At 43.1% G+C, this 72,089-nt stretch overlaps 1 pseudogene; it reads left to right on the top strand.

The window, feature by feature from the left end:
• The first annotated feature begins 31,473 nt into the window (after positions 1-31,473).
• On the top strand, positions 31,474-46,078 carry LOC118842777 (annotated as a pseudogene).
• Positions 46,079-72,089: the final 26,011 nt, after the last annotated feature.

Genomic DNA, 72,089 nt, shown 5'->3' with positions numbered 1-72,089 from the left:
AGCTAATTTACCCCATTCTATCTCTCCCTATCTCCTCCTCCCAATATATTCTACATACCCTGTAATTTTATTTTTTAGATATTATACCTTCATATTCAACTCACTCTGTGTCACCTATCTATCTGATCTCTGTCTGTCTGTCTAATCTATCAATCTATCCATCTATCTACCTAGCTATTTCCTCCAACTACCCTAATACTCAGAAAAGTCTCATGAGTTACAAATATCCTCTTCCTATATAGGAGTATAAATAGTTGAACTTTAATAAGTCCCTTATGATTTCTCTTTCCTGTTTACCTTTTTCATGCTTCTCTTGAGTCTTGTATTTGAGAGTCAAATCTTCTGTTCAGCTGTGGTCTTTTCATCAAGAATGCTTGAAAGTTATCATTTCATTGAATGTCTATTTTTCTGCTTAAGTATTATACTCAGTTTTGTGGGATTTTTTGTTCTTGTTTTTGGTTTAAAAGGAGCCAGTCTCCATAATGAGAGCTCCTGGCCTTTTTTTTTTTTTTTTACTTTTTAAAAAAAATTTAATTTTAGCTTACGACAATTTCTCTGCCTATGGTTTTTAAGGATGAGACATTTAAACAGGGACACTATCAATATAGATTAGTCCTAGATTATCTTCTAGCAGAAGAAGAAGGAAATTGAGAGATATAATGGAGAAATTTATTTCCATAAATTCAGTCACAATCAGCAGAATGGGAGAAATAAAGAAGGAATTATGTCTCACAGAGAAGATAACTGGCAATGCAGGATCCAACTGGTTTTTATTTTGTGTTGAAGTTAGAAGTCAGCTAAGTAGAGTAAAAGTTAAGTCTTGCTTGGAATCCTACTCTGGGAAAACTGAAGGTTCATTTTAATTGTCATACAATGCAGGTAGTGGGAGGGGGGACATATCAAGGGGAACTGTGTAATAGGAATATCATGAAGTTGTAGACCTTCTATTACCCAGCCAGCGGGGAGAGGGGAGAGTGACCTTGTGTTCAGGCATTGTGAAGCCAATCAGTAAGTGAAAAGATCTTTCCTTCCCATTGAATAGGCTTCAGGTGGGTCCAACAAAGGGATGTATGATTAGAGAGAGGCCCACACCCTTTTACTAATTAGATGTGAGGACCCAGGCTGGTTAGCAAACTAGTCAGCTAGTTCAAGAGAGACAGGAAGCCCTCAGGGCCCTAAGGGGAGTTGCTAAGAACAGAGCCAATGGTATGTGCCTGAGTTCCAGTCAATCAGATCATGTCCAAGGACTGTATAAAAAGAGAGAACAGAGCTTGGAAATGGCAGAAGCTGGAGAAACTGAGGAATGGAGGATTAGAAGCAAGAAGATGAAGAAACAGAGAAATGGAAAGCAGCAGGATTCAGGAGCCCAGGGCCAGCTTCCAGAGCATGCAGAGCAGAGAGTGCTGAATACAGGAGGGAGTTTCAGAAGCTGAAGTCAGTGGAGCTGCAGGAGAGAGAGTGCTGAGGAGGGACTTAGGATTTGTGAGTGATCTTCTTATAGGAGGACCCTAGCATTGAGGGGAAGAACAAGTATGGTCTGGCATGCCGCTATAATATTTTGTTGCAATCTCCTTGTTACTATAGTGAGGTGAGCTCATTGGTTTTGGAATGTTGTTGCCATGATATCAAATTGGGGGCATTGGTCCTTGGGTTTGATCCTTTGGAGTCTAAATAAATGTTATACTTCCTCTGCCTTCTACCTAGAGAATTCATTATATTCTGCTATTCCAAACCACTCAGGCATGCTCATGGTCCTCCACAAGGTCATGCATTTTGACTTAATGATATAGGCATAAGGGTTTTTTTTTTTACCAATAGTGTGTTTATTGGCATCTCTGGAGGCCTTGTAGGAGATAGCTGAGACAGGCCTTCAGGAATGGGGGCATTTCATTGTGACAGATAGCTGGTAAGGGCCTTCAGGAATGCAGGATCCTTCTGGTGACAGATAGCTAATGGGGGCCTTTAGGAATGTGGTTTCTTCCATGTGACATATAGCTGATCAAGGCATTTGGGAATGAGTTCTCTTCCATGTAACAGGTAGCTGATCAAGGTGTTCAGGATGGGGGTTCTTGCATTTTGCAGATAGCTGATTAAGGCTTTCAGGGAAGGGGCTCTTCCACTTGACCAATGGCTGGGTGAGGCCTTCAGAGATGGGGGCCCACTTCTCCAGGGGTACATAGTTGAGAAGCTTCTCTATCAGGTCCATGTGGGCCAGCAGCATCCAACAACAGCAGTAGTGCTTCAAGCCCAGCATGTCCAAGGCAGCTCCTTCAGTGTACTCTGCCTGCAGCAGCCCCAGGTAGGCCTCCTACTTGTTGCCCATGACCTTACCACAGTTGAAGGACCACAGCTAGACTACTTTCCCTTGCTTTTCCTTTCATTAATTCCCTTGAGGTTCTAGACCTTTTGTTCTTCCAGATGAATTTTGTCATTGTTTTTTCCACCTCTACAAAATAATTTTTTGGTAGTTTGATTGGTATGGCACTGAATAAGCAATTTAATTTAGGTAGAATTATCCTTTTACTAAATTAGCTAGACTATCCATGAGCAACTAATGTTTTTCCAATTATTTGGATCTGACTTTATTTGTGTGAAAAGTGTTTTGTAATTGTGTTCATATAGTTCCTGGGTTTGTTTTTGGCAGGTAGATTCCCAATTATTTAATAATGTCTACAATAACTTTATATGAAATTTCTCTATCTCTTGCTATTAGACTTTATTAGTTATATCTAGAAATGCTGATGATTTATGTGGGTTTATTTTATATCCTGCAACTTTGCTAAAACTGTTTATTATTTAAAGTAATTTTTACTTGATTATCTGGGATTATCTAAGTATACCATCGTATCATCCGCAAAGAGGGATAACTTTGTTTCTTTGTCTATTCTAATTCCTCCAATTACTTTTTCTTCTCTCATTCCTAGAGGTAACATTTCTAGTACAATATTGAATAACAGTGGTGATAATGGACACCCTTGTTTCTGCCAGATCTTATTGGAAATGCTTCTAGCTTATCCCCATTACATATAATGCTTCCTGCTAGTTTTAGATAGATGATACCTATCATTTTTTTATCTTCATCTGTATTTAATATTTTAGTTTTCAGCATTAATTTTCACAAAAGTTTGAATTACAAATTTACTCCCCATTTCTACCCTCCCTGCACTCCAAGATGGCATATATTCTGATTGCTCCATTCCCCAGTCAGCCCTTCCTTCTGTCACCTCACTCCCCCCATCCACTTTTCCAATACTTCCTTGTAGGGCAAGATAGACGTTTATGCCCCATTGCCTGTATATCTTATTTCCTAGTGGCATGCAAAAGCTTTTTTTTGAACATCTGCTTTTAAAACTTTGAGTTCCAAATTCTCTCCCCTTTTCCCTCCCAACCCACGCTCCCTAAGAAGGCAAGCAATTCAACATAGGCCACATATGTATCATTATGCAAAACCCTTCCACAATAATCATGTTGTGAAAGACTAACTGTATTTTGCTCCTTCCTATCCTCCTTTATCCAATTTTCTCCCTTGATGCTGTCCCTTTTCAAAAGTGTTGGCTTTTCATTATCTCCTCACCCTATCTGCCCTCCCTTCTATCGTCCCCCACTTTTAATCTCCTTCTTCCTGCTTTCCTGTGCGGTAAGATACCCAGTTGAGTGTGTATGGCATTCCCTCCTCCTCAGGTCAAATCTGATGAGAGCAAGATTCACTCATTCCCCCTCACCTGCCCCTCTTCCCTCCCAACAGAACTGCTATTTCTTTCCACTTTTACATGAGACAATTTACCTCATTCCATATCTCCCTTTCTCCCTCTCTCAATATATTCCTCTCTCATCCCTTAATTTGATTTTATTTTTTTAGATATCATCCCTTCATATTCAACTCACCCTGTGCCCTCTGTCTATATATATGTATGTATGTATCTATCTATCTATCTACCCTTCAGCTACCCTAATACTGAGGTCTCATGAATTATACACATCATCTTTCCACGTAGGAATGTAAACAAAACAGTTCAACTTTAGTAAGTCCCTTGTGATTTCTCTTTCTTTTTTACCTGTTCATGCTTCTCTTGATTCTTGTGTTTGAAAGTCAAATTTTCTATTCAGCTCTGGTCTTTTCACTGAGAAACTTTGAAAGTCCTCTATTATATTGAACATCCATATTTTGCCTTGGAGCATTATACTCAGTTTTGCTGGTTAGGTGATTCTTGGTTTTAATCCTAGCTCCATTGACCTCTGGAATATCGCATTCCAAGCCCATCGATCACTTAATGTAGAAGCTGTTAGATCTTCTCTTATTCTGATTGTGCTTCCACAATACTCAAATTGTTTCTTTCTGGCTGCTTGCAATATTTTCTCCTTGATCTGGGAGCTCGGGAATTTGGTAACAATATTCCTAGGAGTTTTCTTTTTGGGATCTTTTTGAGGAGGCAATCTGTAGATTCTTTCAATTTGTATTTTACCCTCTGGCTCTAGAATATCAGGGCAGTTCTCCTTGATAATTTCTTGAAAGATGATATCTAGGCTCTTTTTTTTATCATGGCTTTCAGGTAGTCCAATAATTTTTAAATTATCTCTCCTGGATCTATTTTCCAGGCCAGTGGTTTTTCCAGTGAGATATTTCACATTGTCTTCCACTTTTTCATTCCTTTGGTTCTGTTTTATAATATCTTGATTTCTCATCAAGTCACTAGCTTCCACTTGCTCCAATCTAATTTTTAAGGTAGTATTTTCTTCAGTAGTCTTTTGGACCTCCTTTTCCATTTGGCTAATTCTGCCTTTCAAGACATTCTTCTCCTCATTGGCTTTCTGGAGCTCTTTTGCCATTTTTGGGTTAGTCTATTCTTTAAGGTGTTATTTTCTTCGGTATTTTTTGGTTCTCCAACCTGGACTGGTATTTCATGGTTTTCTTGCATCACTCTCATTTCTCTTCCCAATTTTTCCTCTACTTCTCTTACTTGCTTTTCCAAATCCTTTTTGAGCTCTTCCATGGCCTGAGACCAGTTCATATTTTTCTTGAAGGCTTTTGATGTAGGCTCTTGGACTTTGTTGACTTCTTCTTGCTGTATGTTTTGGTCTTCTTTGCCACCAAAGAAAGATTCCAAAGTCTGAGTCTTAATCTGTGTCCATTTTCGCTGCCTGGCCATATTCCCAGCCAACTACTTGACCCTTGAGTTTTTTGTCAGTGTATGACTGCTTGTAGAGTAGAGGGTACTTTGTTTCAAGCTTGAGGGGAAGGGCTATTGTTTTCAGAGCTATTTCTCACGGCAAGCTCTGCCACACCAGAGCTCCTCCTCCCCCAAGAACCACCAACCCAGACCTGACTCTGATCTTAAGCAGGCTCTGCACTCCTGCTCTAATCTGCCACTTAATTTCTCCCAGCAGGTGGGCCTGGGGCCAGAAGCAACTGCAGCTGTAGTTCTGTAGCTGCACCACGCCTGCTGCCTCCGGGGTAGTGGCCGAACTGTGAACTCCTTCCACTTTGTCCCCTGCAGCTTTTCCCACTAACTTTCTCTGTTGTCTTTGGTGTTTGTGGGTTGAGAAGTCTGGTAAGTAACACAGCTCACTGATTCAGGGCACTACGGCATGTTCTGCCGGGGTCCCGGTCTGGTTGGTCCAGGCGCAGCCCCACGCTGGGCTCTGCTCCCCTCTGCTGCCAGATCCATGAACGATAGACCTTACCCAGCAACCATCCAGGCTGTCCTGGGCTGGAGCCCTGCTTCCTTCTGCTCTTTCATGGGTTCTGCAGTTCTAGAATTTGTTCAGAGCCATTTTTTCTTGGTGTTTGGAGGGTCCTGGGGGAGAGCCCTAGGCAAGTCCCTGCTTTCCAGCCACCATCTTGGCTCTGCCCCCCCAATACCTATCATTTTAAGGAAGACTCCATTTACTCCTATGCTCTCTAGTGTTTTTCATAGGAATTGGTATTGTGTTTTGTCAAATGCTTTCTCTATTGAGATAATGATATGATTTCTGTTAGTTTTATTGTAGATATGGTCAGTTACAAGGTTTATCTCCAATGTATATTCTCTGATATACATTAAGAATGGATCTGAGTCTGAAACTGTTTCTACATTGATAACACTTATGAGTTTCTTTCCAGCATAGATTATCTCCTGTTCAGGAAGACTCGCCCTCTTCCTGAAAGCCTTTCCACACTGATTCCATTCCTAAGATTTCCCTTCAGTGTGGACTCCTTGATGTAGTAAGATTGCACCTCTGTGTAAAAGTCATTTACATTGATTATATTCCCAAGGTTTCTCTCCAGTGAGGATTCTTTTAGGTAAAGCAAGATTCACCCTCTTCAGGAAAGACTTTCCACACTGACTACATTCATAAGAAGTTTCTCTGGTGTGGATCCTCCAATGTTTAGCAAGACTGGAGTTCCTTGGAAAGCCTTTCTACACTCATTCCATTCCTCAAGTTTTGCTTTCATATGGGTTTTCTGGTCATTAGCAAAATCGGAGCTGCCTCTGAAAACTTTCCAGGCCAATTACCTCCATAAGATATTTTTCCATTGTGGATTCTCTGATTTTTAGCAAGGGTAGAACTGCCTCTGAAAGCCTTTCCATACGAATTACATTCATAAGATTTCTCTCCAGTGTGGGTTCTCTGATGTACGTTAAGAATTGACCTGAGTCTGAAAGTGTTTCCACAGTGATTACAATCATAAGGTTTCTCCCCAGTGTGGATTCTCTGATGTAGGATAAGAATGTCCCTCCATATAAAAGCTTTTCCTTATGATTACATTCATAATGTTTCTCTCCAATGTGCATTCCCAGATGTTCATCAAGACTGGAGCCACTTCTGATGTCTTTTCCACACTGATTACATCCATGAGGTTTCTTTCCAGCATAGACAACTTGATGAAGAGCACAGATTTCTCTCCAAGTGAAGTCATTGGAAACATCATCCATGAATCTTTGCCCATGAGGTTGTTCCACAGAAAGGATTAGGTCTCCAAGCATCTTCTTCACTTCAAGTCTGATCTCTCCTTCTGAAAGGAACAAGCAATAAAATATAGACACAGACACATATATAATTACATCCCTTTCCCTTCATTGGCAGAACATAAACTCCTTTGCATTCTGTTTCCCCAGGCAAACAGATAAGGCTTCAACCTTCAAAAGTCTCTAAATGGGCAGAAAAAAATTATTTCAAAATACCATTAGTTCAGCTGGATGATTTAATCTACAAAGAGCTTCATAAACAATTACGTTGGATCCTCACAACAAACCTGTGTTGGAGGCAGGGCATTCTTGGCACATCCATAACTCAGGCCATGAGTTCAGAATCCCTGAGTGACTTGATGCAAATCCCAGTGGCTGATGCAAGAACTCAATCCTGTGACTGAGCATGCTCTGTCCACAACACTAGACACATTTGTTTCCACTTTCACTCTTTCCTTTTCACTTTCACTTTCATTGTCTACACTTTCAATCATTTCTTCATAGATATTATGCAATTTGGTGCTGATACACTTAATATTCTAATTATTTCATGAACTCCCATATCTGTAAGTATAATATAAGTTCCCTAGTTATAGGTTACAATTTTATTTTTTTTCTGTTGCATTGTTTGAGGTCACGTGAAGCAGACCACTACTGGTTTTTTCTGTATTTAACAAAGCCATAAAAGATTTTCTTTGGCCTATTAATTAAAAAAAAAATTATTTGTGAGGCAATCAGGGTCAAATTACTTGTCCAGGTTCACACAGCTAGAAAATGTCAAGTTTTAGAGACCAAATTTGAACTTACATCCTCCTGATTCCGGGGCTGGTGCTCTACCAACTGCACCAAATAGCTGCCATTGGCCTATTAATTTAATGGGATAGCAGTTACTTGTTTATTTTAAAAAAAATTCTCTAAATGCTCTCACTGGCTATCCATCACTGCACCAGAGTAGTCCTTTTATTCTTGGGTTACTTTGGAATCACATCTCATCAAAGCTGTAATTGCCAGATCAAGATGTTACTGGCGTTGGCATTCTTGCAGCAGAGATAACAAGCTCTTTAAACCCATGGTTGCTATTCCTGACTGACCCCAAGGATGACAGCAAGCCACAGAGTCTACCTCAATGCCTGCATTCCAATCTCTGTCCTAGTTGTCAAATGCATGTTCTGGCTTCAGTCATGGTTCTGTCTCTTTCTTGCATCCAATCACCTCTAAGTAATCACTTTTGTCAGGTTCTATCCCTGATGCAACCTGACCACACCCAATATTGAGGATCACAGAGGCTTCTTTGTAGGCCCTTGAAGGGTCTCATACCAGGAGCCACCTTCAAGTCTCTACCTCCCTAAAAGGAAGTGGTCATTACTTACATGAACCTGGTCAATAATTCTCTGAGAATGGGCAGAGATTGAGCCATAGGGATTGGGAAAGGGACTTGGGCTGATGATTTATGCAAAGCTTAGCCTTGGATTACTTCCAGGTAAGGCAGCAGCCTTCCCTCCTACTCATGGTACTGGAGAAGAGTGAGAAAATCCTGAAACCAGGCTGCCTGGGTCCACTACAGATGTAGGCTGCACAATCTCAGCTGGACCCTAATTGTGGCAAGGCAATCATTTGACATCTCCCTAACTAACTCCCCATGCCACACACCACAGCAACTTTTCCAAATCTTTTCATTCCTCCCTAGGCCTCCCTTATGGCTTGTTCTCTGCCCCCTGCCTCAAACCTCCCCACCACTCATCCACAGTTCCTTACTTAAGAACTTAGCCTCTTGTTTCAATGAAAAGAACTGGATATTTATCAAGGCCTATCTCAAGGTCATCCTTTTGCTTGCTAAAGCAAATCTCTGTATGTGTACAAAAAATTCTATTCCAACCCTCATCTACCTTGGGATATTCTTCCTCTAGTATCTCCACTTTTTTCACTAATTTTCACTTTCTCCCACACTAAGGACTCTTTTTCTGCAGTCATAAAGAAAATGATTTCTCTCCAAACACCCTCAATGATCTATGCAGCCCCATGAAATATTGTCCAATATCTTTCCTCCATTTCAAGGACAGATAGATAGAGATAGCCATTTACAACTGGTGTCTCCAATTCCTTTTCTTTCTTTCGTTGAAGCTTTCTGCAGTCTGGCTCCCCACTTTATTGTTCAACAGAAACTTCTTTCTTCAAAATAGCAATAATTCTGAAATTGCTAAATCTTATGGCCATTTCTAGACCCTCATTCTTCTTGACTTTTCTGCAGGCTTTGGCACTGTCAGTCACCCATTTTTCCTGATACTCTCCTCTCAAAGCTTTAGTGACACTACTCTATCCTGGTCCTCCTTTTACCTTATGCAAAATGAAACCCATTCTCTTTCCCCCAACCCTCCCCTCTGCTTACATTCTTAATGTTATCTGAGGCATCCTCAATAGCTTATGTTCAGAGATGAAGTGTCATGCTCTCCTCTAGACTCTCACACATTCACCTTCCTGACCACCATGGATACCACCTATGTGACATCTCTCCCGTACACTTCCTTTTGTTCTTACACTTTCATCTTTTTAGTTCAGGTCCCCATCATCTCTCGTCATATTTCAGTGATGGTTGGTCTGGCTGCCTCATCTCCCCCCAGTCCAGTCAGTCCTCCACCCCATGATCAAGTTCATCTTCCTAAAGCACTCACCTGACAATGTCACCACCCCGTCAACAATCTACAATGGTTTTCTAACAAAAGGATCAAATATGAAATCCTCCCTAGGGCTGCTAAAGTATTTTCTCTCCTATTCTTCAGTCTTTTTTCACCCTATTTCCTCCCATCTATGCTATAATCCAGTGGTATGGGCCTCATTTCTGTTTTGTGAATAGGGCACTCTACCTCCTGACTTGCAGGGTTTTTCCCCAGTAGCCCTTTTGCCTAGAATGCTCATCCTGGCTTCCCTGAAGTCCCAGCTAGCGTGCACCTTCCACAATAAGCTTTTCACAGTCCTCCTTCACTTTAAGGCCTTCCCTCTCTTGCCCAGCTCCCATTTATCCTCTCCATATGGGATTTCTAGTTTGTTGTTGGAATGTTGTCTGCTCCACCAGCCTGTGAAATCCAGGAGAACTGGGGGCGTCCCTCATATCTTTTTATGACTCCAGTGCTTAGCAAAGGGCCTGGCATGCAGCAGACAATAAATGTGTACTGACTTGAAGGTCTATATTGGAAGGTCCATATTGGAAAGCTTAGCCCCTTTTGCACTTTCAGGAGATTCCATGCCCCCAAATTCCAAACAATGAATTCTTATAAGATGGTAGATTTATGCCTAGAAGGAAGCTGAAAAACCATGGAATCCAAACACCTCATTTTACAGAGGGGGAAACTGAGGCTCCATGGTTCAGGGACTGGCCCAGGAAGCAACTGCCAATAAAAAAAATCTAAAAAAGAGTTCCAAGGCAGGCCTTTCTGCCCCAAATCTAGTGCTCGCTTCACCACAACACACAGGAGCCTCTCATAATCACAACTCTCATATACTTGCTTTCACCTCACTCACCTGGACAGAGGGTCCTCAGACCTTCTTGCTCCAACATCCATGGTGCTTCCCTTTGCTCAAAATAAGAGATCACATGTTCTCTGGGAACTGGAAGCCCTGGGCATGGGGATCAGTTAGGGATGAGGGTGGAGAGAGGCTTGTAATTTAGTTCTCTTTAGGGAAAACAGTGTGGATACAGAGCTGCTCCATTTTGAGGATCACTCTAGGTAGGGGGTCACAGGTAGAAGTCTGTACTGATCCGTTAGTGCTTTTGATGGAAATAACTGAAAATAGGATGTGTTGTACAACATGTTCTAATAAATAGCCAACCCCCCTACCCCCCATACTACTATGTTCCATCTTGGCAGAAACTCCTAACCTCAAACCTGGGTAAAAGGGTAACTGTCCCAGACCAGCCTCAAGCTGAAGTAACAGGGACCTTGACATATCAGTTTTTGTAGTGAACTTGAATTAGCATAATGACCAACCAAGATTCCTGAGGGCTAAGGATGGTCAAACATGCTGACTACCAGCCTGAGGTGAAGGACTCAGGGAGAGAATGAGAAATATTTTTTAGGAAACAGCACTCTGGATTTTTTTTCAGATTGGCTATACATTGTGTGTAATGGGTTTTGTTTTTCTTCTGTTCTCAATGTGGGGGAGGGAGTAGGGGGGAAAATGAGAAGGTGGATCATGGCTGATAAAACTGGGAGTATTCGTGTGTGTGTGTGTGTGTGTGTGTGTGTTATACACACATTGGAACTCTGATCAATACAATGATCCATCAGTTCCTTAGGACTCACAATGATGTTGTTGCTCACCCCTTGACAGAGAGGTGCTACTCAGAGGTGTACTCAGAGTACAATTTTCTTTAGCTATAACCCCTGAGAAATTTTGTTTAAGTTGACTATAATACATTCTCATAATGGGGCTAGTTTTTCTTGCTTTCTCAATGGGGAGGAGCCTAGCAGAAAGGGAAGGGAGAGAAGGCTAATTTCTGATGTAAAAAACTTTACCTTTAAAAAAATTACGTAAAAAAATATTTCCCCCAAAATATTCCTGACCGCATAAGTAAAAATGAAACAGGGATAACAATGCCTACCTTTCCAGGATGGTTGCGAGGGTCAAGTGAGACATTTTTAACATGCTTAACTCAGTGCCTGCCAGTTAGTAGGTGGTTGGTAATAAATGTTGGTGTTCTTCTTTCAGCCAGTCTTGAAATCAGACTGACAACTCACCTGATGCTGTCAAATGTAGCAATCTCCTCATTTGTTAAAGGGTCACTACCTCCTGGAGTTCTGTCCTTCCTCTGTCACATGGTTAGGCCAGTTTTGTTTGTTTGTTTGTTTTCCCCAAAAAGGTGACAAAGCTGTCCAAAGGACCTGACTTACATGGCAAAGACTTTATGTGCCTCCCTTCAAGAAGCATTCTAAGGGTCACCGGAGGAATTAGCGTGGCTGGCTGGCAACCTAAAGACATAAAACTCTTCCTGTAAAATCAGGGTCCTTTAGCTATGACACGTTTCCCCTAATGGCACACCGGCACACCTTGCCCTGCTGAACCAGATGGGATCCCACATGAGGTGAGGGCAGCCTTTTCTACTCAAGCTAAAGTACTCTAACATCCTTATTGAATGTCCTTTTTATGCTATAGTTAAATGAAACTCCTTTTGCTTGTTGAATGACCTAGGAATGTCTGATTTTTGCTTAACATTTAAACTGAGTATTGGCTTCAGTCAGTTCCATCCATTATTCCCTTCCTAGGTCACTCTAGGGCCTGCTCCAGCCTATGGGAAAATCAGATTTTCCAAGAAGCTGTCTGAGGTACCTTGACACACTAACCTGATTATGGCAACCCTTCCTTTGCTCCTAATTGCTCTCATAGTCCCTGCCAGTGCATGGAACGCTGCACAGGGAGACCAAATTGTCTCACCAGGAAGCCAATCTGTACAGTAATATGGTATAGGTTGAAGCTAGTCCTGGTGCACAGGAACAACAGAGGCAAGGATGAGAATCCCAGGAGCCTCTTTTAAACAGTAAAGAAGCCGTCCATCATTCAATCACTGCCAGGATATGTCTCAGAAACACAGGAGCAGCAGGATGGCCCCAGAGCAATCTGTAAAAGAAATCTTGGGCTTGTATATCTAGGGCTTTTCTAAATGCTCATTGACTTGGCCTGAGAACTGGTAAAGGGGAGGACTTCAGAGGGACCTGGGAAGGCCTTGTGAGCTGAGGCAGGACATGAGCAGCACCAGGAGCACAACTTCTGCTCTGATGACTGCACAGCAAAGGACAAGAGCTTGGGACCCTTCCAGGCTCTGCTCCAGGTCTGCCCAGGCAAGACTCAGGGTGAAGGGATTTCCTGGGCCTTCAGTCACTACAAGGGAGAGCTTGGCCACCAGAAAGAGAGAGGAGTGGGAGGAATTGTGTGTAGGGGGAGGGAGTGCTGGCAGTAATTAAGAGAGCAAAGACATGACACCTGGGTAATGGAGACTAAGGAAAGAAGGGGTCACCCTTGTCAGTTAGCTGTAATGAAGGAGATGTTAAAACCAAAATGGGGCTGGTAGGTGAAGCAGTGGATAAAGAACAGGCTATGGAGTCAACAGGACCTGAGTTCAAATTCAGCCTCAGGCATTTGAGACTGACTAGCTGTGCGACCCTGGACAACTCACTTAACCTTGGTTATCTCCTGAGAAAAAGAACCTAGGAACGCAGATTGCCAGGGAGGTGAGTGGGGGCAGGGCAGGGAAGGCAGTGCTCAAGACAAAAGGTGCCAAAAAATCAGCTTAAAATGAAGAAGATGGGAGCAGGGCAGTGCTGTTACTACCGGAATCATTTTCATGCCTAATTTTGTAATGAAATGATCCATAAGGTAAGTATCACCAGCTTCATAGACCATCATTCTATGTTCATGGAAATGGGTGGATTGCTGATGTTGGTCAAAATTGTGGATGGACTGCATGCACCTAGGCTGGGTCTTTTCTGCTTCCAGGGGCCATTCCCTCTGAACCCAGGCTTCCTGTGTAGGGAGCAAAGGAAGCAAAGTGAATTCATTTTATAAAGTCTCTCCATCTTATCCCTGAACATTGTCTACTGCAGGGACCTGCTCCCCCACTCTTGATGGCCCCAGAAATGGAGCAACAGCCAAAGCTCTTCCTCACAGATGTCCCAACTAAGCATGGAGTGTCCTCATTCTAAGCCTTTCTGATAACCAGGAGAAAGCCTGGAGCCACCAGGAAAGTCCTTCCTTTCTTTACCTCTGCACAGAAAAGCCCATCTGCCCCACCTGTAACCTTAATCCCAGGCTGACTGCTTTGGTGCTCATATTCTTGGTGATTGCTATTTTTTGTACCTTATAATAAAACTTCTAATTTCTCTGCACCTTTGGTGTCTGGATTTGACCCAATACCTGTTTAGGCCAGGCCTTGGTCCTCTGCAGAGTGAGCTGGGGAGGGAGAAGGATAGCAGACAAGGAGAGGTCTTTCCCCTCTCATCCTAGGCAGGAGGCTGCCCCATGGGATTTACAGAGGGTGAGGCATCACAGGAGTTAGAAAATCCAGACTCTTCACTCAGGAGAAAGACTCCAATCTATAAAGGGACAGAGGCAGCAGAGAGGGTCAGGCTTGGAAATGAGGAGAGTTTGAATGGGAAGACTACTTCTGTCCCTGTTTTTTGCTCCTCTTCTGTCCCCCTCCCCTGTCTTTCCTCCTACAGAGCCCCAGGAGGTGGAGGGACTTTTGGATACCAGATAGAATGAGACTAGTCAGAGCCTTAATGACCCCTAAGATGGAGTTCTCCTTCCAACTGGTCCTCTACGCTCCCTGCATCCCCTCTCCCCAGCGAACACACACATTATCTAAACAATAGACTGACTGCCAGATCTAGGAGGAAGGAAAGCTAGGGATGGTTGAAGATGGGGAAGGATCTGGAATGGGGCCACCAGGGAATGACCAGGGAAGCCTGAGACTGGGAGACAAAACCCAGTCTGGGATTCAGCCCCCTGGGAGGGGACCTGAGAGCTCTGAAAGAAATGGGGGCAGGGAATCAGGAGGTCTGGAGAAGGGGAGGAGAGGTAAGATCTGTCCTGAGGTATAACTAGTGTCTGGGGAGGATGTGTGGGACCCTCTGGTACAACTTAGGCTTCTGAGGAAGTTGATTCACTGAGGATCCCTACTCCATTGCTATCAGTATCAATCAATCTGAGCTGATTCTATAGAGGGAGTGATGAGAAGTTCTCACTATTTGGCCCCAGGGCTGTGAGCTGCACATTGTAATTTCCCTTGCTTAATCATAGGCAGTTAACTAAAGACCCTCCACCCTTATTTTTCCTTGTCATGGTGACTAAGCCCAGTGGGGTGGAGGTGACTCAACTACATGGAAAATCCCCCAAATTATTTTTGTGCCTCTGGGCCATTGTCTCTTGTCCAACAGGGGCAGGTGACCATTTTCTGACCATTGTGCAGTGGAGATGTCCCATTCTTTACCCAACTTGTGACCCCCCCCCCACCTCCTGCTAATATGTCATTTTTGGCTTTCAAGTGTGATACCTGAGTAGCCAGCTATTGCTAGAAAAACCCTGCCCCCAGCCACTAACTGCAAACCCCAGTCCTGCCATTTTGGCGAGTGTCTTGGGCCCCTAAGACATTTCCAAGGAATGTAAGCTAATTACCAGGAAAGCCTAACGATCTTCCTTTAACTAACTGAGTGGGCTGAGAGACAACTCTATCTCTCGTCTCAACAAAGCCAGCTGGAGCATCCCTCAGTCTGCCTATGGCCTTGAAGGATGAAAGCCTCAGCCCCAGATATTCTTTTGAATTATGTGACTGTTCCTAGCTCTTATCTCATGAGTCATGTTGTGGGATGTATGGCAAACTGGACAGAGATCCTGGGTTGTAATTTCAATTGACACTTTGTCAACTAGCTGATATGTTGTATTTACAATCTATTCAGGAGGTTCCTCTAACGTATCATGGTCATAAAAAGTGAAATAACACAGGCTTGCTGAGTCTGCAAAGTAACATATGTAAACTTTAAGAGATAATTAAGCACTGAACCCTGAATTGTCTATATAAACTACCCTCTCGGTTTAAACGTGGTCATTTGCTTTGGGAATTTTCCCCGAATGACCGCCGGCTAATAAACTTCTCCATTCAAAACTTATACTCTGTGGCATGTCTCACTCGCTTCTGGTATAACACAAGAGCTAGGTCTGTTAACCAATGAGATTTTTCAGTGGAAAAATTCTTCCCCTGCTAACCCTGGAGAAGGTTAGGATCTGTAAAATTTGGCTCTCACTTTTGAAAATTGTAAGATTGTTAACTGAGATATTTGGGTTATTTTTAATGCTAAAACCTAAAACTGGTAATTGATTATTATGTATGTATGTGTGAAAAGGAGGGGGATGAAGCTTTATGTGGATTGGTTCTGCCCATTCAGAGTATCCCTCAGGGCTAGTCAAAAGGTACAGCCCACATCAATTCTACAGGTAGATGGAGTAGAGAAGAAATCCTTCTCAGGGTTTCTTGTCAATTTCCCTGATTATGTAAACTGTGGAAAGAGCTTGTTTGGGTTATGAAGGTCCAATGAACCTGGTCTGCTGAGAATTTGCATGTAGATAGAAATCATATCTTCACCAGGACAAATTTTAAATTTGAGATGTAAGTCCTGGTAAATTTTCCCCTAAGCTGTGATTAGTGAAATTTGCTGTTTGATGTAAAAGCTCATAGAACCATAACTGATTTTGAGTTGTCTAATGGATCATAGCAATCCATCAATAAATCAACATTCAATAATCCACCATCTGAGAGCAATGTCAGAAGCTCCTTGGACAGAATGTGACACAGGTGGAGGGATGCATCTGGAAAAGCTGAGAGGCCAGTTTTAGCCTCATTCTAAGACAGGATCCTCCTGGATCAGTTTCTCAATTGTGTTCTTTGGAAAAGGAATTTTACTTACCTGGCTATGAAGTGTAATTGATGCTGCATGGTTGGAAAACTGGGAAATGATCTGAATTCAAACAGAGTGAAGGATGTTTTATAATGTACTTGATACAATCATATCTTTGCTTTATCCTTTTCTACCAAATTTCTATAATCCGAACAAATGGTCAAAGATGGGAGCATAATGCAAGCACGTGTGCTTGTCTTGGTCTGGGAATGTACTTCACTCTGTCATTTTGTGACTTATGCTGTTTGAGAATTGGTTTAGAGTCATTTTTACAGGTATTTCAAGGAGTTTGAGGGGAGATAACTCAATAAATTCCCTGCTTCTACTCCACCATCTTGGCTCCACCCCTCTGACTCCCCTCCCCACCCCCACCATTCTGACATCACTTTTAATTCTCCTTGTATTTGGACCCAGGACATTGGACCTGCTTGTCAGATTTGTGTCTTCCAGTCCTTTGCTCTGGCTGGGTCAGCATGTAGACAACCATCCAATTGTTGTCTCACCCCACCAACTGCTTCTGCCAAGTTTGTATGCAGGCCATTCACATCATCCACTCAGTTCAGGGGGAAAAGCCAGAACCCTGAACTTCAGAGCAAATACAAATTACAAACAGAGACAATATAAAGAGACCAAATCACAATTCATAGTTACCAGAGAAGAACCAGTGGGTCTGGGTTAGCAAAGCCAGGGGTCAGTTACAACTGCTTGCCCAGAGTCTCAACACTCTTTCCATGAGTGATCCCCAAACAAAATGCTAACCTCTGAGTTTATATACCCTTTTTAGGGCCCAAAAGGTTCACAGCTATTCAGCAAAAGGGTGTGAGCCTGGGGCTTTACACCTCAATAGTACAAGGGTGTGGGCCTGGGGCTTTGCACCTAGTAAGGCTTAATCAAAGGCACATGATTACTTAAGCATTCTAAAATTGAAAACATTAAAAAATAAAAGTCTCACCTTAATTACCAATACAATCACCCAGGAATCTTTGCTCCTGAGTTTCTTCCACAGAAAGGCTTAGGACTGCAGGAGTCTTCTTCACTTCAAGTCTGATCTCTCCTTCTGAAAGAAACAAGCAAGAAAACATGAATACACTGACATATGTGTGTGTGTGTGTGTATATCTATCTATCTATCTATCTATCTATCTATCTATATATATATATGTGTGTGTGTGTGTGTTTGTGTGTGTGTGTGTGTATGTATATGTAATTATGTCCCTTTCATTGGCAGAACATAAACTTCTTTATATTCTCTTTCCCCCAGCAAAGAGAAAAGGTCTCCAAACTTCAAAAGTCTTCAAATAGGCAGAACCAATTATTTCAAAATGCCGTTAGCTCACATCCCAAGGTTGATTTAGTTTACAAAGAGCCTCACTCATGGTTACACAGGATCCTCACAACAGACCTGTAACAGAGGGTGAGAGTACTTATCACTGGCACAATGAACATCATGGACCCTCCCACAACCTTCCTTCAAAAACCAAGTCCATGAACTCAGAATCCCAGATGTGAGACATGAACTATAACCTCTGACTTAACATGCTCTGTCCATGGTACTAGAAAGGTTCCTTCTACTCAATCTTTCCTTTTCACTTTCATTGTTTGCACTTTCAATCCTTTCTTCACAGATATTATGCCATTTGCTATACATATACTAAACATTCAAATTATTTGGTAATCTCTCATATTTGTTAATATGATATAATGTCCCTAGTAACAACTTTCAATCTTTTTTTTCTGTTGCAGTATCTGAGATCACATGAGGAATACCAGTACTCTTTTTTTGTATTTATCTAAAACAAAAGATTTTGTTCTGGCCTATTTTAATATTTTCAGGGATTTTCTGGAAAAGCAACCACGGTCAAGGGACTTGTCCAGGGTCTCACAGCAAGTAAGTTTCAAGTGTTTCTGGCTCGATTTGAACTCAGATCTTCCTGATTCCAAAGCTGGTACTCCAGCAACTGCACCACCTGGCTGCCCTTTGCCCTATTAATTTATTTTGATTGTGATTACTTATTTTCTTTTAAAAAATCATCTCTAAAAGCCTCTGTTTACTACAATAAAATTAAAATCCTTGTAATAAATATTGCACATGAATAAGCCATGTAAGATTGCTTACCATCTTATGGAAGGGAGAGGCGAAGAATTGAAAGAATTTGGAATTTTAAATTGAATCAAATGTTTAAAAGTTGTTTTAGTATCTAACAGAGGAAAATACAGTATCATATTAAAAAATAAAAACTATTTATACTTTAAAAATCTGCATAATAAATACACCATTAAAAATGCATGGCATTTCCCATGTCAGAAAATATGTCTCATAAATGAATTCGGTTCTATCATGCTTTTGTAAGGCAGTGGACAGCATGCTTCAGGATAAGTCCTCTTGAAGCCCTTTCCCACTTAGTGGTTCACAAATTCCTTGGAGGTTCTAGACAGAGTCCAAAGGATATGAACTCAAAATTTGTCAATAGCACCTTAAGCAGTAAATAATCACCCAATTTTGTGGCTAAGATATTTATCCTCTGGGACAACAAGCACGTGCACACTTCAACCATAATAAAATTCTTTCTTCAGGGATTCCAAATCATGATGGTCAGGCATATAATTCTTTTGAGGTTTATTCAATGAGAACATCACACTCTGACTGCTTCTGACTATGTGCCACATATCCTTTCCATTTCTCAACTCGACATAAAATTATTTCCAAACTTGCAGGAAGGCTGGACATTCACATGCAAATTATGACAGGCATGCATGGACCCTCACTGGCTGCCTGTCACTGTACCAAAATAGTCTTCTCATTCCTGTATTACCTTGTAATCACATCTCATCAAAGCTATAATTACGAGATCAAGATCTTACTGGGTTTGCATTCTTGCAGCAGAGATCACAGGCTCTTTGGACCCATGATTGCCATGCATGCACGGTAGAGGCTTCAATGAAACCATCCTGTACCCCCCATGATCTTTCTACCAAAAACAACCTTAAAGTGCTTCTCATTACAATGCTAAGGTTGTTTTCTGATTTGAACCTTTATTATTCACCTCCCTGTTAGCTTCTCAAAGGAACTGTTTGGCAACACAGATTAGTCATTCAGTAGAGTTTCAATGAAAGTGTGCTAGGTTTTCCATTGATAGAAAAAAGAAAGTTATGCATGAGGAAATCCTATCCTTACAAAGGAGGTTTTAAATATAAACATCGTTTTTTTTTTTAATCTGTACAATTGACCGTTAAGCACATTTATCATTTGTACATTACTTGTCACGAGCAATTACAAAAATATATCTTTAAGAGTAACCATCAATTCATTTTATGGACTGGTTAGGTAACTAAAAGAAATGAATTTCCATCGTTTGGAATTGTCTTGGATCATTGCACTGCTGAGAAAAGTTAAGTCATTCCTAGTTCTTCATTGAACAGTATATCTGTCGCGATGTACAATGTTCTTCTGGTTCTCTTTACTTCACCATGCATCAGTTCAGGTACATTTTTCAAGGTTTTTTAGATATCATCCTGTTTTGTCATTTCTATAGTACAATAATATTCCATTATAGTCATATACCACAGCTTGTTTAGCCATCCTCCAATTGATGAACATGCCTTCAATTTCTAATTCTTTTCTCCAGAAAAAGAGGTGCTATACACATTTTTGTGCAAATAGGTCCTTGTGCCTTTTTTGGATGTCTTTGGTATTATAGACCTGGCAGTGGTGTAGCTGAATCAAGGAGCATGAAGAGTATTATAGCCCTTTGAGCAAAGTTCCAAATTGCTTGCCAAAATGGTGGGATAAATTCACAACATCACCAACAGTGCATTGGTGTCCAGTTTCCCACATGCCCTCCATTATCCAACATTTTCCTTTTTGTGTGATATTAGTCACTCTGATAAGTGTGAAATAGTACTTCAGAATTGTTTTCATTTGCATTTTTCTGATCAATGGAGATTTAGAATATTATTTCATATGACCTTAGATGCTAGATATTATTTTTATCACTATGATTCTGATTTAGACTATTTCCCCCCAATTCTGTTTTCCTTCTCAGACTGTTATTATCCTCACTCCCTGTATTCTCTCATTTCTCTGTTGAACTAAATGTATTTCCATTTCAAAACAGTCTCATTTCAAGAAGATCAACTAAGAGTGAGGTTCATTTTCTGTTGCTTCTTCTCCAACTATCTCCATGTTTTCATATTATACTGAGAGCACCCTGACAGCAGAGACTTTCTTTTGCCTTTCTTTGTACCCTCAGAGATGAGCACAGTGCCTAAAACACTAAGTGCTCAATCAGTCTTTACTGATTATCTGACTGGGCCCAGGGCTGACAGCAGGACCCAGCCTCTTGCTCAGTCACTGCTTTCTGGTCTCTCTCCTAGATGTGAAATCCATGTTCTGATTTCTGTCATGGTTCTCTTTCTTTCTTGCACCCCCTCACCTCTAAGAAGTCACCTTTGTTAGGTTCTAACCCTGATGAAAACTGACCAGACCCAATACTGAAGATCACAGAGGCTTTGTTGCAAACTCCTGAAGGGTCTCATACCTGGGGACACCTTCAAGTCTCTACCTCCCAGCTCTGTAAACTGACATTGTCATCACCTCCATGAACCTGGTCAATGATTCTCCAAGAATGGGACAGAGATTGAGCCACAGAGATCAGAAAAGAGACTTGAGCTGATGATTTATGCAAAGCTTAGCCTTGCATTCCTTCCAAGTAAGGCAGCAGCCTTCACTCCTACTCTACTGCTGGATGAGAGTGAGAAAATCATGAAACCAGGCTTCCCAGGTCCACTACAAAATTGGCTGCACAATCACTGCTGGCTCCTCATTGTTACATTGACATCTCTATAACTAACTACCCATGTTGCTCACCACAGCAGTTTTTCCCAACCCTCCCTTATGGGTGGTTCTCTTTTCCCCCCACCCCACCCATACGCACCTTCTTGCTTAAGAACTTGACCTCCTATTTCATAGAAAACCTCAACACTTATCAAGAGCTATCTTATTCTCTTTATCACACATTACTCAGATGCCTGCTTTTCCTTTTTGGCCTCAATATCAAATAAAAAGGATAGCCTTTTGCTTGCTAAAGCAAGTCACTTTATGTGTGTAAATAATGCCATTCCATCCCTCATCTACCTTGGTAGATTCTTCCCTTAGAATCTACATTTTTTCACTAATTTTCACTCTGTCCCATACTAAGGATTCCTTTCTTGTTTTCACAAATAAAACTATTTCACTGAAAACAATTTCAAAGAACCATGCAGACCTATAAGATATTATCCAATATCTTTCTTCCATTTCATGGCCAAAGAGCTAGAGAAGGCCATTTACAACTGGTGTCTCCAATTCCTTTCTTTTTCTTTCTTTGAAATTCTCTGCAGTCTGGTTCCAAACTTTATTGTGCTCCTGAAACTTGTTCCTTTAAAATTAGCAAAAATCGGGGGGAGAGGGGATGGAGCCAAGATGGCAGCTGGAAAGCAGGGACTAGCATGAGCTCCCCACCAAGTCCCTCCAAAAACCTATAAAAATGGCTCTGAACCAATTCTAGAACAGCAGAACCCACAAATGAGCAGAAAGAAGCAGGGCTCCAGCCCAGGACAGCCTGGATGGTTGCTGCGTGAGGTCTTTCGTGCACAGAGCTGGGAGCAGAGCAGAGCCCAGCGTCAGCCGTGCCGACCAACCAGACCAGGAGCCGGGCGGAGCGTTCCCTAGTGCCCTGAATCAGTGAGTCGCAGCAGTTACCAGACTTCTCAACCCACAAACACCAAAGACAACAGAGAAGGTTAGTGGGAAAAGCTTCTGGGGACAGGGGAATAGAGTTCACGGTTCAGCCGCCTCCCCAGGGGCAGCAAAGGTGGGGCAGCTACAGAACTGCAGCTGCAGTTGCTTCAGGCCCCAGGCCCACCTACTGGGAGGAATTAAGTGGAGGATCAGAACAGAGCCTGCTAAAGATCTCAGTCCAGTCCGGGTTGGGGGTTCTTGGAGAAGGAGGAGCACTAGTGTGGCAGAGCTGGCTGTAATAGCTCTGAAATCAACAGCACATCCCCCCAACCTTGGAACATAGAACTTTTTACAAGCAGTCATACCATGCTGAAAAACTCAAGGGTGACGTAAGTTGGCTGGGAACCTAGCCAGGCAGTGAAAATGCACCCAGATTCAGTCTCAGACTTTGGAATCCTTCTTTGGTGACAAAGGAGACCAAAACATACAGCCACAAGAAGTCAACAAAGTGAAAGAGCCTACAACAAAAGCCTCCAAGGAAACTATGTACTAGTCTCAGGCCATGGAAGAGCTCAAAAAGGATTTGGAAAAGCAAGTTAGAGAAGTAGAGGAAAAATTGGGAAGAGAAATGAGAAGGATGTGAGAAAACCATGAAAAACAAGTCAATGACTTGCTAAAGGAGACCCAAAAAATACTGAAAAAATATTGAAGAAAACACCTTAAAAAATAGACTAAATCAAACGGCAAAAGAGCTCCAAAAAGCCAATGAGGAGAAGAATGCCTTGAAAGCCAGAATTAGCCAAATGGAAAAGGAGGTCCAAAAGACCACTGAAGAAAATACTACCTTAAAAATTAGATTGCAGCAAGTGGAAGCTAGTGACTTGATGAGAAATCAAGATATTATAAAACAGAACCAAAGGAATGAAAAAGTGGAAGACAATGTGAAATATCTCATTGGAAAAACCACTGGCCTGGAAAATAGATCCAGGAGAGATAATTTAAAAATTATTGGACTACCTGCAAGCCATGATCGAAAAAAGAGCCTAGATATCATCTTTCAAGAAATTATCAAGGAGAACTGCCCTGATATTCTAGAGCCAGAGGGCAAAATAGAAATTGAAAGAATCCACAGATCACCTCCTAAAATAGATCCCCAAAAGAAATCTCCTAGGAATATTGTCACCAAATTCCAGAGCTCCCAGATCAAGGAGAAAATACTGCAAACAGCCAGAAAGAAACAATTTGAGGATTGTGGAAACACAATGAGAATAATGCAAGATCTAGCATCTTCTACATTAAGAGATCGAAGGGCTTGGAATACGATATTCCAGAGTTCAATGGAGCTAGGATTAAAACCAAGAATCACCTACCCATCAAAACTGAATATCATGCTCCAAGGCAAAATATGGATTTTCAATAAAATAGAGGACTTTCAAGCTTTCTCAGTCAAAAGACCAGAGCTGAATAGAAAATTTGACTTTAAAACACAAGAATCAAGAGAAGCATGAAAAGGTAATCAAGAAAAAGAACAAGAAAAAGAAATCGCAAGGGACTTACTAAAGTCGAACTGTTTTGTTTACATTCCTACATGGAAGGATTATGTGTATGATTCATTAGACCTCAGTATTAGGGTAGCTGAAGGGAATATGCGTATATATACATATATATGTGTGTGTGTGTGTGTACATGTGTGTCTATGTATGTATACATGTATGTGCATATATATACATATATATATATATATATATATATATATATAGAGAGAGAGAGAGAGAGAGAGAGAGAGAGAAAGGGCACGTGGTGAGTTGAAGATGAAGGGATGATATCTAAAAGAAATAAAATCAAATTAAGGGATGAGAGAGGAACATATTGAGGGAGGGAGAAAAGGAGAGATAGAATGGGTTAAATTATCTCGCATAAAAGTGGCAAGAAAAGGCAGTTCTGTAGGAAGAGAAGAGAAGGCAAGTGAGGGGGAATGAGTGAATTTTGCTCTCATCAGATTTGACCTGAGGAGGAGGGAATGCCATACACACTCAATTGGGTATATTATCCCACAGGAAAGAAGGAGGACAAAGATAAAAAGGGAGGATTATAGAAGGGAGGGCAGTTGAAAAGGGACAGGGTCAAGAAAGAAAATTCAATAAAGGGGGATAGGTTAGGAAGGAGCAAAATATAGTTAGTCTTTCACAACATGAGTATTGTGGAAGGGTTATACATAATGATACAAATGTGGCCTATGTTGAATTGCTTGACTTCTTAGGGAGAGTGGGTGGGAAGGGAAGAGTAGAGAGAATTTGGAACTCAAAGTTTTAAAAACAGATGTTCAAAAAAAAAGTTTTTGCATGCAACTAGAAAATAATTCCAACTCTTTTGAAAATCAATGCTGAAAACTAAATATACTAAATAAATTAAATTTTTCTAAAAATTAGTAATAATCTGGAAATTGCTAAATTTGATGGCTATTTCTTGATGCTTGTTCTTCTTGACTTTTCTGCAAGCTTTGACACTGTCAGCCACCCTTTTTTATTGATACTCTCCTCTCCAAACCTTAGTGACACTGCTCCCAACTGGTCATCCTTTTATCATATGCAAAATAAAACCCATTCTCTTTCCCCCAACACTTCCATCTACCTACATGTTATCCAAGGCATCCTCAATAGTCCAGACTCAGAGATGAAGTGTCATGCAGTCCTCGTTGACTCTCACACATTCACTCTCTTGATCCCATATTCACTCTGGAGCAAAGTCCTGGGATTCCACTTGGGTGACATCTCTCCCACACACCCCCTTCTTTCCCGGCACTGTCACTGTCTTGGTACAGGAGCCAATTGCCTCACACCTGAGGTATTTGAAAACCTTCTGGGTGGTCTGGCTGCCTCATATCCCCCCAGTTCAGTGAATCCTCAACCCAGCTGTCAAGTTCCTCTTCCTAAAACTCTCATCTGACCGTGTCACCACCCACTCAACAACCTGCTCTGACTCCTCAGCAAAAGGATCCAATGCAAAATCCTCCCTTGGGCTGTTAAACCCTCTATCACCTCTGCCTCTCCTACTCTTCCAATCTTTTTCACCCTGTTTCCCCCCATCCCATATATGCTGTCATCCAGTGGTATGGGTCTCCTTTCTGTTCTGTGAATAGGACACTCCACTTCCTGAATCCTTAGGTTTTTCTCCCTACGCCTTTTTTCTAGAATGCTCATCCTAGCTTCCCTGAAGCCCCAGCTAAAGCCCACCTTCCACAATAAGCTTTTCCAAGTTTTCCTCACTTCAGGGCATTCTCTCTTTTGCCGAGCTCCAATTTTACATGTCCATATTGACTTTCTACACAGTTGTTGGACTGTTCACCAGACCCTGCTTTGAGATGACCTGGGACAGATCCCTAGCTGTAGGGGAAATGTGCTCATCTCTTCCAGTTGTTTAAGAGACATCCTAGGGGCAAATCTCGGGGGATGGAAGGATATTGGCCCATACTTATTGCCTGTAAGACTAAAAAATAAAAAATAAAGGGGTACCAGAGCACCTGTAGCAACCTCAACTGACTAGCATCCTAGACAGCAAGCGAAAACCTCAAGTGTCCCCCAAAATGAGGCGCCCCTCACCAAAAGAGGGGGAGTATGCTGAGACGTATCTGAGGTCAAACTACCAAAATGTCCCTCAAGCCTTTGCCTAGGATGCTTGAGAGGAGAAAAACAGTCTACAGGGTGAGGGAAGGGGAGGCTTACCTTGACCTTGACTCAGAGAAAACTCGGGTCCTCAGGCCATTCCTACCATGTTGGGCGCCAAAATGTAGAGGGAAAAACAAATGTAGAGGAGTATCTACTGTGCCAGTGTATTACCCAGAGTTCTCTAGGAGATGAGAACTGGATATGCTTTGGAATTGGGGTTCAGGCACAGGAACCGGGAGAGAGGATGTTAGAATTTAGGGTCCGGGGGTGGAGCCAAGATGACGGCTGGTAAGCAGGAACTAGTGTGAGCTCCCTACCGAGTCCCTCCAAAAACCTATAAAAAATGGCTCTGAACCAATTCTAGAACGGCAGAACCCACAAAACAGCAGAGGGAAGCAGGGCTCCAGCCCAGAACAGCCTGGATGGTCTCTGGGTGAGGTCTATCGCACACGGACCTGGGAGCTGGGAGCTGGGAGCTGGGAACGGAGTGGAGCAGAGCCCAGCCTGAACGGCGTGGACCATCCAGACCAGAAGCTGGGCGGAGGGGGCCCTAGCACCCTGAATCAGTGAGCTGTGGCAGTTACCAGACTCCTTAACCCACAAACACCAAAGACTGTGGAGAAGGTTAGTGGGAAAAGCTGCGGGAGTAGAAGGAGTTCGTGGTTTGGCTTCCAGCCCCGGGGGGAGCGGAGGTGGGGCAGCTACAGCTGTTGTTACTTCCGGCTCCAGGCCCACCTGGTGGGAGGAATTAAGTGGAAGATCAGAGCAGGAGTGCAGAGCCTGCTGAAGATCTGAGTCAGGTCCAGGTTGGTGGTTGGGGAAGGAGCAGTGCTGGTGTGGCAGAGCTGGCACCTCCCCCCGAAACGTGGAACATAGAATTCGTTAGTCTACAGGCAGTCATACCCCACTGAAAAACTCAAAGGTCAAGTTAGTTGGCTGGGAATATGGCCAGGCAGCGAAAACGCACTGACATTCAGTCTCAGACTTTGCATTCTTTCTTTGGTGACAAAGAAGACCAAAAAATACAGCCTAAAGAAGTCAATAAAGTGCAAGAGCCTACACCAACAGCCTCCAAGAAAAACATGAACTGGTACCAGGCCATGGAAGAGCTCAAAAAGGAATTGGAAAAGCAAGTTAGAGAAGTAGAGGAAAAATTGGGAAGAGAAATGAGAAGGATGCAAGAAAACCATGAAAAACAAGTCAATGACTTGCTAAAGGAGACCCAAACAAATACTGAAAAATACACTGAAGAAAACAACACCTTAAAAAATAGACTAACTCAAATGGCAAAAGAGCTCCAAAAAGCCAATGAGGAGAAGAATGCCTTGAAAGGTAGAATTAGCCAAATGGAAAAGGAGGTCCAAAAGACCACTGAAGAAAATACTACTTTAAAAATTAGATTGGAGCAAGTGGAAGCTAGTGACTTTATGAGAAATCAGGATATTATAAAACAGAACCAAAGGAATGAAAAAATGGAAGATAATGTGAAATATCTCATTGGAAAAACCACTGGCCTGGAAAATAGATCCAGGAGAGATCATTTAAAAATTATTGGACTACCTGAAAGCCATGATCAAAAAAAGAGCCTAGATATCATCTTTCAAGAAATTATCAAGGAGAACTGCCCTGATATTCTAGAGCCACAGGGCAAAATAGAAATTTAAAGAATCCATCGATTGCCTCCTCAAATAGATCCCCAAAAGAAATCTCCCAGGAATATTGTCGCCAAATTCCAGAGCTCCCAGATCAAGGAGAAAATACTGCAAGCAGCCAGAAAGAAACAATTTGAGGATTGTGGATACCCAATCAGAATAATCCAAGATCTGGCAGCCTCTACATTAAGAGATCGAAGGGCTTGGAATACGATATTCCGGAGGTCAATGGAGCTAGGATTAAAACCTAGAATCACCTACCCAGCAAAACTGAGTATCATGCTCCAAGGCAAAATATGGATGTTCAATAAAATAGAGGACTTTCAAGCTTTCTCAGTGAAAAGACCAGAACTGAATAGAAAATTTGACTTTCAAACACAAGAATCAAGAGAAGCATGAAAAGGTAATCAAGAAAAAGAACAAGAAAAAGAAATTGCAAAGGACTTACTAAAGGTGAACTGTTTTGTTGACATTCCTACATGGAAAGATGATGTGTATGATTCATGAGACCTCAGTATTAGGGTAGCTGAAGGGAATATGCATACATATATGTTTATGTATATATATGGGTGAATGTGTATGTATGTATATATCTATGTGTGTATGTCTATATATATATATATATATATATATATATAGAGAGAGAGAGAGAGAGAGAGAGAGAGAGAGAGAGAGAGAGAGGAAGAGAGGGAGAGAGCGGACACAGGGTGAGTTGAAGATGAAGGGAAGATATCCAAAAGAAATGAAATCAAATTAAGGGATGAGAGAGGAACATACTGAGAGAGGGAGATAAGGAGAGATAGAATGGGGTGGATTATCTCCCATAAAGGTGGCAAGAGGAAGCAGTTCTGTGGGAGAAGGGGAGAGGGCGGATGAGGGTGGAATGAGTGAACATTGCTCTCATCAGATTTGGCCTAAGGAGGGAATACCACACATACCCAATTGGGAATCTTACCCCACAGGAAAGAGGAAGGAAGAAGATTAAAAAAATGGGGAGTTGATGGAGGGGAGGGCAGATGGGGGGCAGGTAGTCAAAAACAAACACTTTCGAAAGGGGACAGGGTCAAGGGAGAAAATTCAATAAAGGGGGATGGGTTGGGAAGGAGCAAAATAATGTTAGTCTTTCACAACATGAGTATTGTGGAAGGGTTATACATAATGATACGCATGTGGCCTATGTTGAATTGCTTGACTTCTTACGGAGGGTGGGTGGGAAGGGAAGAGGGGAGAGAATTTGGAACTCAAAGTTTTAAAAACAGATGTTCAAAAACAAACAAAAATGTTTTTGCATGCAACAAGAAAATAAGATACACAGGCAATGGGGCGTAAAAATTTATCTTGCCCTACAAGAAAAGAAGGGAAAAGGGGATGGGAGGGGAGAGGGGTGACAGAGGGGAGCACTGACTGGGGAACAGGGCAACCAGAATATACGCCATCTTGGAGTGGGGGGGGAGGGTAGAAATGGGGAGAAAATTTGTAATCCAAACTCTTGTGAAAATCAGTGCTGAAAACTAAATATGTTAAATAAATTAAGAAAAAAAAAGAATTTAGGGTCCAAGAACAAACACATCATCAGGGGGAGGGGAGAGATGGAGAGAAAATTTGCAACTCAAAATCTTGTTGAAATGAATGTTGAAAACTAAAAATAAATCAATCAATTAATCAATAAAGAAAAGACCAGAGCTCAATAAAATATTTGATCTTCAAATACAAGACTCAAGAGAAGTATAAAAAGGTAAAAAGGAAAAAAGAAAGAAAAAAAATGTCATTCAACAAGGGCAAACTATTTACACCCAGACATGGGAAAATGATACTTTTAAATCTTGAGAAATGAATCTTTATTATGATGTTTAAAAGGGATATACCTAGACAGAGGGTATGCATATAAATTAACTGATGTGATGATAAAAAACCCAATTAAGGTCTGAAAAGGGATTGCAATTGGAGAAGAGGAAAGAGGGGATATATATAGACAGAGGGTGTGAGTACAAATTAACTGATGTGATGATGAAAAAACCCCATTAAGAGGTGAAAAGGGATTGTAATGTGAGAACAGGAAAGGAGAAGGCAGAAAGGATAAATTACATCATATGAAGAGGGAGAAAAATGTATTATAGTAGAGTAAAAGAAGGGAGGGAGATGAGCTTTGTTTGAACTTTACTCTCATTGGATTTGGTTCAAGGGGGGAATAAGATACTCTGTTAAGTAGAGAAATCTGAGTTGCCTTAAAGGCAGTAGGAGAGGAAAGGGGAAAGAAAGGGGTGTGGGTGCTTAGAAGGGAAGGAAGAAGTAGTAAGGGAAAAGGGAAAGAAAAGGAGGGAGGCTGACAGAAGTGAGGGAAGGTTGAGGGGGGCAGTGGAGATTTTGGGGGAAGTTTTATATCTCTGAATACTTACATATGTTTCTTCTTTCACAACTGTGCCCTTCTAGTGATAAAATTCTTACCAGTTACAAATATCATCTTACCATATAGGAAAACACACAGTTTAATCTTATTAAATCTCTTAACTTTTCTCTTTCTTACTTTTTATGATTTTTCTTGAGTCTTGAATTTGAAGATCAATTTTTTAAATTTAGCTTTGATGAAGAATACTTGAAAGTCCTCTGCTTCATTAAATACTCAATTCCCCCTGAAGAGTTATACTTAGTTTTGTTGGGTAGGTGAGTCTTGGTTATAATCCTAGTTCCTTTGCCTTCTGGACAATCATATTCCAAGTCCTCCTGTTCTTTCATGGAGGAGCTGCTAAATCCCATGTAAACCTCACTGCAGCCTACAATATTTGAATTATTTCTTTCTGACTGTTTGCAGTATTTTCTCCTTAGCCTGGGAGTTCTGCAATTTGGCTGTGATGTTCCTGGGAGTTTTCATTTCGGGGTCCCTTTTAGGTGGTGATTGGTGGACTTTCCATTTCTATTTGGCCCTCTGATTCTACCTATCAAGGCAGTTTTCCTTGATAATTTCTTGAAAGATCATATCCAGGCTCTTTTTGGATCCTGGTATGGTGTTAATATGATTAAAGATCTTCCCTGCCCATTTCATAGCTTCAGGTGGAGCTAGTTAAGGAAAGCTTGATTGGGGAGGCTTGTTTGTAGGCAAACCCACACCCTTTTGCTAACTAGGTGTTAATCCATAGGCTCACACCCTTTTTCTAACTAGGTGTTAAGGCCTAGGCCCACACCCTTTTGCCAACTAGGTGTTAAGCCCAAGGTCCACACCTTTTTGTTGACTAGGTGTGAAACCCTCAGGCCCTAAGAAGGGTATATATACCCTGAGGGTAGCCATTGAGCTCACAGAAAACTGGAAGGGCAGAGAGAGGACTTCAGAGACACAGAGGAAGAGAACTGGAAGAGCCAGAGAGACAGAACTAGAAGGACTAAGAGAGAGAAGTACAGAGAGACTCAGAGAAGGAGAGACAGACAACTGCAAGGACTTTCAAAACTGCAGGCTCTCAGAACTGCGTAAGGACAAGGCACAGGTAAGCAGACAGTTAGGATTTGTGAGTTAGTGTGATAACGTGATTTGGGAATTGGAATTGGGGTCCAGGCACAGGCACCCAAGCACCCCTTAATCCCCCACTTAAACAGATGGGACACAAAACCATTTGGGATAAGAGATGAAGGCCTGGGCTTCCGAAACTGCTTCATGCTGAGAGAGGACTTCAAACTGTCCCTGCCTCACAGGGTTCCCCCATCCATTAGGTTGAGTCTGTAACCAGTGTCCAGAGCTTGATCAATGCCAGGTGAGGGAGTAAGGTGTCATGGTCTCAGACAGAGGTTGGTACCCAGCGTGAGCAGTCATCTGTTATTGGAGGGCACTGAGCCTAGAAGAGACAAATCTGGCAAGGAGATTATGCAGACAAGAGCACTCCATGATTAGCTGAGACACCTGTGAGGAAGAGCTTTGGCTGTTGCTTCATCTTTGGGACCATAAAGGGTGGGGGTAGCAGGTCCCTGAGGTAGATGAGGTCCAGGGATAAGATGGAGAAACTTTATAAAATGGATTCACTTTGATTCCTTTGCTGCCTACACAGGGATCCTGGATTCAGAGGGAATGGCCCCCGGAAGCAGCCGAGCCCCAGACCAGGTGAGTTCAGTCCATCCACACATTTGAACAACATCAGCAATGCAGGTTATTTCTAGAGACAGAGGATGGTCTTTGAAGCTGGTGATACCTGCCTAATGGAACCTTTCTGTACAAAAATAGGCATGGAAATGATTTCAGTAGAAACAACACTGCCCTGCACCCAACTAATCTGTTTTAAGCTGATTCCTTAGCACCTTGGTGCCTTGAGCACTGCCTCTCCACACCCACCCCTACTCCCACCCCCCACCCCATGCTGCCTTCCCAGGTTCTTTTTGTGAGGCAATCAGCTATAAGAGAGTCAAATGTATTTCTATACAGAACTCTGTGCTCTGGGTGTTCTTCCTTTGACTGGAGGACTCAGCTTCAGGCATCAGATAATCCCACCCACTCCCACCTCCTTGTTTGTATAGATGTCTACTTATGCCCCATCATGATGTGAGACACTATTTCCTAACCTTCCTTTCTATTCTGCCACTTTAGTGCATTCCTCTTCCTCTCTTTCCACCATTTCCTCAATATCAGGACATATCCGAACCCCTCTTAGGTTTGCTCTAATTTGATTCCCTCTATGAGCCCTGAGAGAGGTCAGAGAGGAAACATATCACCTCCCCATATTTGAATAAAAATACTTTATCTTTTTTTTTTATTCCCCTGAGCTGGTTAATCCTTCTTTACATTCCTATGTTTCTCTTCATTTGTGTTTGATCTTCAAAAGCTCTTTGCAGTTATGATCTTTTCATTAAGAATGCTTGGAAATCCTTTGCATAAGAGTCATTTCCCCCCATATCATTATATTCAATTTTGTTGGGTAAGTTACTCTTGGTTATAAGACCATGTCCTTTACCTTCTAACATATCATATCCCAAGTTCTCTGCTCTTTATATTATGGTTATTGCCAAATTGTGCGTGATCCTGTGGCTCCTTAGTACTTGAATTGTTTGAGAGTTTTTAATTAGTTTGTCCTTTTGACTGGTTGCTGTATTTTTCCATTCATTACACGAAACATATAGTCAATCTGAAAAAAATAAATCCACAGTGCTTATGCCCTAAAAATATCTCTCAATCTCTCTCTGAGTAATTCCCTTCTAGGTGGTAGGTAGAATGTTTCTTCATCACTGGCCCTCTGGAGTCTTGGTTGTTATTATGACCTGTTAGCTCAGTGTTTTTGGCAAAATTATAAAATTTACATAATATTAGTAATATATTAAATAATCAAGCATTTTATTATTTATTCAATTAATAGTTACATAATTAAAATTAAACACTTGAATAATTAAATAATAATATTAAATTATATATATGTATATATACGTTCCTAGGAGTTTTCATTCAGAAATTTCTATGAGGAAGTAATCTGTGGTTTATTTTCACTTGCTGCTCTGGTTGTAAGACATCTCGGCAGTTTTAAGATTTCTTGAAATCTCCTATTGAGGCTCCTTTTTAAATGGCATTCAGAAAGACCAATGTCATTTAAATTTTCCCTGTTTTCTTTTCTAAGTGAGTTGTTTTTTACTGTGAGATAACTGATACTTTCTTCTGTTTTTCGCAACTTTTTGAATTTGTTTTAATATCTGTTATTGCCTTGTGGCTTCTATTTGTTGTATTCAGAGTCTTAGAGTTTGCTGCTTGGCCACGTTTTAGTACCCCTTGTAACAATCTGTTACCTCCTTGATTCATTCTTCCACACCACTCATTTCTTTTCCCTCAAGCACTCTCAATCCACTTATAAACATGTTGAACTCTTGCTTCAATGCTTCCAGAAATTCTGGTTGAATTTATGCCCAAGCTGTGTTTTCTGGAGGCAGTGCTTGCAGATAGGAGTCACCCCTCTGTATTTGTGTCTCCACTTCCTCTGGTGCCATAACCATTCATTATGGTGAGGTTCTTCTTTTGTTGCCTCATTCTTTCAGCCTGCTTCCTCTGCAGCACCTTGAAAGGAATGTCTGGGCTATTCTTGTTGCTATTTCCTTGGAGTTCTGAGTGTTGTCTTTTCCTAGGATCTCAGGGGCAGGTTAGAGGCCTATGAGCTCTCAATGTTCCCAAAGTGGTCTGATCCAGAGCAAAATCAGATTATTGCCCTCCTGTTCTCAGCTCTCTAAGTTTCTGTAAGAGTGGACTGCTTTCCATCTCTGTTCCTAATGGCAAACTAATAAGCTCTGCTGGCTGGCTCAGAAGGGGTAAATTTTTCTTTCTTTTGGGATTCCTGCCCTGGTTATTCCACTGCAGGCTAGGCTGGACATTAGAAGTCAGACCCTGCTTGGCATCCCAGGTCTGAACCACATCCCTCTTTCTGCAGGCTTCCCAGACCTGAGCCACACCCCTGCTTCTGCAGGCTTCTGCACTTCTTTGTTTCATTTCCTAGGATCTCCCTACCCAGGAATGCCAGTGCTTGGCAGAGATTCTGTTGACCCTGGTTATGTGAGCTGGGCCTGAGTCAAGGGTGAGAGAGCTGCCAGTGGCAACCATTCTGTTGCAGTTCCCTGACTTGGGTCTGAAACTCCTTGCTCCATTACTCAGTATTTCATTGCAGGAATGCTCCTTGTGCAGTGTCTTCCTCACTAGACTATTTTCTAGGGTCCATGGACCTCCCCTTTTCCCACCTGTGCCAACCGGGACCCAGGACTCACAGGTTTTTCTGATTTTAACAATCAGGATTTGGTCTGGTATATTTATCCAGATTTCTTAACTGTTTGTGGATAGGACTTCAGTGCGTTGCTTCCTTACTCTGCCATCTTGACTCTGCCATGTCCAGAGACATTATCCTCAGTTTATCTAACTTGAGAAAACTGACCTAGATGTTAAGGGATTTGCCCAGCATCACATAGCTATGAGTGTGTGAGGCTTCATGTGAGCCTAAGTCTTCCCCAAGGTCAGTCTTCCAGACTCCTTGACCAGTGCCCTTGGCAAAGGTGGAAGATGAAAAGCTCCTGGAAGAAATCTGGCACTAAAATAATTGATCAACAAACATTCATTAAGTGCTTGGGACACATGAAGAAGCAAGAGACCATACAGTTACTGAAGGATCTCACAACCTATTGGGAAACTGTGCAGAATAGGAACTAATTAAAAGAGAGAAAGCTGTAGAATTAAGAGAGGAATGGCTTCCATAGATGAGACAGAAGTTGGGACATAAGACAGGCAGTGCAGACACTAGCACAGCTAGGTGGTACAGTGGGTAGACTGGCAGTCCTGGAGTCAGGAAACCTGAGTTCAAACCCAGCCTCAGACTCTTACAAGCTGTGTGACCCTGGGCAAGTCACTTGACCCTGTTTGCTTCAGTTTCCTCCTCTGTAAAAGGAGCTGGAGAAGGCAATGGCCAACCACTCTAGTATGTTTGCCAAGGAAACCCCCAAATCATGAAGAGGTGGCCATGACTGAACAACAAAAACAACATTAGAGAAGGCAGGAGGCAGAGATGAGGAGGAAGAGTGTGACAGTGGGGCTGTCCAATGAATTATGGCTGGCCACTGAAAATGTGTGGAGCTGAGAGATAGATGGTGTTGTTTAGGGAACAGCCAGGAGGCCAGGGTCACTGGATAGAAGAGTACATACAGGTAGGGACTAAGTCATAGAGAACTTTGCATGGCGTTTGTATTTGTGTTTTCTACTGGTGTTTATTGAGTGCAGGGGCAGGATGGTGACATGGTCAGAGCCTCCCTTTAGGAAAAATCACTTTAGTGGCTGAATACAAGACAGATAAGAGTGGGGAGAAGCTTGAGGCAGATATATCCATCAGCAGGCTGTAGCAATGGCCTAGGTGTGAAGTGAAAAGGCCTTGGACCTGTGTGGGGGCAGTATGAGGTGGGGGAGAAGTGACCATTTATGAGAGAGATTGCAAAGGTGGAGTTTGTAGATCTCCACAACAGATGGGATGTGTGGGAGAGAGAGTGTGAGGAGCAGAGGGTGGAACCTAGGTTATGCACCCAAGTGACCTGTACCAGGTGGCAGCTGACATCTTAGTGGCCTACTACCCAGTCCTGGATTGCAAAGGTGAGGCCCTGGGCCTCAAGGCAGTTTTGGGGGTCAGGAGAATTTGGAGGTTCCAGGTGGAATACATAGGGAGAAGTAGCTTAGAATCCATTGCCGGTGTGGCTCAGATCCCAGGATGGGAGCAGAAGTTCAGTCCCAGCTCCTAGTCCAGCCTGAAGCATGCACAAGAATCACCAGGGCAGGAATCACAGTCTAACATGGGACCTGCAGAGCTTGCCAGCTGGTGGAAAATGCCCAAGTGCAGTAGATTTACTGTTGCCAAGAAGGCTGAATACCACATCAGGAGCCTGAAGAACTGGCATCTCATTGTAGGCAAAGAAAGCCTCCAGCAACTTTGCCACAGATGAGACCACTTGAGGAACACTGAAAGTTTGCAGGTCCCCAGCCTAAGCTGTCCTTGAGATCCTGGAGTGAGGCAGCATTCAATGTGGCCAAGGGAGCACAGGAGGACTCAGAAGAACACAGGCTCAGCTGGCAACTGTCTCATATCACTCAGGGCAGACCAGATTCTGATGACTATCTTTCTAGCTTCCTCTTCAGGTTTTTGTGTAGATAAGACTTTATTTCTGCTATTCAGGAAGCAGACTTGATCTTTTCTTTGTCTTTATTCTCTTTTCAGTGATTGCATTAAATGTTTCTCTTTTTTCCCCCAGAATGAAGTATACCTGCCAGCTTCTCATAGACTTTTCTTTATACTCTATCACAACAGTTCTGATATGGAAGAAATTTCACATCACCCTGTTTCTTTCTCCTCAGTTCATGAACTTACCTCATAGATAGAACTCCCACTTTCTCCCTGATTCACCAATGAGACACATTCCATAATAAGACATTTTCAACTTTACTATAATTTATACTTTCTCAAATCTGAATATGAATTTTTCAAAATTCCTTTGGATTCTTACTGACTGTGGTTTCCAGGATTAACTATTAAATTTCCTCCTAGGAATTGATGAGAATTGGAATATTTAAGTCTGAAGTCCTATGATTTTTTAACTCTATGTCCTATGATTTTTGATGATTTAGCAGACAGTGACGTTTAAGGATGTGGCTGTGGACTTCACTCAGGAGGAGTGGGGACTCTTGGACCATCCTCAGAAGGAGTTGTACAAGGAGGTCATGCTGGAGAATGCCCAGAACCTGCTCTCCCTTGGTAAGGACACTTCCCATGCTCACTCTGAGTCTGCAATCAAAGGGAATGTCTTCATTGCCTAGTATGCAGACTTTGGAGCATCTATCAATTATTAGAGAATAGTGTATGTCTCCTGTGACTAAAGAGACAGACTCCTCATGCTACCTGATTTTCCTATAGAAAGTCTTTGCACTGTGTGATAGGAAGCTGAGGGTTTCCTTTCTTGCTCCTGATGCATTCTCTTACCAGTTCTAGGTAGTTTCAGGTCAAAGCTCCAATCAGTGTGGAAGAATCTCAGACATGGAACCAATCCCAGGGGTTATTTGGTCTAACCTCTACCTGGACATGAATTTTGCTGCCAAACTTCTGAAAACTGCCCAGGCAGCTTTTCCTTGCAGTCCCTTCCTCTTTGGAATGAGCCTAATATTTGGAATATTCTTCTGTTTAACAAGAATATTCTTCTATTTACATTGGTAGTTTATAGCTCTCACTTGTGGCTGGTGTAGCAGATTTGTCCTTAATTTTCCTTCATGTAACCCTAAACCTCCAGCACAGATGGTGGGAAAGGAAGGGAAGGGAATAACTATTTACATTCACCTGCTATTTGGCATGGGCTGGGCCAAGGGCTTTCTTTACAATATCATGTCACTTCATCCTGATGATAACCTTCCAGGTTAGGTGATATTATTATGCCCATTTGATACTTGGGAAACTGAGGCAAATATATGTTAAGTGACTTGTCCAGGGCCACATGGCTACTAAGTGTCAAAGGCTGCATTTAAAGCCAGACATTGCTGACTCCAGGCCCAAGGTTCTCTCCACTGCACTACCAGCTGCCTCTGATTCCTAGGCAATGGAAACCATGCAATGAGTCCATCCTTTCATGAAGAAGGTGCACAAGATCAAATTCTCTGACTCCAGAGGGGTTGTGTGATTTTCTCCCCCACCTCTTCCCAGAACCCCCCAAAATTAATGTTATGGAAACTATCCACAGGATTCCTGGGAACCACCCTGGGGTCCTTGCTTGAATGCCCACATGATTGCCAGAAATAAATGAGACTGTGTGAGAAATAAAATTTGGAGTAACTAGGTTGAGTTTGCCAGCAGGACACTCTCACCCAAGGGGGCAAACACCCCTGAACGAATAGCATATAAGGTTTATATAGCTTTCAGGGTGTAAAGAGCCAGGTGGGGGGACTGGGCAAAGGACGTCGCATCCATGTCCCTGTTGTTTGGACTTGAGGCTGATCTGACACAATTACCCTTTTACCCAGTTTTGGTCTAGCAGTTTCTGCCAGAATGGAGCATAACAGGATGGGGGCAGAGGGTTTGCCTGTTTCTCAGAACAGAACACATACAACACATCCTACTTTGAGTTACTTGCATCACAAGCACTAATGGGTCAGTATGGACTCCTATGTATGACCAGAATGGAGTGATCCTCAAAATGGAGCAGCTCTGTGTCCACACCCCTTTCCCTAAAGAGAACTAAATTCAAAGTTTCTCTCCATTCTCATCTCTGATTCCCCATGCCCAGGGCTTCCAGCTCCAAGAGAAGATATGATCTCCTATTTTGAGAAAAGGGAAGCACCATGGATGCTGGAGCAAGAAGGCCTGAGGAGTCTCTGTCCAGGTGAGTGAGGTGAAAGCAGGTATATGAGAGCTGTGATTATGAGAGGCTGCTATGTGTTGTGATGAAAGAAGTACTAGATTTGAGGGCAGGAAGGCCTGCCTTGGAATTCTTTTTCAGATTTTTTATTAGCGGTACCTTCCTGGGCCAATCAGTGAACCATGGACCCTCAGTTTCCCCAGGGGATTAGATTCCATTGCCTTTCAGCTCCCTTCCAGGGATAAATTTATCATCTTATAAGATGTTGGTATTTGGACTTAGGGGAATGAAATCTACTAACAGTGCCAAAAGGGGTTAGGTGCTCCAAGATGAGCTCTTTCTTAGACATTCTTCAAACCCACCAACATTTATTAAGATCTTGCTGCGTGCCAGGCCCTTTGCTACATACTAGGGTCATAAAAAGATGCAAGGGATGTCCTAAGCACTTCTGGATTTCAGTCTGGTGAACAGACCAACAACTGTGTAGAAAGCCAGTGTGGACAGGTTTAATTGGAGCTGAGCAAGAGAGGGAAGGCCCTAAAGTGGGAAGACTGGGAAAGGCTTATTGTGGAAGGTGGGCTCTAGCTGGGTCCTCAAGGAAACCAGGATGAGCATCCTAGACAAAAGGATAGGGAGAAAATCCAGGAGTCAGAAGGTAGAGTATCCTGTTCATGGAAGAGAGAGGAGACCCATACCACTGGATTATAGCATATGCGGGGGTGGGAGGGGCAATGTGTTGGTAAGCAAAATGGGCTCCTTTAATGCCCTTGAAGAGTTTGGCTTTTGTTTGCTTTGAATTAATTCAGTGTATTTCATTAGCCTTAATAGGTGCTAAGCCCCAGGCCCAAACCCCTTTTAGGTGTGGAACCTATGTAGGTGTGGATTGGTGATTGGGGTGGGGCCCAAGATGGGGATAGCTAAGGGAAGGTGCTAACTCCAGAGCCACGACCTATTGGGTGTTAACCTATGTGGATGTGAACCTCCCAGGGTCCTAAGTGGAGGGGCCAACTGAAGAACCAATCACCAGAGTCTAAGCTCTGGTCATTCAGATGGCGTTTGATGACGTCTGAAGCCCTATAAGAAGGGAGGACAGAACCATTTGTGCGGGGCTCTTGAGGTGGTGTTGATGAGGAGATTTCGGGCAGCTGTAGCTAAGGAGCCCTCCAGCTTGTAAACCCCCATGCTGAGACTTTGTTGAACTCTGGTAACTAGGTATTGGGATTTGAATCATACAAGGTCTGTCTGTTGGTGTTTTTATTTTGTTTGTATTTTGTTTGGGGTGCTGGCTTTTCCCCCTGGACTAAGTGAATATTTGTGTGCTGAATTAAAAGTAAGCTTGTCAACCCCATCACCTTGCTTTCCTTAGTTAAGCAGATCAAAAGAACCTGTGCTGTTGGCAGCTTTCTGGGTGCTGGCTGTGGGTGGATCTTACACCCTCACAGAAGCTGCTAGCCAGATTGTTGAAACAGGGTGAAAAAAGACTGGAAGAGTAGGAGATGGGGAGGTGATAAAGTGTTTCACAGCCCAGTGGACCATTTTACATTGGACCATTTTACTGGGGAGTCAGAGGAGGTTGTTGAGTAGGTGGTGACATGCTTGGATGAGAGCTTTAGGGAGATGACTTGAATACTGGATTAAGGATTGACTGGACTGTGGGAAGATGATGCAGCCAGAACAACCTGCAGACTCTGAAATATCTCAGGGGTGAGGCAATTGTGGCCTGACCCCAGACAGTGACGGTGTTGAGAGAAAAGGGGGTGTGTGGAAGAGATGTCACACAAGTGGAGTCCCAGGACTTTGCTCCAGAGGGGTATGGGATAAGGAGTGTGAATGTGTGAGAGTCAATGAGGACTGCATGACACTTCATTTCTGAGCCTGGACTACTGAGGATGCCTTGGATAACATGTAGGTAGATGGGAGCATTGGGGGAAAGAAAATGGGTTTCATTTTGCCTATCCTAAAATGGGGGCCAGAAGAGAGCAGTGAAGACACCAGTTGTAAATGGATTTCTCTAGCTATTTGGCCATGAAATGGAGGAAGATATTGGACAATATCCCATGGGGCTACATGTTTCATTGAAGGTGTTTTGAGGCAAATAGTTTTATTTGTGACAACAGGAAAGTCCTTAGTGTGAGAAAAAGTGAAAATAGTGAAAAAATGCAGATTCAATGGGAAGAATGTACAAAGGTAGATGAGGGATGGAATGGGATTATTTACACACACAAAGTGAATGGCTTTAGGAAGCAAAAGGATGTCCTTTTTAATCTGATCCTGAGGCCGAAAGGCCATCTGAATAATGTAGGATAAGGAGAGTAAGATAGCTTTTGGTAAATGTCCAGTTTTTTCAATGAAATGAGAGGCCAAGCTCTTAAGCAAGAAGGTGCAGATGGGTCGTGTAGGGAGAAGAGAACAAGTCATGATGGAGGGTTGGGAATGAAGGCAAAGATTTGGAAAAGCTGCTGTGGTGAGTGGCATAGGGAGTTAGTTAGGGAGATGTCAGTGTGACAATGAGGGTCCAGCTGAGATTGTGCAGCCTATTCTGTAGTGGATATAGGAGGCCTGGTTTCATGATTTTCTCACTCTCATCCAGTAACATATGAATAGGAGTGAAGGCTGCTGCCTTGCTTGGAAGTAAGCCATGGCTAAGCTTTGCATAAATCATTAGCCCAAGTCCCTCCCCCGACCTCTGTGGCTCAGTCTCTCTCCTATTCTTGGAGAATCATTGACCAGGTTCATGTAGGTGATGATAATCTCAGTTTACTGACCTGCGAGGTAGAGACTTGAAGGTGTTCTCTGGTGCGAGACCCTTCAGGAGCTTACAAAGAAACCTCTGTGGTCTTCAGTGTTGGGTCTGGTCAGGTTCCATCAGGGTTAGAACCTAACAAAGGTGACTCCTTAGAGGTGAATGGGTGCAAGAAAGAGAGAGAACCATGACGGAAGTGAGAACATGGATTTCACATCTAGGAGAGAGACCAGAAAGCAGTGACTGAGTGAGAGGCTGGGACTGCTGTCAGCCTGGGCCCAGTCAGACAATCAGTAAAGACTGATCAAACACTTAGTGTTTTAGGCACTGTGCTCAGCTCTCAGGGTACAAAGAAAGGCAAAAGAAAGTCTGTGCTACCAGGGAGCTCCCAGTATTGTATGTAAACATGGAGAGAGTTGGAGAAGAAGGAACAGAACATGAACCTCACTCTTAGTTGATCTATTGAAATGAGACTGTTTTGGAATGGAAATACATTTAGTTCACAGGGAAATGGGAGAATATAAAGAGTGAGGATAATCACAGTCTGAGCAGGAGAACAGAATTGGGGGAAATAATCTAAATCAAAACCATAGTGATAAAAATAATATCTAGCAAGTATAGTCATATGAAATAATACTCTAAATCTGTATTGATCAGAGAAATGCAAATGAAAACCACACTGAAGTACTATTTCACACTCATCAGAGTGACTAATACCACAAAAAAGGAAAATGTTGGATATTGGAGGGGATGTGGGAAAACTGGGGCAACAATGTATTGTTGGTAGAGTTGTGAACTGATCCCACCATTCTGGAGAGCAATTTGGAACTTTGCCCAAAGGGCTATAACACTTTGCACACTCCTTGATTCAGCTATGCTACTGCTAGGTCTATATGCCAAAAACATCCAAAAAAATGCACAAGTACCTATTTGCACAAAAATACATATAACACCTCTTTTTATGGAGAAAAGATTAGAAATTGAGTACATGTTCATCATTTGGAGGATGGCTAAACAAGCTGTGGCATATGACTGTAATGGAATATTATTGTGCTACAGAAATGACAAACAGAATGATATCTAAAAAACCTGGAAAAACGTACGTGAACTGATGCATAGTGAAGTAAACAGAACCAGAAGAACATTGTACATAGCAACAGCAGTGTTGCTTAATGAAGAGCTATGAATGACTTAACTTTTCTCAGTAATGCAGTGATCCAAGACAATCCTAAATGATGGAAATTCATTTTTTAGTTCCCTAATTAGTCAATAAGATAAATTGACGGTTAGTCTTTTAAAGATTTATTTTTCTAATTGCTCATGACAAGTATGTATTAAATGATAAATGTGCTTGAAGGATAATTGCACAGACTTTTTTAAAAAATGATGCCATGCATTTTCAAATGTGTGTTTATTGTGCAGATTTTTTAAGTACAAACAGTTTTTATTTTTTAATATGATACTTTATTTTCCTCCATTAGATATTAAAATTTTTTAAACATTTGATTAAATTTAAAATTCTAAATTCTTTCAATCCTTCCACTCTCCCTTCCTTGAGATGGTAAGCAATCTCACTTGGGTTATTTATGTACAATCTTTATTACAAGGATTTTATTTTTATTGTAGTGAGCAGAGGCATTTAGAGACATTTTTAAAAGGAAATAAGTTATCACGATCAAAATAAATTAATAGGCCAAGTGGTAGCTAGGTGGTGCAGTTGATAAAATACCAGCCCTGGAATCAGGAGGATCTGAGTACAAATCTAGCCAGAGACAATTGACATTTACTAGCTGTGAGACCCTGGACACCCTTGACCCTGATTGCCTTGGCAAAAAAATTGAACAAAGTTAAAGAGGGCAGAACAAAATCTTTTCTGTTTTAGGTAAACATAAAAAAAAATTAGTGGTATTCTTCATGTTACCTCAAATACTGCAACAGAAAAAAATATTGAAAGTTGTTACTAGGGACTTTATATCATATTTACAAATATGAGAGATCATGAAATAATTTGAATATTTAGTATGTGTATACCTAATGGCGTAATATCTGTGATGAAAAGATTGAAAGTGCAAATGATGAATGTGAAAAGGAAAGATTGAATAGAAGGAACCTTTCTAGTTCTGTGGACAGAGCATTCTGTCACAGGTTTTAGTTCATGTCTCAGATTTGGGATTTTGAGTCAAGTCACTGAACCATTTTGAGATCATGGCCATGTAGGAAGCTTGTGGGGAGTCCATGACGGTTTCATTGTGGCAGTGTCGAATGTGTTAGGAACACTCTGCCTCTGTCAAAGATTTGTGGTGAGGAACCAGCATAACCATGTGTGAAGCTCTTTGTAAACTAAATCATCCTTGGGATGTGAGCTAATGGCATTTTGAAATAATTGGTTCTGCCCATTTGAAAACTTTTCATGTTTGATGGCCTTTTCTCTTTACAGGGGGTGAGAAGATTTAAAGTAGTTTATGTTCTGACAAGGAAGGGAAGGGGATATAATTATATATGTGTCTGTGTATACATGTTTTCTTGCTTGTTTCTTTCAGAAGGAGAGCTCAGACTTGAAGTGAAGAAGACTCCTGCAGTCCTAAGCCTTTCTGTGGAAGAAAGTCAGGAGCAAAGATTCATGGGTGATGGTCCCTGTGACTTCACTTGGAGAGAAATCTGTGCTCTTCATCTGGGAATCAATGCTGGGGAGAAAGCTTATGAGTGTAATCAGTGTGGAAAGGCTTTCACAGAGAATGCCACACTTGCTAGATATCAGAGAATCGACACTGGACAGAAGCCTTATGAATATAATCAGTGTGGAAAGACTTTCAGAGGTAGCTCCAATCTTGTTAATCATGAGAGAATCCACACTGAAGAGAAACCTTATGAATGTAATCAGTGTGGAAAGGCTTTTAGACAGAGGGCCTCTCTTACCAAACATCAGAGAATCCACACTGGAGAGAAACCTTATGAATGTAATCAGTGTGGAAAGAGTTTTAGACAGAGGGTCTCTCTTACCAAACATCAGAGAATCCACACTGGAGAGAAACCTTATGAATGTAATCAGTGTGGAAAGGCTTTTAGAAACAACTCCAGTCTAGCTGTACATCAGAGAATCCACACTGGAGAGAAACCTTATGAATGTAATCAGTGTGGAAAGGCTTTTAGAAACAGTTCCACTCTTGCTGAACATCAGAGAATCCACACTGGAGAGAAACCTTATGAATGTGATCAATGTGGAAAGGCCTTTACACTGAGGCTCAGTCTTACCAAACATCAGAGAATTCACACTGGAGAGAAACCTTATGAATGCAATCATTGTGGAAAGGTTTTTAGAGTCAACTTCAGTCTAGCTGTACATCAGAGAATCCACACTGGAGAGAAACCTTATGAATGTAATAAGTGTGGAAAGGGTTTTAGACAGAGGGCCTCTCTTACCAAACATCAGAGAATCCACACTGGAGAGAAACCTTATGAATGTAATCAGTGTGGAAAGAGTTTTAGACAGAGGGTCTCTCTTACCAAACATCAGAGAATCCACACTGGAGAGAAACCTTATGAATGTAATCAGTGTGGAAAGGCTTTTAGAAACAACTCCAGTCTAGCTGTACATCAGAGAATCCACACTGGAGAGAAACCTTATGAATGTAATCAGTGTGGAAAGGCTTTTAGAAACAGTTCCACTCTTGCTGAACATCAGAGAATCCACACTGGAGAGAAACCTTATGAATGTGATCAATGTGGAAAGGCCTTTACACTGAGGCTCAGTCTTACCAAACATCAGAGAATTCACACTGGAGAGAAACCTTATGAATGCAATCATTGTGGAAAGGTTTTTAGAGTCAACTTCAGTCTAGCTGTACATCAGAGAATCCACACTGGAGAGAAACCTTATGAATGTAATAAGTGTGGAAAGGGTTTTAGACAGAGGGCCTCTCTTACCAAACATCAGAGAATCCACACTGGAGAGAAACCTTATGAATGTAATCAGTGTGGAAAGGGTTTTAACCAGAGGGCCTCTCTTACCATACATCAGAGAATTCACAATGGAGAGAAACCTTATGAATGTAATCAGTGTGGAAAGGGTTTTAGAGAGAGAGCCTCTCTTACCAAACATCAGAAAATCCACACTGGAGAGAAACCTTATGAATGTAATCAGTGTGGAAAGGGTTTTAGCCAGAGGGCCTCTCTTACCAAACATCAGAGAATTCACGGTGGAGAGAAACCTTATGCATGTAATCAGTGTGGAAAGGGTTTTAGCCAGAGGGCCTCTCTTACCATACATCAGAGAATTCACAATGGAGAGAAACCTTATGAATGTAATCAGTGTGGAAAGGGTTTTAGAGAGAGAGCCTCTCTTACCAAACATCAGAGAATCCACACTGGAGAGAAACCTTATGCATGTAATCAGTGTGGAAAAGCTTTTACACGGAGGGCCTATCTTACTGTACATCAGAGAGTTCACACTGCGGAGAAACCTTCTGTATTGTTAATGGTACAGGAAGATCTTTCCCATCCATGACTAGGCCTATGTGACCTGCTTTGAGTCTCAGTCACATGAGCCTGTGGTGGTAGGAGCTTGCCAAACAAGTGGAGCAGGAACAGTGGGTGGGGTATAGCTGGGAGAGAGAACAGGCAGAGACACAGAGCCGTTGGGGGAGTAAGAGAGAAGGGAATTTTGCCTAGGGAGCTTGTTTGTGGGGGGGCCTGACGGAGGGAAGGCTTGGGAATGGCAATGCTTCCTGCATCGGTGATGTGTACCAACTTCTTTGTTACTATAGTGGATTTGGCTTTCTGCTATCTGAATAAATATCTTGCTTTCCTCTTTGAGGAAGACCGTCTGTTTTTTCCATTCAAACCGGGAAATACGCCTCCATATTCATAGCAGATATTATTGGTATCATGTTGGCAATTCTCCTTTTGATTGTAATCAGTGTGGAGAAACTTTCAGAGTGAGCTCCAGGCTTACTGAGCATCAAGAATCCACACTGGGGAGAAACCTTTTGAATGTAATCACTGTGGTAAAGCTTTTACAAAGCAGGCCAACCTTACAGTATTTCAGAGAAGTCACAATGAAGAAAAACCTAATGAACGTAATCAAAGTGGAAAGGCTTAAACATCAGAGAATCCACACTGGAGAAAATACAATCCATGTGGTAAAGCCTTCAGGCAAAAGTCAGCCCTCTTTTCACATGAGAGAATTCATGTAAGATATAAATCTCATCACTGACATGATTGAGGAGAGGCATGTAAATGGAGTATGGAGCTTTGTAGACAGAAAATTCTGCATACAAGCCATTCGTAGATTCAGTGTAGAGAAGGCCTTCAGCCAGAAATCATCTCTTATTCTCCCTTCAGAGGATTCTATTAACAAGATTTTTACTGAGCCAATCTCTAACCTGAGAATGCTTGGAGCCACACAATGCAGGCCTAGAGACAGGAGTGCCAGTTATCAAGTAGTTTAATTAATCAGCGTCAGAGTGAGGAATGTTCCCTTAGCTGAAGTAAAAGCATAGGTTTGATACTTAAGTCACAACTAGAGAAGGAGAGGCCAAGGTGGATGACAAACAATCTTTTAGTAGTTTCCTAGGAGAAAGCCGCAAATCATTTTGTTTTTGAGAACTGGCTAGGTCCTCAAGAAGCAGTTTCAGAATTTCGTGTCCTTTGTTATTCAACTCTTTTTTTCGGCCTATTAGCCAGAGAGGAATGTCTGAGAGGTCTATTCTTAAGAATGTGTGATTCTTCATTCCAAGCCTGAAAGTCTAAAGATCTTGCAGGAGCTGGGGGATGGGGGGAAGGAAGAAAAGCTGGGCTTACACTATAATATGGAAGATCTTCTATAATGATTTATCATTCATTCGACCCTAAGATCTGTCTGACATATTTAAGTGTAGGCTGTGAAAACTTTAGGGATCATTTTGGTATACATTTGTAACATGTAACAATTACATAGACACAAAATTACAGGTACTACAACGAAGACTTAAATGTGAGGCCTCTAGTAATTTGCCCGCAACTATATGAGTTGGTATTCGATTTTCATTGAGCACGCTTTGATTATTTCTCAGTAGTTGCTTAAAGCTCTAAAGAGGAAATAGGTAGAAGGTAAAGACAAAGGTTAGGGTACCCGAGAAAGAGTTACGTAGAGTTAAAGATTTAGAGACAATACAGACACACCGAACATAGAAGGTCTCACAGATTGGAGGAATGGTTTAGCAGACAGGGTTCCATCCATCGCATGGCCATTCCACATGCAAATCCAGGATTACAACCGGTACACACATGTAGAAAGCAAAGTAATTATGCGGTACAAAAGGGACAACGTGGAAGTTACACATTATAACAACAGAGCACACCTTGAAGTACATAATAGTGTCAATATAAAAATTGCTAGTAACATTTAGAGCGTATTACGGTATTTGATGTCCAATGATCTAGGGGTACATAGGTTTTGAATACAACATTCCAGAGTTGGGAGTCTCCTACTTGGAACAGTCTTTGGGCATTTTCTTTTTGTAACAACATATACATATTTTCCATAGAATATCGGGTCTAAATTAAATGGCAAGGAAACATTAAAAACAGTCAAAAATTGTTTCTGATAATTTAGATTGGTGGGGAGGGATTGTCGTGGACAGCCACTGAGTATTAACAATTAAAGCTTGGGACATATCCTGTCCAGCACTGCACAGTCTGCTGGAAAGGGTCTCAAGATCTATAAAATCTACTATGCCCAAACCTGTCCCTGCTCCACCAAACAGAGTGTCATATCAAGCTCTTTTGCTTCTAGCACATGGTTTAAACAGAGGAAAAACAACATTATAATGTAGCATTAGTTTTTGCATACTCTGGGTTACATTAACACAACTATTAGGGACTCTGACCATTGAAGAGGGGTGTCTTAGTGGTTGGACGGGTGTTATAGAACAGAGATAATCTGCCCTCCGGACATGATTAATAATACAGTGCTGCTAAAACACAATAAGCTCCAGGATAGCAAACTAGTACAGTATTATATTCCCTTTCAGCAATAATTTTGGTGGCCCTTGGTCTATCTGCAGGCTTACTTTTTACCCAGACGTTAGCTATTGTTTCCCATCTTTTTCAGTTTTCCTTTTAAGAGCCCATTCATTCTTTCTACCAGACCTGCTGCTTGTGGATAATAAGGGATATGCTACGGCCCGTTTATAAGCGCAAACTACCAGGATCCTCGAGTAGGTAGATGTGATTTTAGAACTGGAGTCCAGGCACAGGCACTCAATCAGAGGCTAAGGAGAAGTGTTAGAATTAGGGTCCAAGAACAAGCACCCCAACACCCTATTATTCCCCCTTAACCAGATGGGACCCAAAATCATTTGGGGTAAGGGACAAAGGTCTCTACTTCTGGAACTGCTTCATGCTGAGAGAGGACGTAGGGCTGTCCCTGCCTCCCAGGGTCCCTCCTTTAAGGAGCTGGGTCTGTAGCCAGTGACTGGTACTTGGTTGGCGCCAGGTCCAGAGGGTGATGGGTCATGGCCTTGGACAGAGGCTGGCATCCAGCTTGAGCTGCCATCTGCAAGTGGAGTGCAAGTAGAAGAAACAAATCTGACCACGAGATTAAAGAGACTAGTAGAAAGTTGGTTGAAATATCCATTTTCAAATCTAAAATACTTCTCCATACTCTCTCAAACATACTTAAATCCTCTGCAAGCGAATCCAGAACAACTTTCTAGGGACAAGAGGGGCTAATCTCCATTTTTCCCTAAACCTTCTTATCTGCCTTTCTTATTTCCAATCAAACCTTTAGTTATCTTTCCAAATCTCTCAAACCCGTTATTCAGTTTTCCTTTACATTTCAACCGTAAGACAAAATAGCTTATAAGTTAAATACTTTTTACTGACATAGTTATGCCTGTACTGGAATCCCATTTCGGCTTAAATGAAGCAAAGCAGTTAATGACCAACCTCACAGATTGATGGATTTGCGTTCTTGTCCACAAGTTTGCTTACTCTTCCCAAATTATGCTCATTCTGGAGGAAAGGGACACTTCAGGAATTAAATCTTATAAGATCAAACACCAATTTCAACTCTTGCTTAGGCCAGGAAATGACTACAATTTCAGATCAAAACAGCAAGATATATAAACTCATTACATTAATTTAGAATAGGCCTTTTAAAAATCACAAAAAGACCTTTTTAAACATATCTTCTAAGATGGCCACATGAAAGCAGCTTCTTACCGGAGCTCTCTCACAAGGTCTGTTGGATTCCTATGAAAAAGCAAGTTTGAGCAGATTTGAGAGAGTTAGAAACCGAGAGCAGTGTGAGTGGGGCAAATTTCCAAGCCGGGAGAGTCTGAAAGGCTGAAGGCATGAATCTGTAGGCTTGGAGAGTGTTCAGGGTGCGGAGCTGCTCCAAACCAAAGCGGAAGCGGCCAGTCAGGAGGCCCACGTGGGAGACAGGCTGGGAGAAAGCTAGGCGCCCAAAACCAGCGGAGATCCCCAGGCCTCCCAACACAGGATGGCACTCTGTGGAGGCGAGGAGAGGCAGCACAATGCCACCTACCATGAGATGCCGACTCCTGAGGCTTGCAGCCCGAAGGTATGAAACGCTTCTTGAACTTCCAGGAGACATAATGGCCAGGTAGACAGCTCTAATCCCTCCACCCCTCACCCAGAGAATTCCTCGGGAAAAAAAAAAGAACACTGGAACAGAGGAGATAGAAATGGGGCTAAAGTGGCCGAGTACCAGAGGGGCAGAGCCAGCAGGGGTCGACACCAGGAGCCCAGACGTACTCTGGCTCCCCCAAGGGAGGTGCCAGACACCCAGCTCAAACAACAAAGAGCTGAGACCATTGCTGAAGAGCAACAGTGCTGGAGAGCACACCTAGGGAAAGAGACATCAGGGAGCCAGACCCCTCCCCCACACCTGAGGAAACTGAAGGAAAGCTGGGACAGAGAGCCCTGAGCCCCAAAGGCAGAAATTTGTTGTAAAGCCAGGAAAAGGCTAACCAACATGAAGAAAAACACAAAAAAAAGCGAGGACCATTGATTCTTTTTATGGAGACAGGCAGGATCAAGATACCAATTTGGAAGAGGACAGCAATGATACTACAGATACATCTGATACCTCAAAAGGTAATGTGAACTGGTCTCCAGCCCAAAAAGCATTGCTGGAAGAGCTAAAGGAGGATTTTAAAAACCAAATTAGGGAGCTAAAAGAAAATATGGGAAAAAAATCCACTGATGAAATCAAGTGCCTAAAAAATAAGATTGGTGAAATGGCTATGGAGATTCAGAATCTAAAGAGAGAAAATGACACCCTGAGAGATAAAATCAACCAATTGGAAAAGGAGACTCAAAAGCAAAATGAAAACACTAACTCATTAAAAATTAAAGTTGAGCAAGTGGAAGCTAATGAATCTAGGAGGCACCAAGAAGAAATAAAACAAAATGTAAAGAATGAAAAAATAGAAAAAAAAATGTGAAATATCTGATTGGGAGAACAACTGATCTGGAAAATAGATCTAGGAGAGACAATTTAAGAGTTATTGGTCTACCGGAAATCCACGATGAAAAAAAGAGCCTTGATAGTATCTTCGAAGAAATTAACAAAGACAACTGCCCAGAGGTCCTAGAACCAGAGAGAAAAATAGTCATTGAAAGAATTCACTGATCACCCCCTGAAAGAGATCCCAAACTGAAAACACCAAGAAATATTATAGCCAAATTTCAGAACTACAAAGTCAAGGAGAAAATACTGCAAGCAGTTAAAAAGAAACAATTCGAATATTGTGGAACTACAGTCAGGATCACACAGGATCTCTCAGCTTCCACATTAAAAGACAGGAGAAATTGGAATATCATATTCTGAAGGGCAAAGGAGCTGGGACTACAACCAAGGATCAACTACCCAGCAAAACTAAGCATAATTTTTCAGGCAAGGAGATGGATATTCAGTGAAATAAGGGAATTCCAGAACTTCCTGATGAAAAGGCCAGAACTCAATGGAAAATTTGATCTCCAAACACAAAACTCAAGAGAGACATAAAAAGGTAAACTGAGGGAAAAAACCCCCACAAACCTTATTAATAAATAAAGGCAAATTATTTGCATCTTTATATAGGATTATATCATCTTATGTATGTTATATATATATATATATATATATATATATATATATATATATATATGTCAATCTTGAAAATAGTACAACTATTATGACAATTGAAAGGGATACACACAGACTGTGAATGCCTGTATAAAATGACTGATATAAGGATAAAAAACATAAGTAAGAGATGTAAAGGGAGGGCCATGAGAGAAGAGGTAAGGAGGTAGTAGAAAAGGGTAAATTACACCAAATGAAGAGGCACAAAAACATATTATAGTAGAGGGAAAGAAGGGAGGGAGAAGAGCAGTTTTTGAGCTTTACTGTCATCTGATCTGGTTCAAGATGGGAATAACATACCTTGATAAGTATAGAAATATAACTTGTCCTACAGGAAGTAGGAGGGGAAGGGGAGAAAAAGGGGTAGTCAGAAGGGAGGGGGGAAGTAACAAGTGGGAAATGGTAAGATAAGGGAGGGGAATAAAGAGGGAGGGTGAACTGAGGAAGGCGGTGGTCAAAAGCAAAACTTTGTTGAGGAGGGGAAGGGGAAAGGGAGAAATAAAAGCATAAACAGGGGGAAATAGGATGGAGAAAAAGACACAGATAGAAATTATAACTGTGAACGTGAATGGGAAGAACTCTCCCATAAAACAGAAGCAAATAGCAGAATGGATTAAAAACCATAATCCTACGATATGCTGTTTACAAGAAACACATTTGAAACAGGGGGATACACACAGGGTAAAGGTAAAAGGCTGGAGTAAAATATATTGTGCCTCAGCTAAAGTAAAAAAAGCAGGTGTAGCAATCCTAATCTCAGACAAAGCAAAAGTAAAGATAGATTTAATTAAAAGAGATAAGGAAGGACACTACATCCTGCTAAAAGGCACCATAAACAATGAAGCAATATCATTGTTTAACATTTATGCACCAAGTGGTATGGCATGCAGATTTTTAGAGGAGAAGTTAAGGGAGTTACAGGAAGAAATAGACAGCAAAACTATAATATTGGGGGACCTCAACCTCCCCCTTTCTGAACTTGATAAATCTAACCTCAAAATAAATAAGAAAGAAGTTAAGTCGGTAAACAGAATTTTAGAAAAGGTAGATATGATAGACCTCTGGAGAAAACTGAATGGGGATAAAAAGGAATATACTTCATTCTCAGTGGTACATGGCACATACTCAAAAATTGACCATGTACTAGGGCATAAAAACCTCACAATCCAGTGCAGAAAGGCAGAAGTAGTCAAAGCATACTTTTCAGATCATGATGCAATAAGAACTATTGATGGAAAAATAAGCTAAAAATTAACTGGAAACTAAATAATCTAATTCTAAAGAATAAGTGGGCCAAAGAACAAATCAAAGAAACAATTAATAACTTCATTCAAGAGAATGACAATAATGAAACAACATACCAAAACTAATGGGATGCAGCAAAAGCAGTTCTTAGGGGATGTTTGCTATCCCTAAATGCCTACATGCATAAAATAGGGAAAAAGGAGATCAACGATCTGGGCATACAGCTGAAAAAGCTAGAAAAAGAGCAAATTGAAAATCCCCAATTAGATACCAAATTAGAAATACTGAAATCAAAGGAGAGATTAATAAAATTGAAACAAAGAAAACTATTGAATTAATAAATAAAACAAAGAGCTGGTTTTATGAAAAAAAAACAATAAAATTGATAAACCTTTGGTCAATTTGATTAAAAAAAAAGAAAGAAGAATATCAAATTACCAGTATCAAAAATGAAAAGGGTGAACTCACCTCTAATGAAGAGGAAATCAAAACAATAATTAGGAATTATTTTGCCCAATTGTATGCCCGTAAATTTGACAGCCTTAGGGATATGAATGAATATCTATAAAACCATAAATTGCCCAGGTTAACAGAAGAGGAAGTAAAATACCTAAATAACCCCATCTCAGAAAAAGAAATTGAGCAAGCCATCAACGAAGTCCCTAGGAAAAAATCTCCAGGGCCAGATGGTTCTACATGTGAATTCTATCAAACATCTAAAGAACAACTAATTCCTATACTTTGTAGACTATTTGGGAAAATAGGTGAAGAAAGAGTCCTACCCAATTCTTTTTATGACACAAATATGGTACTAATACCCAAACCAGGTAGAGCCAAAACAGAGAAAGAAAATTATAGACTAATTTCCCTAATGAATATTGATGCAAAAATGTTAAATAAAATATTAGCAAAAAGATTGCAGCAACTTATCAGAAGAATAATACACTATGACCAGGTAGGATTTATTCCAGGAATGCAAGCCTGGTTCAATATTAGGAAAACTATTAGCATAATTGACCATATCAACAACAAAGCTAGCAGAAACCATATGATCATCTCAATAGATGCAGAAAAAACCTTTGACAAAATACAACACCCATTCCTAGTAAAAACACTAAAAAGCATAGGAATAAATGGAGTCTTCTTTAAAATTATAAATAGCATCTAGCTAAAACCATCAACAAGCATTATTCGTAATGAGGATAAGCTAGATGCATTCCCAATAAGATCAGGGGTGAAACAAGGATGTCCATTATCACCCCTACTATTCGATTTGGTACTAGAAACATTAGCTGTAGCAATAAGAGAAGAAAAAGAAATTGAAGGAATTAGAATAGGAAAAGAAGAAGCTAAATTATCACTTTTTGCAGATGACATGATGATTTACTTAGAGAATCCTAGAGAATCAAGTAAGAAACTACTTGAAATAATAAACAACTTTAGCAAAGTTGCAGGATATAAAATAAACCCACATAAATGCTCAGCATTCCTATACATTACTGACAAAGCCCAACAGCAAGAGATAGAAAGAGAAATTCCATTCAAAGTTACTGTAGACACTATAAAATATTTGGGAGTCTATCTGCCAAGACAAACCCACGGCATATATAAACATAATTATGAAACACTTTTCATGCGAATAAAGTCAGATCTAAATAAATGGAAAATAATCAGTTACTCATGGTTAGGCCAAGCTAATATAATAAAAATGACAATTTGGCCTAAATTAATCTATCTATTCAGTGCCATACCAATTGAACTACCAAAAAATTATTTTACAGAGCTGGACAAAATAATAACAAAATTCATCTGGAAGAACAAGAGGTCTAGAATATCTAAGGTACTGATGAAAAAGAAATGCTAGAGAAGGTGGCCTAGCCATACCAGATATTTAACTGTACTATAGAGCAACAGTCATCAAAACTACCTGGTACTGGCTAAGAAACAGAGTTGTGGATCAGTGGAATAGGATAGGAACACAAGATGGAGAAGTCAAAAACTATAGCAATCTACTCTTTGATAAACCCAAAGAGGCCAGCTTCTGGGCTAAGAATTCACTATTTCACAAAAACTGTTGGGAAAATGGTAAATGGTAGGGCAGAAACTGGGCATAGACCAATATCCTACACCATATACCAAAATAAAGTCAAAATGGGTTCATGATTTAGGAGTAAAGGCCGATACGATAAGTAATTTGGTAGAGCAAGGAATAGTCTGCTTATCAAATTTATGGAAAAGAAAAGAATTCATGACCCAACAAGAGATAGAGAGCATTACAAAATACAAAATGGATAATTTTGATTATGTTAAATTGAAAGGTTTTTGTACAAAAAAAGCCAATGCAACAAAAATTAGGAGAGAAGCGGAAAACTGGGAGAAAATCTTTACAACTAGTGTCTCTGATAAAGGCCTCATTTCTAAATTATACAGGGAACTGAGCCAAATATATAGGAATACAAGTCATTCCCCAATTGAGAAATGGTCAAAGGATATGAACAGGCAGTTTTCAGAGGAAGAAATTAAAGGTATCTATAGGCATATGAAAAAATGCTCTAAATCACTACTGATTAGAGAAATGTAAATCAAAACAACTCTTAGATACCACATCTCTCCAGTCAGATTGGCTAAAATAACAAAACAGGAAAATGATGAATGCTAGAGAGGATGTGGGAAAATTGGAACATTGTTACATTGCTGGTGGAGTTGTGAGCTGATCCAGCCATTTTGGAGAGCAATTTGGCACTATGCCCAAAGGGCCACAGGAATGTTCATACCGTTTGACCCAGCAATACCACTTCTAGGGTTGTATCCCAAAGAAATCACACAAGCAGGAAAAGGATCCATATGTACAAAAATATTTATAGCGGCTCTTTTTGTGGTAGCTAAGAATTGGAAATCAAAGGGATGCCCATCAATTGGGGAATGGCTGAACAAGCTATGGTATATGAAGGTAATGGAATACTATTGTGCTATAAGAAATGGGGATGATACAGACTTCATAACAACCTGGAAAAACCTACACGACGTAATGCTGAGTGAGCAGAGCAGAGCCAGGAGAACATTATACACAACCACAGATATATGGATTCTGTGAGGACCAACCCTGACAGACTTTGCTCTTCTCAGGAACGCAAGGTACAAAGACAACTCCAAAGGACTCACGATGGAGAATGCTGTCTACATCCAGAGAAAGAACTATGAAGTATGAATGCAGATTGAGCCACACTTCATGCCAGCCTTTTTTTTCCCTTTTTTTTCCTCTTTTTCTCTCTTTTGTTTTTGTTTTTGGGTTGGTTTTTTTTTTGTTTTGGTCATGTTTCTTCATTTCATTGATCACAGTTCTTCTCCATAACTTGACTAGTGTGTAAATTAATTCAATGCGCTATATGGGATTCCATGCCGTCTTAGGGAGGGAGGAGAGGAGGGAGGGAAGAAAGTCTGGAACTCAAAATTATGTAGAACCGAATGTTGTAAACTAAAAATAAAATAAAATTTTAAAAAATAAACATATCTTCTAGAAGTGTTCCCCCTTTTAAAACAGCTTTAAAATTTATCCTGATGTTAAGAAATAATCATTAAACTTTTCTGAGATTCATTATAAAATATCCTTAAGTAACATAAATTCCCAAAGTACTATAACAAACAAAATTCCTAGTTATTACGTGGTTCCTAGACATGACTAAGTTGCTTAGTCAAAAAGGTGTAATGAAATCTCACATTGGTAACTGTAAGACACTGATCACAAGAAAAAATATTGCTGCTTTTAGAATTCATTTAAACAAAGGGAATATCTTAACGTCAGTCAATCAATTTGCATAAATTTCTGAACATACTCTAGTTATGGATAAAATAATATCAGATTGCCCAGTAAGATAACATAAAAGAGTTCATATCTTCTACTGACTACTTGCTCTGATCACAGAAATTTGCTAAAGAAGGAAAGAAAGCAGGGACATGTGACATACCAAATATGACAGGATAAAACATCCTTGGCTTTGTTTAAATTCAGATAATTACAATTCTTAGCTAAATTCAGGAATAGTCAGGCGGGAGGCACTTCTTTTCCAAAGAACACAAAAGGGAAACTGAGCCAAAGAGGATCCCATCCTAGATTGAGATTAAGATTGTCCCCTCAGCTTTTTCCCTAATGCAGACCTCCCTCTAAGTAGCTTGTGGCATTTCTTAATGATTTAATGCAGACAGCTATACCCAAATTTAAACTCAAAACTGAATTAGTTATGGTCCCAAGTGCATTTCACCTTAAACGGCAAGTTTCACTAATCAAGCCAGATACAGTTGCTTTTCAATAAGCATTAAAATTTACTAGGACTCTCATACATAAGGGATTTCATTAGACATCTTTTCCTTCTCAAATTTGAACTTGTCGTGGTGTAAAAGGCGACCATTAGAATCCTTTCTATACTTCTCAGCAAGCCAAGTTCACCATCCAGGGCCTACACAAACCAAACGAATTCCTTCACTGAAGCCAATGAAATGGCCTAACCCATACTGACAGTTTCCAGGGCTTTGGCAATTTGCAAAATAAAGAGAATTTGCAAGGATCCCAGAAAAACCTTGCGCCTGTTTGCTATCCCTTGCTGTTTCTCTGAGCACACTCATTCAAAGTCAATCCAAAGTCACCACAAACCTAGGAATGAGACTTAAAATTTAAAAATCTACAGTAGGTTTGAACATAATTGTCACCAATATCAAATTAGTGCAACAGATTAGCCTACAGATAGAACTTTAGTAGACCTTGTAAAAATCATATAAAGGATTTTACAAAATATTTCTTCATTAGAATATATTTTCCTTTCCCAGAGACAGCTTCCAATTTATCCTGATATTAGTTGACAATTCCTTAAATGTGATCACAAAACCTCTTCCACATAGCTGAATTTTAAAAACACAGCAAAACCATAAACAATTATGATCTATTTAAACTTCAGAATCAAAATAAATTAGTTATCATTCTGCTGGCTTTACCTCAGTAAGATGTGTTCCCAGATTGCCTTTCACTGAGAATTATTCATCCCCATTGACATAAATCTTATATTGAAGAAAATTCACATAAGTTAATAAATATGAAGCAATTATATTTAACTTAAAACAGTTTTCATTCAAATAGCATTATTTTATGCCAAGCATTGTACCAAGTATTTTCACAATCATGTGACTCCCATAATATCCCTGGGAATGAATTCCACCACCATCCCCTAACTGAACAATAAAGTACATAGAATTTCTTGGGGCTATATAGTTTGTTGGGATTTGGGTGGGGGTGGGACGCCGCTTAGGGCTGGGTGGAGGGTGGGGCAGGGACTACAGCTTTCCGGGTATAACGCTTTTCCGGGTATATCGCTGGGCGGTGCCGGCTTAGGATGAAGCCCGTCCATATAAGGCAATGTTATAGCTCTCGCCACTGGATTGGCTGCAATAGGTTATATAATGTACGGGGATAGGGGAAGAGAGCAGAGTCGAGTCGAGTCGAGTCGAGCAGTCGCCGTGGAAGATGTACCAATAAAGACCGTGAGCGAGATCCTCTGGCGTTCTGTCTGGTGAATTCCGGTCTGGGTGGAGGCCAGGCCGGCCGGTGACGACCGAAGGCTCGGTGTAGGAGCAGAAGAGGTCCCCCGGGGAGGACTGCCCGCGACCCCCGGCCCAGGAAGAGGCCTAGGGGGAACGCGGCAGGTTGGCGCCCGAACAGGGACCGGCCTAGGACGGCTGGACCGTTGCAGAGTTCCGGAAGAGCCCCGGTGATAGGGGGGACTAGCCCGACTAGGGCGGACCAGACAGCTTCTCCGTGCAGGTAACGGGGGAAAGGCCCGGAGATGGGGCAAGCGCGCAGCCTCCCTTTGCTGCGGCCAGAGGATCGGGACTTATTAACTTTACAGGTCAGAACTGCTTTGTCTAAACGGGGGTTGTCCGCCTCCACGGAGCAGCTAAAGCGGCTCGTGGAAAAGTTGCTGGTGGTGGCTCCGTGGCTCATACACTCGGGGTTTCAGCCGGACCGTTTTCCGGTCTTACAGCAGCAAATGCTGTCTTATCAAAAACAGTGCCCGGGTTTTCTTCTTCCGGAGGACTTTGGCTTGATGGCCGCCATTAAGGGGTTGCTCGACCCCAGGCCTCCTCCGGACACCAGCACGGCAGAGACTCAGACGGAGACCCGGCCGCTCGGTGGGGGCCCGGGAGGGGAGACTGATCTGACTGAGGTGGTGGTAACTGGGCCAAGGCCCGCGGCCTCTGCTCCCCCGTTGTACCCTTGGGAGGATATGCAGGAGGCGGGAAATGAGCGGCCTCAGGCGGAACATACAGGACAATGGCCCCTTTTAGAGACGAAAAGACTAGTCTCGGAGAACTGCTACCACGCTTCAGGCGCAGTTCGACTTTTTGGAGCGGTGGGCGCACCCAGCAAAGATGGCGCCGGTTTCCGGCCGAGGGAGGAGTCGCCGGCGATTCCCTCCTGCGGGGAAGGGGAGGCACGAGGGAGGGGTGGTGTGCCAGAGGGCCGCCCACTGCCCCGCCCTCCAGAACAGGAACGCAGATCTACTTCCTCTTTTCCCCACTCTGACGGCGAAAGCGAAAGCCGCTATGAGCGGCTCAGCCCGGGGGATAGATCAGGCGGGTACCTTCCTCTGATACCTCGCGCGATCCGCGAAGCTATGCGGTCTGGAGAGGTGGTGGACTCAGAAATCTCTGAGGCATTTCCATTATTTCTGGATAATGGTACCCGAGTTTTTCAGCCCCTGCCGCTGAAGACCATTAGGGAATTTAAGCAGGCGGTGCAGGAGAATGGCCCCGCTTCCCCGTTGGCACAGCGCCTTCTTTCTAATATGACTGTCTCCACAGTCTGGACCCCGCGTGATTTCGATGACCTCGCGTTGGGGGTCCTGAGCCCTGTGGACTACACGGCGTTCCAGGCTATCAAAGAATCGGAGGCTAGAGCGCTCCAAGCGCGCACCGGGGGGCCCCCGGGGCGGGTAGACCTGTTGTTGGGCCGGGGACAATACAGTGATCCCCGGGTACAGGCCACTTTTAGTGACCAGGAGCTGGAGGATGTGCGGGTAGTGCATCAACAGGCATGGCAAAGGCTGGGGCGTACCTCTGCAGGAACCCCAGCTGGCCTGGCCGATATGCGCCAGAAGCCAGGGGAGAGCGCACTTGAGTTTGCCACGCGAGTGCGGAGATACGTGGACAGCACGTTTGCAGGGCCGGGCCGGGAACTCATCATTAAGCAGATCCTCCGAGAGGGGTTCCGGGGGGAGGCGAAGACAGCTCTGGCGGCCTTGCCCCCCGACGCCACCCCGGACCAAATGATAGAAAAGGTGATGTCCCTCGCTCCTCCCTGTCCCATGGAAGTCTTGGCGACGGCCATAGAACGGGACCGGAGGGATCGCTTGAAAGAGGAGGCCGCGAGAAATGACGCCCTGGTAGAGGCTTTGAACCGCCTCGCGGTCTCCCGGGACTCCGGATCCGACCGTCGGTGCTTTAAATGTGGTCAGCTGGGTCACTTTCGGGCCCAGTGTCCACAAAGCTGCGGGTCGGGACGAGGCACCCCAAATTGCTTCCGCTGCGGAAAGCCTGGCCATATGGCGAAATTTTGCCGCTCCGACCAAAGGAACCCCACCCAGGAGTCGGGAAACGAGAACGGGGGGCCGAGAAAGCGGGCAACTCGCCCCCCCCGGGTCCAGTCCTTACGGCCCGAGACTCAACCACCCTTCCCTCGTGGGGGGCAATAAAAATCCCGGTCCAAGGGCCAGCAGGAGTGCTCCTGGCCACGGGGAACCCTTTTCAGTGTCGCTATACCGTTCCCACCCAGGTGCTGGCCCCCGGTGACCCGTTACTGGTAGTTAACCCACACCCTATTCTAGTTGATATTTTCCCAGGTGAGGTCCTCGCTCAGGCAGTGCCGTTCCAGGACACAGAGGCTGATTCTTGCCTTTGGATGGAGAAGATCACAATGGACCGCCCCATGATGATCCTCCTGGTGGAGGGACAGCCAGTGCGGGGTCTCGTAGACACGGGAGCCGATCGCTCCGCGCTGCCCCGCAACCAGTGGCCTCCTCAAATTCCACGCCGACGAGCTGGCAAGCCAGTAAAGGGAGTGGGAGGAGTAGTGGAGGCATGGGAGGCCGCCAGGCCTATGACTTGGAGACGGGACGCGCTTGAGGGCCAGTTTAGCCCTTTGTGCGTTCCCGGTCTCACCTATGCACTATGGGGTCGTGACATCCTTGCACAGCTCGAGGTTACCTTGTCCGGCCCGGATACTTTAAACTCTTGAGGGCCACTGATCGTGACACGGGCACCCCCACACCCCGAATCACTTGGACATCTACCACGCCAGTGTGGGTAGACCAGTGGCCCCTCCCGTTGCAAAAGCTCGTCGTAATGGAGGAGATTGTCCAGGGTCTGCTCCTTCAGGGCCAAATTAGGCCCTCCACTAGCCCTTACAATTCTCCTGCCTTTGTCATTAAAAAACGCGGTGGAAAAGGCCGCTGGAGACTCCTGGTGGACTTGCGGGCCATCAACCGTATTATGTTACCAATGGGGAAGCTCCAGCCCGGGCTTCCTTCTCCCACGGCCATTCCGGCTGGATGGCCTTTGGCCGTGGTGGACATAAAGGACTGCTTTTTCTCCATTCCCCTCCACCCGAAAGACACCCCCAAGTTTGCGTTCTCTCTGCCATCTACTAATGTTTCTCGTCCCCACAGGCGGTTCGAGTTCAAGGTTCTCCCGCAGGGAATGGCCAACAGCCCTACGCTGTGCCAGAGACATGTGGACGGGGTGCTGGAACCGGTCTGTCGGGACCACCCTTCAGCTCTCCTTCTTCATTATATGGATGATATCCTGGTGGCGGCGCCTACTCAGCAATTGTTGGACCCTTGCTTGAGAGATGTTCGGAGGACGCTACACCGTGCGGGCCTGTTCCTGGATCCTGAGAAGGTCCAACTTACGGTCCCGGCTAAGTATCTTGGCTCGGTGGTGGGGGAGACCTCCGTGCGGCGCCCCTTTCCTGTGCTACAGGAGGCGCGCTGCAAGACTCTTAATGATTTTCAAAAACTTGTGGGCTCGGTGCAGTGGGTCCGCTCTTATCTTCCTATTCCCCCCGGGGATATGCAACCCCTTTATGACCTTCTCAGAGGACCCACGGACCTTAAATCTCCTCGAGCTTGGACCCCTGCAGCCCGCGATGCACTGCATCGCATCATTGCTCGAGCCACGTCCGCGCTGACACGATATGAGCCAAATAAGACAGTTTATTTTAGGCCCCTGCAAGACGGCCTATTACCATGGGGTGCCTTGTATCAGGCCCATGGAGTAATTGAGTGGATCTATGTTTCAGGCGCGGCCTCCTCGCTGGAGGGGCGCTTGGACGCTTTGGCTCGCCTTGTAATAGCAGCCCGGCGTCGCTGCCTAGCGTTGCTAGGCTGTGTGCCCACCCTGGACGCACCGTACCTTGTTCCCGTCCTTCCTGAACTGATGCAGGCGTCCTGGGCGTGGGCGGTGACACTGCTTGACGTCCCGGTGGGCGGCGGCCCTTTGCCCAAACTCTTGGAGACCATCCCCCTTTTCCCCATCTCCCTCGCCCCGTCCCCGGTGAGCCCGCAACCGGTACAGGGGCCCCAGATTTTTACCGATGCTTCTAAGGACCACAGAGTGGCGCTGTATATCCCCCATTTGCAACAGTGCTTGCGACTGCGCTCTCCATATCCCTCGGTGCAGCCCAGTGAGTTGTGGGCGATCCTTCAGGCGCTCCAGTTGTTCCCTGATACGCCTATTAATGTGATTTCAGATAGCAAATATGCCGTGGAGCTTGTTTCTGGCCTCCCAGACTCCTTTATTTCTCCCGGTGTACCGCTCCACCCACTCTTTTCACAGGTCCAACAGGCTCTGCAGACTCGTTCGGCCCGCGTTTACCTCCTCCATGTCCACTCTCACCGGACGACCGCGGGCCCCATCTATTCAGGGAATGCTGTTGTGGACGCCGCCCTCCGGTCGCCGCCTGAGACTTTCCTTGCTGTCGCGGATGAGGTTTCCGAAGATCCGGCCCAATTGGCCCATTCCCGTTGGCACCTCTCCGCCCGATCTCTCCGTCATCTGTACAGAATATCTCGACAGCAGGCCAGAGACATTGTCAAAGCTTGTGCCTCTTGCGCCCCCTTTCAGCCCCGCATCCCGGAAAGAGCTCGCAACCCCAGAGGGGACAGTTCTAACGCTCTCTGGCAGATGGACATGACGCACATTGGCTCCCGGGTTCTCCACGTCTCAGTGGACACGTTTTCGGGATTTGTCAGCGCCTCCTTTCAGCCTGGGGAGACGGCTCGCTGTGTTATTGCTCACCTCTACCAGGCGTTCGCACACATCGGCGTTCCTACGGAGATCAAGACGGACAATGGCCCTGCCTATGTCGCAAAGGCCTTCGAGGACTTCTGCCGTGAGTTCGGCATCCTACATACCACGGGCATCGCTTATAATCCGCAGGGACAGGCGGTGGTCGAGCGCACCAACTGCAGCCTGAAGGATTGTTTTACTAAAATGTTCGGCAAACTCCCTCGTCGACCGTCGACCCCAGACCTCGCCCGCGTGCTCTTCGCCCTAAACTTTTTGTCTGTTCGCGCAGACGGGACGACACCGGCGGCCCGTTTTTACGCCGGTCTCGTCGGACACTCAGACCCCACCTCCATACTTCCGCCTCCGGTTCGCGCACGGGAGGGGTCTTCAGTTCTTTGGAGAGACCCCCAAGGACAATGGCACGGCCCAAGTCGGGTTGTGGCCCGACGCCGCGGGTGCCTGGCTGTACAGGGCCCCCAGGCCGGGGACGGGCCCTTTTGGGTCCCTCTCCGTCAGGTTCGGGACGTCCTCGTCAGGACGGACCCTAGTGACTCTGAAGAGGTAGAGCAGCCCTGACTAATTCCTTTTCTTTCCTTTTTCAGCCATGTGCCCGACACCTGGACTTCGCCTGCTCTGGGGGTTCCTCATCGTTCACCAGGAGCGGCGGTTCTCTCTTGGGAGAAAGAGGGAGAAAATTGGACCTTGACTCCTCAGACTGTTCCCCCCCCAGGACGTTTGCGTCCAACCCCCTTTCTTCTGGCTGTGTGACGAATGCCCCTTATTCTAACTCCTCTATCGCGGCCGAGCTCAGCCGCAACCTTTCCCGGGCCCTGACCGGGACCTGGGATGAGGATTTTTGGGACACGCTGTACAACCTTCGGCGGGAGTACCAGGCCATCAATGGCACTAGGGTCTCCCCATGGGTCCCGCCCAACCTCTCCTCCTGGTGGCCTTCTTGGCTTTCAGGTCCGTGGTTCTCCTGGTGGCCCTACCTGGCTGCTGCGGCGGCCTTCCTCGCCCTGCTTATTGCGGTCCGCGTTCTTTGCGCCCGCATCTCCCTGCTTTCTCGCCGCCAGCGGGTTGGTTACCGCGCCCTGCGGGCCGTAGGTGTGGGGGAGGACCCCTCAGGTTGATTGGATCTTGATTCCGCTTTGTGAGCACTGCCCTATGTTTCCCCTTCTTCCTTTTAATTTTAGTTTAAGGGGTGAATTGTTGGGATTTGGGTGGGGGTGGGACGCCGCTTAGGGCTGGGTGGAGGGTGGGGCAGGGACTACAGCTTTCCGGGTATAACGCTTTTCCGGGTATATCGCTGGGCGGTGCCGGCTTAGGATGAAGCCCGTCCATATAAGGCAATGTTATAGCTCTCGCCACTGGATTGGCTGCAATAGGTTATATAATGTACGGGGATAGGGGAAGAGAGCAGAGTCGAGTCGAGTCGAGTCGAGCAGTCGCCGTGGAAGATGTACCAATAAAGACCGTGAGCGAGATCCTCTGGCGTTCTGTCTGGTGAATTCCGGTCTGGGTGGAGGCCAGGCCGGCCGGTGACGACCGAAGGCTCGGTGTAGGAGCAGAAGAGGTCCCCCGGGGAGGACTGCCCGCGACCCCCGGCCCAGGAAGAGGCCTAGGGGGAACGCGGCAATAGTTAATAAATTTGTCAATGCCAAATAACAATATGCACCCCCCTTTACACTTTTTTTTAGATATACATTCCTAAGTTCCAATCACGTTATTCTTAAGGAAGTTTTACAAGTTGGACTCACCTATTATAAAATAGTATCCCTAGTTTTACACAATTTTCCATCTTTTAGTTTCACCAAAATTCAATTCTAATTCACAGTGGTCACCCAAGTTCCACAAGGTAGGCTGTGCTTCCCCTAAGGTAAACGTTACCCCTAAAAAACTTCATTTTCAAATTATGAGCGGCACATTTCACTTAAGCCCGATGGGAAAAGCTTCCTGCTTTCTTTCTTATCTCTCTTCACATTTCCAATTTGGCCAGGATGGGAATGGAGGAAGAAAGAGAGAGAGCGCATTTTTTTTTTACAACTTCCAAAAAGTAACAATTCCTTAAACTTCTCACACGTGCCTTCTCTTTCTTACATGCCCAAACTCTTTATATTTTCTCCCTGGTGGACCCGGACCAAAGCCCCGAGCTCCCCAGCCTCGCAAAGCTAATTTTTGTTTTCTCCTACAGTTTCTTCCCTCTGGCTATGCATCCTGCCACAAGTGGCGCATAGCAACACCCAGGCTTTACTCTGCACATGTAAGGGTTTCGCAGCTTCAAGCTGGCCACCCCAGCCTTCCCACGGACCACTCAGGTCAATGCACTCCCTGGCCACAGAGCAGCAAGGGAGCTCCTCCCACCCAGGCATGCCCAACTCGCCCACCTTGGGGGCAGCCTCATCTGTTCTTCAGAATGGGATTATTGAGGAGAGAAAAATCTGATCCTGTTCGTGAGGCCAATTATGTTCTGTTAAGCTGAGTTAGGTTCAGATTCGGATTCCTGCTGGCAATAAAGTACAATCCCAAGAGAATGTGGTTTTTATTGAAAGACAGGGGAAATACTCTAACAAACACAGTTAACACAACAAAGACAAAGACACAGACAACATAGATTCATCACCCCTCGGGGGAACTCCAACACTTGATCCTCTCAGAGCTGAGGGGGGACCCGGTTTACACACCCCAGCTCAATCAAGGCCAGAGAGGGAAACTGATTCCGGGAAGATTCCTCTCCATGGGTGAGATCCCACTAGCTTGTTCCACCTGGGGACTTTTATAGCTTCCTGAACAAGGAGGGCCTACTACTAACTGTCCCAGATGTTCCTCTCCAGAAGGGGTAACCACTCCCCTCAGGAGGGGAAGATCTTGTCAATCATTTTGTTTTTGAGAACTGGCTAGGTCCTCAAGAAGCAGTTTTCAGAATTTCCTGTCCTTTGTTATACAACTCTTTGTTTTGGGCCTATTAGCCAGAGAAGAATGTCTGAGAGGTCCATTCTTAAGGTTTATCAGTTGGAGAGGAATGTCTGATTCTTTATTCCAAGCCTGAAGTCTAAAGATCTTGCAGGAGCTGGAGGATGGGGGAAAGGAAGAAAAGCTGGGCTTACACTATAATATGGAAGATCTTCTATAATGATTTATCATTCACACATTGACTAACATGAAAATTAGAAGTTCCTTTCTCAATACATACTAGGAAGAAACTTTATGAATGTGCATGGGCACATGCCTTTTTCAGGAACATGCTCCTTCCTATCCTATCCCCATTTATTCAGTTTTCTCCCTTGATGCTGTCCCTTTTCAAAAGTGTTGGCTTTTGATTACCTCCTCACCCCTTTTTTAACTCCTTCCTACTTCATTCCTGTGGGGTAAGATACCCAATTGAGTTTGCATGTTATTTCTTCCTCAGGTCAAATCTGATGAGGGCAAGATTCACTCATTCCCTCTCACCTGCCCCCTCTTCCCTCCCAACAAAACTGCTATTTCTTGCCACTTTTATGTGAGACAATTTACCCCATTCTATCTCTCCCTTTCGCCCTCTCTCAATATATTCCTCTCTCATCCCTTAATTTGATTTTATTTTTTAGATATCATCCCTTCATATTCAACTCACCCTGTGCCCTCTGTCTATATACAGATATAGATATAGATATAGATATCCCCTTCAGCTACCCTAATACTGAGGCCTGATGAATTATACACATCATCTTTCCATGTAGGAATGTAAACAAAACAGTTCAATGTTAGTAAGTCCCTTGTGATTTCTCTTTCTTTTTTACCTTTTCATGCTTCTCTTGATTCTTGTGTTTGAAAGTCAAATTTTCTATTCAGCTCTGGTCTTTTCACTGAGAAAGCTTGAAAGTCCTCTATTTTATTGAAAATCCATGTTTTGCCTTGGAGCATGATACTCAGTTTTGCTGGGTAGGTGATTCTTGGTTTTAATCCTAGCTCCATTGACCCGCGGAATATCGTATTCCAAGTCCTTCAGTCCCTTAATGCAGAAGCTGCTAGATCTTCTCTTATTCTGATTGTGTTTCCACAATACTCAAATTGTTTCTTTCTGACTGCTTGCAGTATTTTCTCCTTGATCTGGGAGCTCTGGAATTCAGTGACATTATTCCTAGGAGTTTTCTTTTGGGGATCTATTTCAGGAGGCAATCTGTGGAGTCTTTCAATTTCTATTTTACCCTCTGGCTCTAGAATATCAGGGCAGTTCTCTGTGATAATTTCTTGAAAGATGATATCTAGGTTCTTTTCTTGATCATGGCTTTCAGGTAGTCCAATAATTTTTAAATTACCTCTCCTGAATCTATTTTCCAGGTCAGTGGTTTTCCAATGAGATATTTCACATTGCCTTCCACTTTTTCATTCCTTTGGTTCTGTTTTATAATATCTTGATTTCTCATCAAGTCACTAGCTACCACTTTCTGCAATCTAATTTTTAAGGTAGTATTTTCTTCAGTGGTCTTTTGGACCTCCTTTTCCATTTGGCTAATTCTGGCTTTCAAGGCATTCTTCTTCTTATTGGCTTTTTGGAGCTCTTTTGCCATTTGAGTTAGTCTATTTTTTAAGGTGTGTTTTCTTCAATATTTTTTTCAGTATTTTCTTTGGGTCTCCTTTAGCAAGTCATTGACTTGTTTTTCATGGTTTTTTCACATCATTCTGTTTTCTCTTCCCAATTTTTCCTCTACTTCTCTAACTTGCTTTTCCAAATTCTTTTTGAGCTCTTCCATGGCCTGAGACCAGTTCGTGTTTTTCTTGGAGGCTTTTGATGTAGGCTCTTTGACTTTGTTGACTTCTTGTGGTTGTATGTTTTGGTCTTCTTTGTCACCAAAGAAAGATTCCAAAGTCTGAGACTGAATCTGAGTGCATTTTCGCTGCCTGGCCATGTTCCCAGCCAACTTACTTGACCCTTGAGTTTTTCGTCAGGGTATGACTGCTTGTAGAGTAAAGAGTACTTTGTTCCAAGCTTGGGGGGATGTGCTGTTGTTTTCAGAGGTATTTCTATACAGCCAGCTCTGCCTCACCAGTGCTCCTCCTCCCCCAAGAACCACCAACCTGGACCTGACTCAGATCTTCAGCAGGCTCTGCACTCCTGCTCTGATCTGCCACTTAATTCCTCCCACCATGTGGGCCTGGGGCCAGAAGCAACTGCAGCTGTAGTCCTGTAGCTGCACCACCCCCACTACCCCCAGGGTGGTGACCAAACTGCTAACTCCTTTCACTCTGTCACTTTTCCCATTAACCTTCTCTGTTGTTTTTGGTGTTTGTGGGTTGAGAAGTCTGGTAAATGCCACAGCTCACTGATTTACGGTGCTAGGGCCTGTTCCGCCTGGCTCCTTGTCTGGTTGGTCCTGCTGCTGCCCACGTTGGGCTCCACTCCCCTCAGCTCCCAGCTCTGTGGGTGATAGACCCCACCCAGTGACCATCCAGGCTGTCCTGGGATGGAGCCCTGCTTCTCTCTGCTATTTTGTGGGTTCTGCATTTCTAGAATTTGTTCAGAGCCATTTTTATAGGTTTTTGGAGGGACCTGGCAGGGAGCTCACACAAGTCCCTGCTTTCCAGCTGCCACCTTGGCTCTGCCCCTGAAGAGCAGATTTGACTTTCAAATACAAGACTCAAGAGAAGAAGGAAAAGGTAAACAGGAAGGAGAAATCATAAGGGACTTATTAAAGTTGAACTATTTACATTCCTATATAGAAAGATGATATTTGTAACTCATGAGACTTTTCTCAGTATTAGGGTAGTTGGAGGAAATAACTAGCTAGATAAATGGATAGATAGATTGATAGCCTAGATAGATAGATAGATAGATAGATAGATAGATTAGATAGATGACACAGAGTGAGTTGAATATGAAGGGATGATATCTAAAATAATATTAAGGGGTGAGAAAGGTATACATTGGGAGAAGGAGAAAGGGAGAGACAGAATGGGGTAAATTAGCTCAAATAAAAGAGTCAAGAAAAAGGTTTCACAAGGTAGAGGAAGAGAGGGATGAAGAAAGGGAATGAGTGAACCTTACTCTCATTGGATTTGGCTTAAAGATAGAATAACATGCACACTCAGTTGGGTATCTTACCCTGTACGAGAATAAGAGGGAAGGAGATAATGGGGGATGATTGGGGGCGGGATACTAAGAAGCAAAGATATTTGAAAAGGGACAGGGTCAAAGTAGAAAACAGAATAAATTAGGGCAGGATAGGATGGAGGGAAATCTAGTCTTTCACAAAATGGCTATCAAGGAAATGTTTTGCACAAATACACATGTATAACCTATATTGAATTGCTTGCCTTCTCAATGAGGGTGGGTGGGGAAGAAAGAAGGGAAAGAATTCAGAATTCAAAGTTTTAAAAACAAATGTTAAAAATTGTTTTTACATGCAACTTGGAAAGAAGATATACAGGCAATGGATTATAGGAATCTATCTTGCCCAATAAGAAAGTAAGCGGTAAAGAATATAAAAGGGGGGACATGAGAGAAAGGAGGGCAGACTGGATGAAGGGGTAATCTGAACGAATGGCATCTTGGAGTGGGGGTGTAGAGGGAGAAACAAATATAGAGGGGGAGAAGAAACCCAGGGATGCAGGGATCCCAAATCAAAGTTCCCAGGAAGGGGTGCCTGGAATGAATTTGCAGACACAAGCATTCTTAAATCAAGGAGGGAAAGATTTATTATGCTTTTTCAGTGGGCAAGAGTTCTTAGGGAACCTGCAACCATACAGAGATGCAGGGGGAATCTTCATAGAGACTTAAAACGCAAAACATGTCAGTTTGGTGGGATTGGGGGGGGCAGGTTTAGGGCATGTTCAGGGAGTGGTTAGTTCTTAAAGGAACATGCACATTTAGTATCTACTGAGAAAGCATATTACCCAGAGTTCTCTAGGAAATAGCCCACAGGTGGCTTACTAGGGGGTGTGGTCTTTACTGTGAAACGTCACTAAGTTCACTATCAGTCAAGGCTAAAGGGAATAGTTTCTCATCTAGTGTCGTGTTAGACAAAATACTATCTCTAAGTTACATGTTAGAAAGGTCAGTGAATAGTAAATATGGTTATAACTCAGTGTATAGTCAGTTACAGCATCCGGAATTCAATCTATAGTTGCCCATAGATGCTTATGAAGGAAGAAGCAGAGATAACTTGGGGCAGGCTGCCTTTGGCTAGAGAGAGACAGTCTGGGATAGAATGTTTTGGGAACAAGATGTGTTTATGAGAACTAGATGTGCTTTGGAATTGGGGTTCAGGCATAGGCACCCAAGCAGAGGCTGCTGGAATTTAGGGTCCAAGCACAAACACCTGATCATGCCCCCCTTAAATAGATGGGACCCAAAATCATTTGGGATAAGGGACGAAAGTCTCAGTTTCTGGAACTGCTTTATGCTGAGAGAGGACATAGAGCTGTCCAATTCAAGGAGTTGGGTCTATAGCCAGTGTCTGGAACTTGGTCAATGCCAGGTCCAGGGTGTGATGGGTTATGGTCTCAGACAGGGGTTGATGTCCTGCTTGAGTTGTCATTTGCAGGTGCAGTGCACTTAGCCTAGAAGAGATAATCTGGCAAGGAAAGTTAACAAATAAGGACCAAAAAGAAATAAAGGAATTACAATCAGGAGGGGGACAAGAAAAGGAGTTAACAACGGCTTCATAGACAGAGAAGGCCATGGCCTTTTGTATTGGCTGATAGGAGGGTGGCAGGAGGAAAACAGTCATAGGTGCAAGTACGGAATGTTCCCTCAGTACGAGAGGTACGGCTGGCAGAGGTGAAGGTATGAGAGCACTCTTCCCTGTGAATATCCTCACAGGTGCAGCAAGTTAAAAAAAACAGCAGAGACATTTACAAGCCCTCCCTTAACAGGGGTCTTTACCAGTTCAGTGGCTGTAGAGCTTATCTTCCAAGCCTGAGGGTGGAAATGGATAAATTTGCCCATTGTGGAGTAACCAGTACTACAGGGGTGGCAAAAACTTCTGAGGAGGTCACATTGGGGAGAGGCACTTTGCAAAAACTGCCTCTGGGTAAAGGTGAGAATTGCCCTGTGGATGGGGGTGACATGCCCAGGAGTCTTGGGCTCCCCCTCTGCCTACAGAATTCCCAGTTTAATTAAGTAGTTGTCTTCCCACTTGCAGGGGTGAAGGGAACTTAGAGTATCAGAGACGAGCAAAAGGAGAGGTACCGGAGCGCCTGTAGCAACCTCAACTGACTAGCGTCCTAGAGATCGAGCGAAAACCTCAAGTGTCCCCCAAAACAAGGCGCCCCTCGTCAAGAGAGGGGGAGTATGCTGAGACCTATCTGGGGTCAAACTACCAAAATGTCCCTCAAGCCTTTGCCTAGGATGATTGAGAGGAGAAAAACAGTCTACAGGTGAGGGCAGGGGAGGCTTACCTTGACCTTGACTCAGAGAAAACTTGGATCCTCAGGTTGTTCCAACCATGTTGGGCACCAAAATGTAGAGGGACAAACAAATGTAGAGGGGTATCTACTGCACAGGCATATTACCCAGAGTTCTCTAGGAGATGAGAGCTGGATATGTTTTGGAATTGGAATTCAGGCACAGGAACCAGGGCAGAGGATGTTAGAATTTGGGGTCCAAGAACAAATGCCTCATCAGGGGGAGGGGAGAGATGGAGAGAAAATTTGCAACTCAAAATCTTGTTGAAATGAATGTTGAAAACTAAAAATAAATCAATCAATTAATCAATAAAGACCAGAGCTGAATAAAATATTTGATCTTCAAATACAAGACTCAAGAGAAGTATAAAAAGGTAAAAAGGAAAAAAGAAAGAAAAAAAATGTCATTCAACAAGGGCAAACTATTTACAACCCAGACATGGGAAAATGATACTTTTAAATCTTGAGAAATGAATCTTTATTATGACATTTAAAAGGGATATACCTAGACAGAGGGTATGCATATAAATTAACTGATGTGATGATAAAAAACCCAATTAAAGTCTGAAAAGGGATTGCAATTGGAGAAGAGGAAAGAGGGGATATATATAGACAGAGGGTGTGAGTACAAATTAACCGATGTGATGATGAAAAAACCCCATTAAGAGGTGAAAAGGGATTGTAATGTGAGAACAGGAAAGGAGAAGGCAGAAAGGATAAATTACATCATATGAAGAGGGAGAAAAATGTATTATAGTAGAGTAAAAGAAGGGAGGGAGATGAGCTTTGTTTGAACTTTACTCTCATTGGATTTGGTTCAAGGGGGGAATAAGATACTCTGTTAAGTAGAGAAATCTGAGTTGCCTTAAAGGCAGTAGGAGAGGAAAGGGGAAAGAAAGGGGTGTGGGTGCTTAGAAGGGAAGGAAGAAGTAGTAAGGGAAAAGGGAAAGAAAAGGAGGGAGGCTGACAGAAGTGAGGGAAGGTTGAGGGGGGCAGTGGAGATTTTGGGGGAAGT

This window comes from Trichosurus vulpecula, chromosome 3 (assembly GCF_011100635.1).
Source record: "Trichosurus vulpecula isolate mTriVul1 chromosome 3, mTriVul1.pri, whole genome shotgun sequence".
Taxonomy (NCBI): Eukaryota; Metazoa; Chordata; class Mammalia; order Diprotodontia; family Phalangeridae; genus Trichosurus; species Trichosurus vulpecula.
Note: the sequence above shows the minus strand (reverse complement) of the source record. Positions and strands in the feature narration are given on the sequence as shown.